The following is a 71,495-nucleotide window of genomic DNA, read 5'->3' on the forward strand; positions in this document are numbered from 1 at the left end:
TGTATTGGATTCTGTAGTTTCCATTCAATATGCTCTCTGAAATCCTCTGTAAAAGCAGTGCACCACTGGACTACAGAAAATGAAGGCAGGAAAACGAGTTCAAAGAGACAAGGCAGTGATACTTGTTATTGTCAGACTGCTACATGTGTTATTGTCCCCTATGCAATTACATTTGATAATTAATCTAATAGTAAGTACCATTTATCTGATTGCCAGAACTACAAAGCCTCTGTGTATTCTCCCAGTTCTCTCGTCCTGAAAATCTCTAGAAATCACTCCTAGGAGAAGGACTTTAGAAAACCAAACTTTAGATAGAAATGTTCAGAAAGAATGTAATTACTACAGCTCTTTACCCCAACAGTCCAACTTCTAACATGTTTACTTTTTCTCTGCAGGAAAGCAATGTCTTTCTTCTCTCCAATATGAGAAAAGGAAATACAGGATTATGGAAATTGTTCCATCTCATGGAGTCAGCACCACAAAAGAGAGACTATGCCTTAGTAATTTCTGGGGCTTTTACCTCCCCTGTTGGGCTGTGAGCATAAAACCTACAAGACATATTCTGGGAGTTGTTCCATACAAAATTCCTGTACAGGGCTGCACTGTTTACATTGACTACAAATCTGTATGCACAAGAAAGCTCAGCATGGGAACAAAAACCTATCATCTCTGAAGTCATTCAGTGAAACAAATTGAACACAGTTTTCCCCATAACAATAAGGGAAAACAAAATGAATCCTGAAGGGTAGAGCGCCTCCCTGCAAAAATTTGCTTCTAGTATAACAGACTGTGTTAAACAAGTCCCTTTACTGAGGAGACTTCCCAAAAATACAGGTTCAATAAAGGTGAGACCCATCAAGTCCAGCTAATTGATCCCTCTACGTGCCATGGGAAATGCAGTACAGAGATTCAGTCTACACAAGAAATTAAGCAGTAAAAAAAATTACACTGCAATGTGAGAGCCACCTTTTGAAAACTACTTTTTCTTGAATACAGCTGTATTCACTATTGCTTCACTAGGGGAAGTGGAATACTATTTTTTACAGTCAGATACAATGAAAAGACAATGGGAAGAGTGAAAAGAAGCAGGGAGGTCCTGCAAAAGAAAGCAAACCAATCCTCTGCTTAAAGAAAGTATGAGAAACAGGTCTGCAAAAGCAGTGGATCAAGACTTTCAACTAAGAGGATTTATGGTGAGGGAGATTTTATCTCCAGGCACAGGTAAGCCTCAAATAAATCCTAACCCTTGTTTTAAACAAACTGACCTCAAGTTACCCATGATGTTTGCAAGAATTTAGTACTAGAAGAGAACCTTGGTAATTTTGTGATAAGCAGGGGAAAGCATTTGGAAGAGAACTTTCCAGTGAACAACATGACTTTACTTTGAAAAGCTTCCTAATTGTTGATTCATCATATCTCCAAAGCAGACCAGGCTGGAAATCTTAAACTTTCTTCAGCTGAATGTGGCATGGACCTTTCACTAGTTTGCAAAATTATTTAAATGGAGGTTCTTTGTCTACCTTTTCTTTCTCCAAAGGTACAAAATTTTGTTAAGCAAAAAGATAGCCTGTACCTCTGGAGAGTGTAAAAAAAATTGACCTTGCAGGTTTGTTTCTATGAGGGAAGACTTTCTGTTCTAAGAACACAATTCCTCAATGACCAGCACAAGCATGGAGCAGAGTGAGGTTGTGGCTGAGAGCCTGACTGCTCTAGACTTAGAAGTAACACAGCACCACAGACATGTCAGATCCAAGTGGGACAAGGGACAAGCTCTGCTGGGCAGCAGCATCCTGTACCACACTACTACACTTGTGGAAGCAACAGGCTCCCAGACACACAGCACTGTGCCCTAAAGTGATTCTGCACCTGCATCATCATTTCTGCATGGCAGTGTATTTTCTGGGGCTTTTCTGCCCGTGCAGAACACCAGTCTGCTACTCAAGGCCTCTTATTTTCCTGCAGAGCCTTTCAAGAAATAAGTTTTCATCAGGATTTAGTGTCATGAGGACTTCGTAAGCCGGATATGCACAGTGGCCATATCAAACCAATCAGAACAATGAAGAGGACAATCATAACTCCCAGTTATGGCATGCTTGTGGACATGGACTGAGAGAAAAGGATACAGGGTGACAGGAACAAAAGGGATCTCAAGAATAATAAAATATTATGAACAGGTACCTAAAATGTACAGATACAAATATGTGGCAGGCTGGGGAACAAGCAGGAGGAGCTAGAGCTCCTTGTGGTGTTACTAGTACTTGTGCTGTGGGAATAACAGCTATGCTAGGAGGGCTTGCATGTGATGGGAGCACTGTGATGGATGGATACAAGTTCCGCTGGAAAGACAGAGAAAGAAGGAAAGACTTGGGGCTTTCTATGGCAAATAGCAGCTTGAACAGTTGTAGTAGACAGCATTTTGATTGAGAGCATGTTCCAGGATCAGAAAAAAAGCCACTAAAAATGACAATGATGGAGCAGCATATTTCAGCCCAGCCCACCACAGTAATGGAGACAGCCAAGCACTAGAACAGGCTGTGCAGTCTCCATCCTTGGAGGTTTTAAAGGTCTGACTAGATAAAAAGTCCTGGTCTGATCTCACAGCTGATACCACTTCAGAAGGCAACTGGACTAGGTCCAGGGCTCTCTCCCAACCTGAAATATACCATGATTCCAAGTCTAAAGAACAGAACCTGAGACAGGAAATGTGGCAATAAGTCTGTTTTGTGACTGTGTCTTCACAAGCATGGCACTAGGATGCTCAGCCAGGAGTCAACTGTAGGCCAAGGCTGCAGATTCCCTGGAAGTTATAGAGGAATGAGGAACAGTGACAGCTGCAGTAGAATCTATTCCTGCCTCACTTGTGAGCATCAAACATCTAGGGAAATAAAAATCCCTGGCAACAAACATTAACTTTGAAGTTAATATCCCAAAGCGTATTTTCTTGGGACAAGGAACTTCCAAATGTTTTCAGTTTCCCTTACCATTTAAGAGTGAGGAAATATGAGACTCGCACTAAAAAGTATTTCCAGTGAGGGAAAGGGGCAGAGGGGCAAAACTGTCTTTAATTCACTGGTGTTCCTTCCCTGTGACCTCCCAAACAGCCCCACCATACAATACAGCAGATCAGCACCAGTTTGAGAAGTAACTAAAACTTACTGCCTTGGTCTTGCAGAGACATTGTTTAAATGTTTCTGGAGCATATGAATGAGCTCTCAAATCTAGATCATAATCATAGTCCTTTCTTGGCATACATCCAGCTCTTTTTTCCAGTGACAGAACCATATTGATGGTTTCTAAATATCATCAATGTAAGACTGCTGCCCTCAGGAAATGATAATCATACCATCTCTCTTGATCTCACAATACACCCCCTCAAGTCTTGGTTCACTTCCCACAGGTGGCTTCCGTTTCACTCAGCTCTTTCCCAGTTATAACTCCTACTTCAGGGAAGCTCATGGTCAGCCCCCAGCTACTGCCTCTTCTAGGAAAGCTGCCTGCTGAGCTTATTTACCTCAGCAATGAGAGCTGATCCTCACAGCCTCTAGGCTTCAGCTCCCTGGTCACCAGCTCCCTCGACTAGCAGATATCTGAAAAAATAACCTGTGCATTCCACTGCCACAACTCTGCTTTTGGCTTCTTTCTCGTCTTTTCAGAAACGGGCCTGCAGCCATGACAAGGGTTCAGAACTATTCCCAAAAGGGACAGGCAGTCTAAACAGAAAAGTGATGCTGAAAGGCGCTGCATTTACAGAAACCATGGTCTGCCCTGCCTTTTAAGGAATACTGAGCGGCTTGAATATCTACAACCATTTACAAATGAAGCCTGGCTCAAGCACATAACCAAAATACAAAATTCACTGTTATTTGTCTACAAGTGTCCTGTACCTATGTCAAAATTCCTATAAAATCTTTCCTACCTATATCAGTGGATCCCTGTGAATATAATGCAATTAGGTACACACTGCCACAGTTCTGCTGCATGCTTCTGTCCCTGGTAACCCATATTCTTATTATTACACTATTACCCATTTAATTAAACTAAAAAAAATAAAATTCCAAAGTATCAAGTACTGCCCTAATCTTCAAAAAGCTACATAGTCTGTTCCTGGGTAAACTGCAGAAAATGCACCTCTAGGTGCATCTATAAAGATTAAGGGAGCAGCAGGCTCCTTACATAATCTGTGTCAAGTTTGCTATCAAAGCCTTTGTGTTTGCATCAATAGCAAGTTACAATAAACTTCATAGTAGCCTCCAAAAAGAAGTTCTAATATCAGGATTTAAGTAGAAAACTAAGTTTCAAAATCAAGGCTCAGTCTTGAAGAAGTTAATATGAGAATTAATTCCAGCAACCAAGATAATGACTATGTGAGTCATTATTTAAGAAAACATTTATGAATCAGAAATGGACACATATAAGTATTATTTTAAACTCTGAATAAACTATTAGGGAATTGACTTGAGGGTTTAACCTTTCAGTTTGTCAACTGGTAGAAGATACTTTTCCTTGCCCAGTTTTTACAAGTACTTGGAAGTATGCATTATTATTGCCTACAGTATTTCCAATGAATAATACATCAGAGAAAAGAGAAAACACACTTATAAATTGTTCAGATCACACCATTAGAAAAAAGTCTATACAAGACCATATACCAGTGCAACATTAAAGAGTCTAAAAGTACTGAAAATGAAACAGTAATCATAAAATTGATGTTGCATTTATATGATTATCTCTGAATACAGTAATTTCCTTCATGGAATTTCTGTTAAGATTAAAAAAAACACTCTGTGGAATTGATGACAGCATTTAGTCCAGTGCATGAGTGGCGCTCAAACTGGACAGTGAAATACTCACAAATGTACTTTTAAAGTTTGATATTTGCCTGCTCTCCATTTCCCATTTCTTTCCTTCCCTCCCCTCTCCCCCTTCCTCTGAAAAGACTTCTTTTTAAGTAGATGCAGAGAGCACTCAAATGTTTCAAGTCAATAAAAAGCACTGACTCTGCTGGCCCAACTGATCTGGAAGGGGGACCATCGCTGTTCTCCTGAATATGTGAAAACCAAAGCAAGACTGGGGTGATTCTCTGGATCTCTGCACAGGACAGATCCCTCTGCAGGAATGCTTTGATGTCACCTGGTAGGCAGCAGCTTTGGGGAGAGTCATGAAGCAAGAAGGGCATTCAAGAACCCCTGCCTGAACCTGAAATACAGGTTTAAAGTGAAGCTGGAGGCAAAATAAGAAACAAGTGTGGGTGGAGACCAGTCCTGAGTAGAGAAAACAAAGGAGAGTTAACTAAAGACATTTTAAATCAGGTGGTAAACACAAGAGCAAACCCACTTTTCCAACACAAAACAGCAGCACTATCCTTGGAGAGCTATGGTGGTGCAATGCTTTATGAAACTGCACACCCGACTATCTAATTCCATTCTCTTTATTTTGTCTTGGCACTATCTACATGAATGGAAAACAATTGCAAAAATAGATACATGCACTTCAGTTTTACTGGCTTCCAAAACATGACTGGATTGGAAACAATGGTTCCAACACATTCATCTTCTTTCAGACTGTGGTTTCATGGAAAGGTGGTTGTTTCTTGAGCTTTTAATTAGCATATCATTTGTATGCTAGCCAAGAGAATTCCCAAAGGCTTCTTCCCATACTGCTCCTGTCAGCCTTTTTTACAGAAGAGTGCCCATCCGAAGGCTACTTTCAAAATGCATCTGCCAAACTTACATTTGAATACTCTTCATTCATAAAACAGATGGAAAAGTGAGGAGTAAGGAGGAGAAAAATGTACAGAAAGAATGCAGACCTGTACGAAAATCATTACGATGAAAAACAGAGATTGCTTGATTCTCCATTCTCCATAGTAGAAATATTAAAATTAATGTTCTTTGGACTGTGTGTCACATTCAATTCCTAAAACAGAATATTAGCTATTGTGTTTCTGTGCTTAAAGTCATTTTCCCACTGCTTTTTGTTGACTGCTTGCATTATTTAACTTTAAAGAGTCCAAGAGGCTTCTGATTGTTTCACTTCCTATTCCTTTCATCCTATTCTTCATCTTGCTGGAATTATTTTTTCCAAATGGTATCAGTAGAGCTGCCAGTCCCCAAGGTTCTTTATTGATCATTTGCTGAGTTTTATCTTCCTTCTGTAAAATCCAGGCACTTTCTCTGGCCATAGCTATAAATTTCTCCAGCTGTGGCTGATTAACATTCTTGCTGATATTAAGGTCTTGTTCAAAGGGATTCCAGATATAAAGAGGAGACGACTCAGGCTTATTTACTTCCTTTCCCTGCAGACAGCATAAAGAAAAAGCCAAAGTTGCATATGTACATTATAGGCTGAGCAAATAACGAATCACTTGAGTTATTACATTAGAATTACAAGTGTTTTGACCTATTAGAGAACATTTCACAAAACACCCAGTCATTATTAATCAAGTTCATTTTCTTGTCAACTTGACTGTATTATTCCTGTTCTCTGAATCCTCTCAGTGGTGGTTTTCTTTGCCACGTTCAACTTAGATATCTTTCAAGGTAAAGAACACACAACTACAGGCTAACTTATCTTTCTGGCCATTCTCCCACTTGCTATCCAACAAAGCTCAGACCTCACCTAGTGCAACCTCCTACTCTTAATTCCACTTGTGTATGGGCAGCATCAGGGTGTCATATTAACCTGCACAGCTCAGTTTGATAAAATACTGCATGCACTTTAACTGTTCAAACCATTCCTCCCACACTCTTCAGAGACATCACAGTGCTGGTGTAAGTGAACAAGATTGCTTTGTTGACTGAAATTCCTCCCAGTTTGGTCTGCTTTTAAGCACAGAGCTATTCAGGTCATGGTCCACTGCTAGGTACCTGGTATAGCACAACACAAATAGCTGACAACTATGTAGTTTGTTATTTAAATGCACTTCCACCTCAGTGCTTATCAGTGTTTCTTAGCTAACTGGTTCTGTATAGCAGAACCTCTGCCCAAGCTCTAGCAGGAATCTACCACCTTCTGTTGGTCCAGGAAGTGTCTGTGTACACCTTACATACACTTGCCCCAGGGCCAAGAGCACTGTCAGAGGAAGAGCAGCAGCCCAGATACCTCCCCTGACTAGCTCAGGCTTCAAATGTGTTTTTGCTTGCCTTTTTCATGCTTAACAGCAAACTGAAATTCTCCACCTAAATAAATCAGTTTCTAGGATCGATCTGCAAAAAGGGCTCTTTAGCCAGTGATCCACAGAGCCCAAATAGGAAAGAGAACAAATGAGCATCCACACAGCAAAGTGGCACTGAAACCCCACTCTGGAAGCAGCCCAGCAGGAACACGTGTGAGTTATGGAGATTACATTTTCATGTATTTCCACTATACCTGCGTGCACACACAGATCAATAGGATGACTAAAACATATAAAGCAAACTGAAGTGCTAGCACAGAATTATCATGCTATAGCATGCCTACTGCAGGCTGATACTAACTGCAGTAGAAAACTGCAGTGTCAAAAGCATACCCAAAACTTAGCTGTAAGTTTTAATGTAGGCTCTGGTTGGGTCTGGACTCCCAACTTTAAATGCAAATCTTGTCAGCTTACAGGGTTTATCACAGACTTTTGCTATGACAGACATCATGACATTTTAAAAGTTTTCCTCCCACAGAAGCAAAAGAGCTTGGACTTTTTAAAACTGCCACTTTTATTACAGGGTTTTTCATTAAAATCACACTAGCTTTGCATCAGTTTCTGCTTTCCAGCATATCCAAGTAATGACACTGTAAATGTTCTTAATGGTATTGTAAGTTACTGGGCTCCAAGAGGAAAACACTCCTCCTTCACAGAAAGAACTCTTGTTTCCATATAAATGTTTTTTAATATATAATAAAGATGACAGAAATTGCTGCTTAGCATATGCAGTTTGTCAAATGGCAGACAGAGAGATTCAATTGATAATGATGAGCAATTAAAATCCATTTACCTTTCGAAGATTTAAGGAATTCTTTCTGAAATCAAAGTTTCCAAAATATTCAAAAAACTCACCCAACAATACATCTAAGGGGAAAGAAAAACAAGAGCCATCAGTAACATTAAGGAAAAGTTTGTTTTTAATATGGTCATAGAATAAACAAAATTTATGAAGATCTACTTACCAAGTGTTTCTGTGTTTTTTGTAGGTTTAATCTTCCTTAAATCACTAACAAATGAGCAATCATATCCTCCAATTATATGTTTGTCTTTTTCACCTGAAAGAAAAAGTTGTGGGCATATTTTGAAGTAATAAACAGTAAAATGCCATTGTATTTAAAAAATTCAGATAAGGTGAAAGCAATGCTACCATACTACACACATCAAATTAGGAAATTAGGAATTCACAAGTGAACTTTTAGGTTAAGATTCAAATTAAGTGGTAAAAGATTTAAAAGAAAAAAGTCCATAGACAGGCAAAGGGAAAGCGTCATGAGCAAATGGCATGTTTTTAAAATCTGACAGGACTAAGATAAATGACATCTTCGTATCTCTGAAAATTTCTTATATGTAGCAAGCAGGGTATCTCTGCATAGAGGGCTGTATTACACACTTAACAGCACAACTCTATGAGGTTACTACCTACACAAGGGTTAAAAAAAAATCAGCCCCAGAGCGTTCACTGTCTTCCTCTGAAAAACTTCACAGAATTACGAACACTGTTGTAAATATCAGAACACATGTTTTATGTATAAACATTTCTACAGAATTCTGATGGAAATGTTTAAAATTATTTTAAAGTAACTGAATACAGACCTTTTCCTCCACTTAAAGCACTCAAAGCTTCCAAGAAATCATGTCAATACACAGAAGACATGAGTAAGGAATCAAGAACTTGGGATGTCATTCTCAATGCTTTCATACAATTCACTGAAGATAACACAACCTGAATGCTGTGTAAGAAACCTCCAGAACAGCTTGTTTGTAGAGATACAAGAACTATTTGCAAAGGGCCTGAACAGTCTCAAAGATATTACAAGTTAGGAGGAGAAAACACAGCCTTTCTTTTAAGCATTTGGTAGCTATAAAACAATACATATCATATCATCATATTTTGTGCAGTTAAGTCTGCACAAAATCCTGAACTCCAGAAACGTTTAAGTCCCTACAAGTCTTCTAAATAACAAAATTAAAAAATTCCAGCATAGGAGCACTGAACAAGTAAATTACATTTAATTATCTAAGGGACAGAATAAGTCTAACCCCTCTATATCGAATCAGTATTGTATTAAAAAGATATTTATTTTGCCTTTAAAGATGCATTATTTTCACTAAAAAAAACCATGTAAAACTTGTGTATTCCCTCAAACTGAAAACACAAATAATGTTCACTAGTATTCAAGAGCATAAAAAAAATTGCTTGGGTTTATCACTTTAGATAAAACAAATGTGCAATAAACAATCAACTGCAATAAACACCAACAGCTGTGTTTACCTGCCAGCTCTTTAAGCTGGTCTAGTGTTGGAATGATAGGTGGCGATCTCCTCTGCAGAAAAAACATGACCATCATGGTCAGGGAGAAGTTTGTAATCCAGGTACCAGGAGCGCTGTTTGTGAGCCCATGGACACGGGCCCAGCACCGTATGGTGAACACCAACGCTCGCACACGGGAATCCAGGCAGCCGTAGATATACAGGAGTTCTGAACTTCTTATTGCAATGCTGAAGAGGAAATGGGATGACATGTAAATGATGAGAAAATATAAAGTATCAGGCACAGTATTCATTGTTCATTAAGGGACCTTTCATGAAAAAAAAATTAACTTTTATACATTCAAAAAATATAGAAGAGAATCATAGAATAGTAGAATGGTTTGGGTAGGAATGCCTGGAATTATCCAGCATTAAATACCTGGTAGTTTTTCATAGCAAGAATTATACAGTTCTGGATAAATAATATGCATTTGCACAGTTTCCTGTTTCCTCAATTCACATCACAGTGGGAGGAAAAAAACCCCAAAATAAAGAAAACACCCTCAAGTAACGTGGAGTCAAACTATGCAGAACTGAGGTGAAAAAATATAATTCAGCCACAATTGCCTTTGGTACGTTAGGTAATATCTCTACCCTAACACATAAAAAAATTCAACTAGAACTTCTTTTACCGTTTTTATCTAAAAGGTAGTAAAACGCTGCACTGAAAAATAATGTAAGTGCAGAAACACAATGAAATCCGCAAAACAAGTCAGTTTGGTAATTTTCAAATGATTGGTGCTTAGTCGAGCTGAAAAAAACAACTAATCTGGAAGGATAAAGGTTTTCAGATGGATCAGTTTTTGATCTCCTTTTTCACGCTGTTACACAACCATTCATGTATCGTACAAATGGGAGGGCAAAAGTAGAAAAAAAATGGAAGTACAGCATGAGAGCAAAACTTACTTTGGTTCAGTTTTAGCCTGAAGTGCTAAAAGATGTTCTAAAAATTCAGCACAGCCTTTTGGGGACATTTACTAGGTCAAAATTTTGTAACACCTGGGCTTCTTAAATTTCAGCTGTGAGGTGCTTTACAGTGTCCAGAGAGATGTGTTTCTAGTAAAAATTATAGCAAGACAAGACATGCAGTCCCAACCAGCCAAACTATCAGCTGTGAGTTACAAGGAAGCTTCTACAGAACTACATGCTGAGTTTCACTGGGGCTGCATAAAGACAAATAATATCATTGTAAGAAACTTGTTCAACATTGCCTGAACAACTCCTGCATATTCTGAAACAGAACTTTGGGTAATTCAGTATCTGATCTGATTGTATCTGATGCAGAGAAGTCACAAAACTGCACTAACACACGTATCACAGAAACACAAAATAATCTGAGTTGGAAGGGACCGACAAGGATCATCAAAGTCCAACTCCTGGCCCTGTACAGGACAGCCCCAAGAGTCACACCATTTGCTGAGAGCATAGTCAAAAACTTTCTTGAACTCTGCCAGGCTTGGTGCTGTGACCACTTCCCTGGAGAGCCTGTTCCAGGGCTCACCCACTCTCTGAAAAACCTTTTCCTAATATCCAACCTGCATCTCCCAGACACAGCTTCAGGCCATTCCCTTGGGTCCTGTCACTTTTATCATGAAGAATAATCACTCACATTTTTATATTCCCCAACAACAATGAAAAGGGTCAGTAACTCATTTTGGGCTATGTACACTTATGCCAGAGCTGTTCACTGCAGCGAGGGGGGTGTTTCTGACTGAAACACGGGAGGGCAGAAGCACAAAGGGGCGGCACGGCCATGTCTGTGTCACCGAGGGGCCCTGAGGACATTTCTGGGCAGCCGGCGCCCCCTAGCGGGCAGTGCTGCGAGCGGCCCCGCACGGCGGGAACGCCGCAGGCCCCCTTCCCCGCGGGAATTCCCTCGGCATCCAGGGCATCTTCCCAGCAAACAGCTGTATGCAGGCCTTAAGAAAAAGGAAAGGACACCAAAATAACTAGAAGCAAAATCCCTAAAAATTAACATTCTGGAGCTGCTTAATCTGAAAAGTAATCAAGAAAGGCTGTACATATGCCATGGGGAAGTAATGACTAATGAACACTGACTGCCTTCTTTCCCATTTTATAAGCTAACCTTCTTCCATAGACTGGTTTTCGAGTCTTCAGCTTCAGCTAGCAAGTATTTCCTATGCTGGAGAAAGACAACTTAAGGACATTAAACTCTAACCTCTAGGAGTCAAAAAATATCCTTTTTACTTTCAGAGGCAACATTCACATTTGTTAACAACACAGAAAAGAGGAAACAGTTGATATTACAGGTTTTCAGAACACTTAAAGTACACCAGAATTCTCTGCAAACTTTTTAAAACCAGGTCTCACCTGTTGCTCACTGACAGATCACACTGGAATCCTGTTGGCTGATGGGAAAACTTCACCAGAGGGCAGCGGGCATTGAGGATCTTCTGTACATTGGCACACCCGGGACCAAAATTATCAAGGCAGTCACCAATCACAGAAAGAATCCTCTGAGTTGCTAATCTTTCAGATGGTAACCTTTTCATCTGATACTCCATTTCAAAGGGACCTTTTTTCTAACACAGAATTTTAAAAATAAGCTGTTAGCTCTCAAACAAAAGAGACATTTAAAAATACTTCTAAAAGACCACTGCAAATTGCAAAGGAGTTTGTACAACTAGAACTGAAAGACGAGAATTATTCAAAGCAGTCCACGGAACTTAAAATAGGTAAAAACATATTGCTCTCTCTTTTACATTCTTTTCTGGTGATTCAATTTTTCCAGGCTAATAGTGATCAACTTACCATAAATCTTCATGTTCAAACAGGAGTGTAATAGTACTAGATCTCATTACTGGCTAAAAAGGTTATTCTGGAATTACCAGGAGAGCATAAATGCTCTGACTGTACAGAGGAGCACACAATTACAGAGGGGCAAAACACAAACAAACTACCAATAATTTCAAACTATCGGTAATTCCATGTCAAACCCTCAAAGAACAATGCATTATTAGTAAATCAAGTAGAAGTGTCAGTAAAAAATGTCTTTTTCATTTTAAAAAGTTAAAAAATTAACCATGCAAATCACTTAAATCATTCAAAATTAAGATATGATTCTGGAAGACTTAAAAAAATTACTTCATGTCATATATAGTTTCCCTGAAAGAGAAAAATATTGTGAAGATATATTCTAACATCAGAAATTAACTTCTTTGTAGGTCTTCATATTTTGATTTGCCATATTTGTAGTTTTTACCTCAATAAAATACCTGTGAAATATCTGTTTTCTTTATAGTCTTGTGTTTTTAAGACATCAGCTAGTTTTATTTGCTAATCATATACTGGACACTGACTTATTCTCCCCCTTGGAACATGTCATGGGTGAATGCATACTGTACAAATAAAATCACAGTGATGTAACAGTAACTGAGATACCAAGTACATTACTTTTGTTGTCCACAAATTAGTGACCTCAGACAGGTGAAACAATTCAGAAGTTATGGACCTTGCAACCTTTCCCATAAGGCCAGTTCAGGGCCTGAATTTCGGAGTCTCTCTGACAGTCACGGAGGTGACTGTTCCCGCTCCCCTCCCTGGAGCGACTCTCCAGTCAGCACCACGTGTGGTGGAACATGCCCGGACAGCAGTCCCTAATCCCATCTGGCTGCGAGGCTGCATGCTGCATAGGGCTGGCTCTAAGTGAAAGGAGCCTGTAACTATCAACATCGAGGCAGTTAACAGGAAAGCAAAGATGGGTACTCAGCTGACCTGTAGGTGGGCGGCTGTTGATATTTATATTTGTGACAAAAACCACAATGGGCCTTTCCAGACAGCAACTCACTATTTCTCAAAACCTTAATGAGGACCGTTTTATAATGATAAAGTAGATATTCTTAGCAATTAAATAACCTTCCTTCCTATACTTATATACCTTCATATAACTTTCATGCTAGCTAGGGGCTATGAAGTATTGATACACTTGCCCCAACCCTGTGGTTCTTCCCCAATTCTTGTCGTGTAGATGGAAACAGCAAATATGAAACTATTACTATTATTAAAAGTAAATAGCTGCTTTTTGGCAAACTGATACAGTAACCTAAGCAAGAAGCACAACAGTTTAACAAAAACTGCTACTCTAAAATATTACAGAGCCCTGTTTAAAGTCATTCACTAATCTCTCAAACTGCCAGGGGTTAAAAATGCTCTATCTGTGGTCTAGTATTCACTCTTAGTACTAAAAGAATGTTCCCACTTCTGCCCCTTTTCTTAAATGACAATTGGTAATTAGCTTGCCATAAGGCTCAAAACCAGTTATTTCATGTAAATAGGTGCTGAAACGTCTCATCCTCCCCATTGCTGGCACCTCCTGAAAGGCTACAGAAGTGAAGAAATCAGAACATACCTTTTCCACTGCCGCTAAATCACCTGGAAACTAAAGCTACCTCCCCCCTTTGTCTCCCCAGAGTGCTAAGTCTCTCAGCTATTCACAGGTAATCACAGCTGCTCACTCAGCATCAAATACTCTACATTTCACAATAGAACTTTTATCTGCACACAGGATACATAAAAAAGCAAACAGCTAGCTACCAAACATACTTTGAAAATAGACATTTTATACTTAAAAGTTATTCCTTCAAAATTTAAGAGGAAACTTCACTGATTAAGCATAAAAATTTTAACACTTCACACACACATGACAATCCTTCTCTTCAGATGACGTTTTTTGCTTTCATTGTGATTTATCACTGCAGTAATACTAAAACTATATACATTTTGAAGGATTATTTCTTTAAAAGTAACCTACACAGCAATATACAAATTGTACAGAAAAGCTAAGAGAATTTTCAATCTTCAAAAGTTTACGCTCATTGTCCTCTAAGAAAAAAACTTAAAAGACAATGGGCTTAAACTTTTTTCCTAAACTTCAACAGTTTTTCCCGACAGCTTCTCCCAAACCATCTGTCACCACACAAGCAAAAGGAAAAGTTTTCATGAGAATTACTTACTTGATTATTCACTCAGAATCTGTGACTGTAAGTACTCATCATGACTATCCCATGTCCTGAGCTTTCACACCTGCACACACTCAGTATGTGCCTACAGATATATATACAGCCCAGTACATAATCCAGTAACTTCCCTGGAGCATAACGTCATCTCTTTAAGGTAAGGAAAAGAATGTGACAATCCTGCCAAAACACAGATGTGCACATCCACAAACTTACTTTGCTTTAGGACATGGAAGACCCTAAATAACAAAACCACGCTTTAACAGAGCATGGCTGAAGCACAGAAGGTACAGAGAAGAAAACACGACAATAGAATGGGAAGGTCTTTTCAGAAGACTCTGCCAAAACAGTTTTGGAGGATGAGGATTTTCTTCATAGTGAAATTCACCCTAATAGTGTAAAGTTTATGTAAACACCAAATAATTTTCTTCCTATTGCAAAGAACATCTCATCCACATCACAATTAGTTTCTGAAAGTCTTCAGCTCCAAACATTCAAATAAACTTGTTTACACTCTATAGTATGAACCCATTTAAAATCTAAATAAAAATAAACTCATTCCTGCGTGTGAAACAGCAAATGAGCTGCTCTGTTGAAGAAATCCAACAAACTGAAGATGCACAGCACAACCTTACCATTTTTGTAGCATGCTTTCCTGTGTCATGGAAGTCCAAAAACATGTCCACATCAGATCCTAGTTTGCCAAACGTGTTGACTGAAGAGCCAAATGGCTTTACTGTGCTGTCAGGGAAATATGCACGTGCAAAATCCCGAACCAAAGAACAGGCCAGAAATCGCAGCTTGATGTTTTCTTCTGTAAGCTGATACTCATTCAGTAGAATGTACATCTGACTGCTTATCTAGTTCAGAAAATAAACACCGTAAAAATACAATGACCCAACTTCTATTAACATATATTTTCATCTATTTAATATCAATGCAATTAGAAGGTTATTTTTCAAAACTTCATAAAGGTTCCTTTCATACAGAAGAATTGTTTTCATCATTAAAATGAATAATTTAATTTATTTACTTCAATGTAGAACCACTCACATAAAATGCTAATATGTTACCATTTTAATAAAAAAAAATAACTTTATAAGTTTCACATGACCACTTTCAAATCTGAAATGAACATGCCTTATTTTTAATTAAGAGATATCTAGAAACCTCTACTTACGCTGTCTGCGAGACAAAGCTTTTCAATAAGGTCTTTCACTGGAATGTGACACTGAGGAGAGAGGTGAAGTGGCGTCTCTTCAAGGTGTTGACTCACTGGGTTTTTCAGTGTGAAAGTAAAAAGTCTTGATTTAAATGGGACAACATGATGCTCTGAAGCACTTGGGATCCCAACAGCATCCTGCAACGAGGCTATACTGCTCTTGTCTGAAAACTCTATTAAAGCACTGATGCCCTAAAACATTAAGAATGGAAACTGAGGGTGAGATAAAAGCATACAATGCTTGAACTCAGTGTACTGATACTACTCAGATGCTCCTGGGCTCCTGAGACAGATTAATATGACAGCCCTGAAGCCAAATGCTAGGTTCCATATCTCAAAACATTTTAGATGCTTTTCCACAAGAGATTAAAAGTATTTAAGATGTGCTATTCTTGGAAGCTAGCACTAAACATAAAAGTTCTGAACTACATTTATCTTCACAACTGGAATACTCAAGAAACACATAAAGAAAAGCTATCTCTATTATCAGAACAATGAATAGTGCTATGTGAAAGTTTCAAAGATTTAGTGCAAAACAGGTTGCTGGCTATTCCTTAGAGGTGTTGCTTGGCTAGTTTATGAATAAAAATCAACTGCTCAGCAACTTGTGAACATTAGCACAGATAAAAACTGATGTAATATACTAAGCATATATAATTTGCTTAACTTACACATGAGGCCTAACCAAATTTTCTTTCTGGTATTTCTTTTCATCTAAGTCTAGATTTTAGCTGACATCATTAATAACTTACACGATTTTCAAAAAAGAAATGACTCTTAACATTCCCATGACTGGCTAAGTACTGCAATAATTTTTTTTCATTAAGTTTTGATGGGCACTTAATTAAAACAGTCCGTTCAGCTTGATCCAGGCGTTCTTTCTGGACTTCAGCAAATGTCTTCTTTCTGGTACTGACTTCAGCATCTGTGAGAAGAAACAAGAATCAAGGCTTTTCTATGTAAACAGAAAGATGTGTGGCTGGTTTTAGTACACTTAATCTCTTCATCTGGATTGAACAAAGGCCTGTCCTGGCTCTCCAAGATCATGACAGCAAAAATGAAAAGAATGAAGAAGGAATGAAGGATAATGAAGAATGAATGCAAGAAAGAAATATAAGTGTATTTCTCTCATAAATGCATACATTTGCAATAACAAGGAGTAGAAAAGGTAGGAAGAAAACAATACTGTCTTCCCTTGGTGCACAGGAAGCTTCATAATACAAGGAATCTTTTGTTCTTTAATTTGCTGCTCACCATCAAAAAACTTAACACACCCATAAGAGATAGGAAATGCCAGCTAGGCAGTGAGGCAGGTCTAGACCTTTGGCAAGCTTCACTGAAATGAGAGTCTCTCTTAACTACCACAAAACCAGCACTCTGGAACAATTCAACACTTGCTATTTTTACAACTCAGCACCTTCCTTTACAGTAAACGCCTACTCAAAATTTTCACTTAATAATACACTTTAATCTACTCCAGTACAATAAACCCACAGAGCAGTCATATCTCATCACACTACTGGCAATCTGTACTGCTGTTGACAGCCTCCAGAATTCTCATGGAATCGAGACATGCTCAACATCCAGAAACATGGAACTTTTTTCCCTCTTTGCATACAGAGGCGCCATCTCCCAAATCTGAAATCATGATCACTCCCCTGCATAGCTTTCAAACTAATCCACTGACCACATCACATCAGCAGAGCCTGTGAAGCTGTTGCCTGACAATATTTCCCTTTTGTCATTTGGACTGGGAAGCTGGAGAGCATTTCCCAGCAGGTACCATCTGCCATGGGGATATTCAGCAGAGAGCTCTTTATTCTGTTTTTGGTTTTGAAGAACTCATGAGATTTCACGGCCTCAAGAAAACCTTTAAGCATCATTACATGATAGTTATATTACTTGATACTATTTATTTTTTAAAAAATCTTTCATTTTACAACTTTACTGAGCTCTCACAGTATTCTTTACTGTTGTAAATAATAACCACAGTAGCTCTTTCAACAGCCAGTTTTTATACTAGCATTTTTTATCAGAAAACTAAGGAAACATTTTATGAAGATGATAAATATCACAGTTTCGATGGAAACAGAGAAGGATGAAGTGACCAAGATGCAGAAAAGACAAGTCCCATGGATGGGTGACATGGACCTGCATTAGGCCAGAACAGCTGTGATTTTTGCCTGATTTACTACCTGTACATGCTTAGCCACTACAGAGATGTGATCTCACAACTTCTGGCTCTGCTGTCCTTTGCACAGTCTGAGCATGGCACTGATGCTCACTAGTTCTCGGCTTGTACTGAAGACACAGTGCCAGTCACACGTTTCCTATGCCCTTTTAAGGGGGTCTCTCGGGATGAGCCCCGTCACTTGATTCACCTCTAGCTGATATCTAGTTTAACAAGCCGCGTCCTGGGCACTGACAGCGGACTCTGGCCTCCTCGGCCGCAGCCCCAGACGGCACAGGCCGACCTCACCGCCCGGCCGAGCTGCCCGGGCCCTGCGGGGCTCCTCAGGCCCAGGACGCGGGCGCTGCCCCGGCGCCTCCGGCGGGGCCGAGCGGGACAGGCGGCCGCTCCCCTCCCCACGCCCCCGGGCACAACGGGCTATGCGGCACCGAGGCCTGCGGCGAAGGCAGCGAGGCCCGGAAACCCGTCCCTACCTTCCCCCGGCTCCTCGGCAGCCGGCTGCGCGGCGGCGCCGGAGCGGCCGAGCCGGGCGTGCCCGCGGGTGCCGGGCCCGGGGAGGCGCAGGCGGCCCCGCAGCAGCGCCAGCGCCGGGCCTCCCGCGCGGAGCGCCATGGCCGGCCGGGCCGCGCCGGCTCTGCGCAGGCGCCGCGTTCCACGGTGGCCGGCGGGGCTCAGCTCTCTCCATGCGCGCCGGGAAGGGCTGGGGCTGCCCTGGGCCTTCGGGGGCTCTGGTGGGAGGGAGCAACGCTCCTGGCCAGCCCAGGGTGCGGGCGGTGCCTGCTCCGGGCACACGGAACGAACAGCTGTCAGCAGTGTGCCCTGGGGCCAGGAGGGCCAACCGTGTCCTGGGGGGCATCGGGCACAGCATGGCCAGCAGGGCAAGGGAGGAGATTGTCCCGCTCTGCTCAGGGCCCGAGCAGCCTCGCCTTGAGGCCTGTGTGCAGTTTTGGGCACCACAATGTAAGAAGGATATAAGGCTTTTAGTGAGCATCCAAAGGGGGGCAACGAAGGTGATGAAGGGCCTTGAGGGGAAGACTTAAAACGAGCAGCTGAGGTCACTTTGCCTGGTTGTCTCAGCCTGGAGGAGATGGAGGGGAGACCTCATGAAACTCAACAGCTTCCTTATGAGAAGAGGAGGGGTGGGCACTGATCTATGTGGTGTCCAGTGACAGAACCCGAGAGAATGGCCTGAAGTTTTGTCAAGGGCAGTTTGGGTTAAATATTAGGAAAAGATTCTTCACCCAGAGGGTGGTTGGCCACTGGAACAGGCTCTCCAGGGAAGTGGTCACAGCAGGAAGCCTGAGAGTTCAAAAAACTTTTGGACAATGCTTTCAGGCTCATGATGTGATTCTTGGTGTAGTCCTGTGCAGAGGGCCAGGAGTTGGACTTCAATGATCCTTGTGGGTCCCTTTAAACTCAGTATATTCTGTGATTTTGTGAGCTTCTCAGGTCAGGCTTGAGGCATGGGTGTGAGCAGCCTGCCCTGTGTGAGGAAGCACCAGCAGCCCAGGCCAGGGTTGGGCATCAACCCCTGCGTGAGTCCTGCCAGCCAAGGGCAGGAGGGTGGTGGTGGGCACAGGGGTGAACCTGAAGGGTCAGATGGCCAAGATGATGGAGGTCTAATATTGGTTTTGGCAGACTGACTTGAAAAAGGGAAGCAAAACCTTTGGCCTTTATCAGCGATGTTGTCCAGTGGGGCTAGGGAAATGTACTTGGCACACCTTGAGTATGCCTCAGTGTGTCCAGTTCTGGGCCCCTCAATTCAGGAAGGACACTGAGGTGCTGGAGTGAGTCCAGAGAAGGGCAACAGAGCTGAGAAGGGGTCTGGAGAATGAGCCATTTGAGGGATGGATGAGGGAGCTGGGTTGTTTAACTTGAAGAAAAGGGGGTTGTAACCAGGTGGGGGCCAGCCTCTTCTCTCAGGTAACCAGTGACAGAATGAGAGGACATAGTCTTGGGCCAGGATAGTTTTAGATTGGACATTAGGAAGAATTTCTTCACAGAAGGAGGGATTAGACATTGTAATGGGCTGCCCAGGGAGATGGTGGTGTCACCGTCCCTGGAGGCATTTAAGGAAAATCTGGACATGGCACTCAGTGCCATGGTCTAGTCAATCTGGTAGTGCTTGGATATAGGTTGGACTTGATGATCTCAGTGGTCTTTGCCAACCTAATTGATTTTGTGATTCTGTTTGTCTGGTCCTGGCCAGGGCTGTGAAGGCAGAGATGCTGAAGTGAAGGCAGCCTGTGGGATCAGAAATGAGATGGTTGGGGCAGAGAGCTGCAGGGCACCCAGCAAGCAGTCAGTGGTCTGCAGCATGGTTTCTCAGGCATGTACTGAAGAAAATGTCATTTTCTTTGGTTTTTAAAAACATTTATGTAAAACTTGTGGGCACATCTGTAGCGTATGTTAGGGCACTTTGTGTGTTAGTAGGTCTTCAGTGCAGTGCTGTATATATTTGTGGAAGCCTCCCAGTAAGTCAGGGTCTGGAAGTAATTGCTATGACCTAATTATTTTGGTTTTGTATTCTAGGATGACCATTAAGACAGAGAATAGATTGCTTTTAAAACAGAGCATTTCAATTTGTGTCCTACTTATGCATGCCATGGAGTACAAACTTGTGTTTCCTCCATCTCTCCATGGCGAGTTTCCTCTGGAATCCTAAGACTTGTCCTGCCTAAATTAATTGATGTGCAGAGAGGACCTCCTCCTCTTTCCCTCTTTGAAGTTGGTCTAAAAATAGAAAAGGGTTTCATTAAAATTAATTGTGGGTTTGGAAAAACTAATAGTGCAAGCAAGTTCCTGAAAGAGGATACCCAAAGTACCCTAGCATGAGAGCTGCTGCACGTTAAGGATGTGTTACTCAGCCTCCTTAACCTCCCACTTTCGAGGTGCTGCCAATTCCGCCCTCTTCTTGGTCTGGCCTCTCCTATAGCCTAATTTATTCTTCAGTCCTTCCTCTCTTTTTTCTTTCTATAATCATCTTCAGCTTTCTTGCCCTTTTTTTCCACAGTTTTTGTTTTGTTTTGTTTTTTTTAGCAAATGCACTGGGTGGTGCAATTGAACAAAATCAAACTCAACAAAGAAGACACTTCTTTCCTTATGGAGGCTTGCCAATGTGTTTAACATCTGTGTAGTCTGGAAAAGAAACCGTGTATGAGCAAAGGTTAACCCTGCTAGCTGAGTTCCATATACATAGTTATGATGCTAACGAAGAGAAAATCCTATAGTGAGTCTAAACCCTTGCACATTTTAGAATGTGACATACTTTGGACAATTGTGAATGTCCCAGGAGAGGCAGCAAACATAAACCATTTAAACAAGGGAGTCACAGTATCTTGATAATATAAAGAGAAAAGGAGTTGTATGAACTACTAATAAAAACTGAAGCCTAAGGTGAATGTTTGTCCTGAAACTTTATAATGATGGTTTTACCATTGACTTCAGTGAGCAAATAATCATTACACTGCAGATAATGAACCAAAATTCCATCTTGGGTCCCTTGATAAGTTGAATCTTGAGACAGATTCAACTCATCAGCTCCTAGTGCTGTGGCAGCTGGTTTTGTTAAAAATGCTACTTGTCTCCTTAAAAACGAACTGACTGAAGAGGAGCTATTGGGCAGCACAGTTTTGCAAGATTTTTTTTTCCTTATGGATAAGAAATAAAAAGTAGTCGTAGCCAATTTTGGCAATTATCCAACTCACACTAGTGTGTCCCGGAGTATTTTAATACTACTGCCACTAATAAATTCTTCACGTTGTTGTCCTAAATTCCACCCGCGAGTCAGCTGAAGTTTAATTCAGATAATGTTCAAACTCGTAGGACGCTGGTGGACGCCCTCTAGGTGCGCACGGAAACATGAGGTGGTAGGAAAGGGGTTTTCCGATGCCACCGCCGGGGACAAGCCATTGCCGATGCCGCCGCTGGAGCAGGAGGCGGTCGCTGGCCGGGCTTGAGGCCGCGCTGGGACAGCGCAGCGCTTGCTCCTGCCGGGAAACCGAAATAGAAACCGGCGCCGGGGCCGCCCCGGTCCCCCGCCCTCGGTAGGGGCGGGCGGTGCTACCTGCGCCCTTGCCCGCCCCCGGAGTTCCCCGCGGCAGCGGCGGAGCGGCGCGGGCTGCGGGCGGACGGGCGGCGCGGCTCTCCCGGCGCCCCGCGGGTGAGCGGGGACGGGGCGGCGGGGCAAGGGGAGCCCTGGCGGGATGGAGCCTAGCGGGACGGGGCTGCGCTGCCGGGCGGAGGCTGCCCTCGGCCTCCCGAGCCGCGTCGTGTGCCGGGAGAGCCGGCGGGGCTGCGACACCTGCGCTGTCCCCGGGGGCTGCAGGGCAGGAAAGGGGCTGGGGCTGCGCTCTGCTGCTGCTGCCGGCGCTGGGAAAGTCGCGGGTTTTCTTATTCCAAGTGAATATGTGAAATGTTGTTGAAAATGAAATTATTGATATTTCTTGTTCCTTAACAGTAGAAGTTTTTTTTTTTCAGAGGGATTGTGTTTTTCAAGTTCTGTCGATAAGTTTTCTTAAAAGTAAATAAGGACTTTTTTCATTTTTAGTGGTCAGTCACTTGTCACTTAAACCAGAAAATTATTCTCTAAAAGCAGCACAAGAGATCTCTATTATGGGTGTATGATTGTCTTGAGCCAGTCTATGCAGTAAGTGGCTTGCTTTTTTTTGGGGAGGAAGGGGTGTTGAGTATTTTTGTCTGTGTGGTCTTGGTTTTTTAATTTTATATTTATTGTAGATTTTGTTCAATTTTTTCCACCATTGACCCATGACACACTAAAGTCTCACAGGGGCTCAGAAGTCTGGTATCCAGTTACTCTCATTTAATATGATGGATATAAGAGTGGTCTCTGACAGCACACTTAGGTAAAAGGGGTTGAAAAGCTATGCAGAGAATAGAGAAATAAACCTTTGACTTGCAAATTACTCATGTGATGATGTTGAAATATTGGCAAAACTGGAGAAAGAGTCTTGTGCTTTAGCAACTGACTTAAGTGCTTGCATGCAGTTTTATTTTTCCACTGCAGGTAAACACAGTTTTTTAGCTGAGAATCTAAGTAAAGCATACTCAGTGATGTAATTTCTTTATTAATCTAGATTATATAGGAAGATTTAGAATACTACATGAATGCCTACCACTGATACTAGTGAATTTTAGGGATACTAAATCCTGGATACTACAGGATTTTAGGAATAAATAGGAGTGAATTCCTAATTGGAAAATGGACCTTTTTTTTTGTCTGTAGGGGAAGTATAGTACTAAATTGCTGCATAATCTAAAAAAACAGCTTTTATAGTTTAGACACTGCTTTTTTTGTGTAAACATTTAGAGATTAGAATTTGATAGATATAGGGAAAAATAAAATCATTTAGGTTGGAAAAGATCTGTAAAGTTATCAAGTCCAAGCCAGCACTATCAAGCCCACCACTAAACAGTCATGTCTACATGTATGTCTTCTAAATCCCCCCTGGGATGCTGATTCCACCACTTCCCTGGGCAGCCTGTTCCAGTGTTTGACAACTCTTTCAGTGAAGAAATTTTTCCTGATATCCAACCTCTCCTGGCACAACTTGAAGCCATTTCCCCTTGTTCCATCATTTGTTATTTGAGATAAGTGACCAGCTCCCAGCTCCCTACCTCTTCCTTTCAGGTAGTTGTAAGGGTGTAGGTGTAAGGGTTGTAAGGGTGAAGGGTTTGCAGCTTTTCTCAAGCACTAAAATAACTGAGAATATGCAGGTTATAGTCACTTCTTCATGTTATTCAGAACTTTTTGGGTAATTGTGAAACTGCCAAGAGTATTATTAGTATTGTGCTGCAGTTTGGGAACATTTTGAGGAATGAAGCAGAGCTGGCACTTCCAGAATGCTACATTTGGTCTAATCTGTGCAGATGCTTTGTGCATGAAAATGCTGTCAGAGAGTAAATTAGTTTAACTGTGGCACGTATTTATCTTTATCCACAAATGACCAGAGTATCTAGAGGTTCATGTTTTTCTTCAGAAAGTCCCTCAGGACTAGTTTGTAACTTTACCTGACTTTACACATGAGGTCTCTTGGTTCCTTTTATGACAGCACTGTTTCTTTTCATTTGAACCCCACTAATTCACCCCCCCCCATAAAAAAAAAAAAAAAAACAGACAAAAGAAGAACCCTAAAAACTAAAAAATCAATGAATAGAAGTCCTGCTCTGGGGAAAAATATAAATCTCATTTCTACTGAAAAATAACCATGTTCAGGCTTTGTTAACAGCCTATAGCTTGGTCATGGAGCAAGTTGAGGTGATAGGGGCTAGAAAACACCCACAGCATCTTTTCCTTTTTGTGATCTCTCTGGGCACCCAGGATAAAAGCCTGGGGCCTCCCCGATCAAGTAGTACTTGTGACCACAAAGTTTCCAACCTGGCTGCCCTAATGCTGGGGGTGTGGGTTGATTAGGGCTGGGTGAACTGGTGTAGAGTGCTGGTGAAAGTCACTGTGCCCATCTTGGGGAATGGGGGCTGGCAGAGCACTGCTTTGCCACCATCAATCTCAGGGTTTGGTCTGAGTTTGAAAAGGAACAGGCACTCCATTTCCCTTTTCTGATGCTGCATCTGCTGTCCTGTCCTGCCTTTTAAATTTTCAGCACGTGGTCTGGCTTCTTTGCCATCTCAGACACGTCATTTTACTTGGTTTTCTTCACATTAGAGCTGACGTAAATACTCTAACCCATGAGAAATATGTGCCACAAAGCTTCTACGTCCTTGTGGTGAGGGTAAGAAAGATAGTGATCATTACCTGAAACTGTACCTGGGTAAACACATTGCTCCATGGCCTCAGGGGACCGAGTCTGGTGCTTGTCCTTGAGATAAGGTTTTGTTTGCTGCTTTTCATTTTTCCCCTTTTTTTTTTTAAGTTTCTTTTTGCCTAGCTGTTATCTTTTGCCCAAAATAGATAGTGCAGTAGATTACGAAAAAGGGAAGTGAGAGCTCTCTAAAGAGGGCATGCTGTAGTCAGTTCTGCTAAAGGAAAAGGAGGTCCTTCTCTTTGCTTAAGCAAGCATGAGACAGAGAGAATAAAACTCAGGACCTAGCCATGGAAAAACTATTTTTCACTACTACTTGGAAATCTTGATGATACAGTAGCTTGATTCTTTCTTGAGTTGTCATTTTTTTCTGCAGAAAAAATCCCCTGTTATCTCAGCCTTGTGATTACTAGCTCTTCTTTCCATGAAGCAAATGATCTATATGAGTACAAACCAGTCCTTCTGCTTGAGCTGGTATGCAATGGCTTTATTTGTTTTGCTTTTTTTAATAGACTGCCACAGAACACTGTGAAATTATCATCAGTGGTAAATACTGGTTCAGAAAAACGTGATGACTTCAGGGATTCTATTGAGACGTTTTTAAATGGTTTTGAGTGATGTAATCAGGTTAAATACAAGGTAAGTGCTCTTGACATTTATGTGTTGGAAACTATTTGTGTCAGTATTTTAATGACTGACCATGCATACATTTTTAACTTGAATATGTAACTCTCTGGAATAGAAAGGGACTTTTTGGGAAGTTCAACCCAGGTTGCTGTAAATCCGTTCCAGCAAAATATTTGCAATAGTAACATAAAAAGTTATTGTTAGGATTAGTGGGAACAGAACAAACTGTTGGAAACCACTTCAAAAGCTCATTGCTTTTATGATAGCTCAGTTTCTGACTTTCTTCTGAAAGTCAGGGTGAAAATTTCAGTTCAAGTCTAGTTCTGACCAGTTAATTGCAAAAAGGAATACGGATTTTGTATCTCAGGTGGTGACAGCTGTGCTTTGTACAATGATACTAACAGATGCCTGTTACTAGTGGAATGACCTTGCTTTGTGACCTTTCCTTCTTTTTGGATGCATCACATAAATTGTCAATGCAAACTTAGACATAAACTAATTGAGAATGTTAATATCTCTCTTTGTCATTCTTTTCCAAACAATTAATTCTTTTGTTTGTATTGAGGGTGCTCCTTCATTTTTGCATATCTATCACAATGGTGTATTCTTACTGTACCTGTTCCTCTTAGGGAAAGCTTTATCATAATAAATTCCAAGAGTGAATGACAGGGGAGGTTAACTAGTAACTTCTAAATAAATTTTACTAGCAAATACTTCTCCATTTTGTCTTCACTCAGGATCCTTATTATGGTTTTCTTCATAATACAAGTTTTTAATGTTAAATCTGTATAATGATGAGCTGCTGATTCCTTCTGATAACTCCTTTTCATTCTTACTTTGCTAAATCAAATTTAGGTGAAAAGTGGTTTCAAGTTTGTTTCTTTTTTTTTCCAGGAGTGATTTTGCAAAGTGGACAGTAATGGAGTATATGAGCACGGGTAGTGATAGCAAAGAGGAGATTGACTTGTTGCTAACTGATCTAAATATGTCTGAGGTGATAGCCATCATGGAAAACCATTATCCAGGTGAAGACATTGCAGTCTATGAAGACAGCTTAATTACCATGTGTGAAGAGGCAAATCAAAATGATGAACGTGCAGAATCATTACTGTTTTGTGAAGGGGAGGTCTCTTTGATGTCCTCTGTCAAATACGGGACTGTGGAAGACCTGCTTGCTTTTGCCAATCAGGTGTCTAACACTGCAAAGCAATTTAAAGGATGCAGACAACAGGAATCTGGAATCCTCTTGAATATGGTACGTACATCTGTTTTCCTTTTACTTGGCATTTCATAGACCATAGGGATTAGAAGTTTTTAATGATTCTAAATAAAGCTCAGTTTGAGAAGTAACAGGCTGTGGTTTCCTGTGCAACCCTGGGGCTGGAAAGGGTCTCTGAGCCTATCAAGTCTAGCCTCTGCAGTCTCAGGCATAGCTATGAGGAAAGTCTGTTGTTCAGAAGGATCCACTCTGTTATCTCCTAATATCCATGGAGGTTAGAAAACATTTCCCAGTATTGAATACAATACTTGAGACCAGCAGTCAAAAAGCAAAATCTTCAACTCATTTTGTTTCAGTACTTAAATGTGGCTTATAAAATCCACAACTTGCATAAAAAAGAGGGAGAGTGACTTTTTAGAAGGATGTGTAGTGATAGGACAAGGAGGAATGATTTTAAACTAAAAGTGTAGAAATTTCTTTACTCTGAGGGTGGTAAGGCTCTGGAGCAGACTGTTCAGAGAAATTATATATACCCCATCCCTGGAAGTGTTCAAGGCAAGGCTGGATGGGGCCCTGAGCAACCTGACCTTGTGGGTGACATCCCTTCCCATAGTAGGGGAATTACAGCTAGATGGCCTTTAAGATCCCTTCCAACCCAAGCCTATCTATGATTCTATGGACTATAATGGTTTACAGTTCTGGGAGACAGTAAGAATCTTCTAGTGCCTTGTGTTCATGAAATAAAACATTCATTTTGCAAACTCCCAAAAATAAAGATTTGGGATCTGACAATATAGTTCCTAAATTTGCTCTATCTGCACAAATGTCAATAGTAGTAATGTAAGGAGAAAAAGCACATACTATCAAGTGTGATTTTAAGAGTTACAATATTATGTAATATCTCGCACTAAATTCAAGTATATAGATGTGTTGGTTTGAGATGTTATTTTTTTCCCTAAAATTGTTTGTGTTCTACAAGCATCTCTGGATATTAGTGTCATTAAAGTTTTGTTTAAGATCAGTTGCTCTGGAAACAGTGTTGCGATGGAATTCTGTTCATGCAGGCTGGTGTTGCTGCTGTATTTTCCTAAGATACTCTACATCTATGTCTATCTTCTTAAATATTCTGCATATCATATATTTTATATGTGAACACTGGTTGCTTGAGGCTTGCTGGTTACTTAGGTGCAAAATACCACAGGTATTGCTTTATTCTGATTTGGAGGGAGCATTGCAATATTGCAAAACAATCACTTTTCAACTCTGTAACATTGAAATGACACTTAGTAATATTAAATGTTTCCTATGCTTGGGGTAGACACTGTTCTACATACTCGTGGTTGTTTTGCTTGCATATTGTTTCTACAGATGCATACAATCGGTATGAACCAAGTACCATTAGGTGCATGTGATCCCATAATGCAACTGAGGGTTGGAGGCAGAGTATTACCTGTGCATGCATTTCAGCAAGGACACTGCTTCATAAATATCTACAGCATTTTTTGGGGGGTCAGGAGTTGTTTCTGATTGCCTGGTGACCCTCACTGGCTGCACCATGGCTTGCATCACAAAGGGTCTTGAAGTGCACAAGCAGGATTTCTTTTCGTTCAAACTGAACTGAAAGATGCATTGCAGCCACAGACAAATATTCACAGGGTCAGGCTAGGAACTAGTCCTAAAAGCCTCCTGAAAACATGAGTAGTGCAGTGGTCGTCACTATCTTGCTCTCCAGATCAGCTCTGCTCGGCGTCTCTTCCTTTCCAGGATAAGGTGTAACCCATATGGATTAGTCTCAACCCTTTGAAATGCAGAAGTAGGCAAGCAAGATGTACAGATTGTTAGACATGTACAGATTGCTTTACCCTGGCTCTAATAAGTAGAGGGAAGGCTTGTTCTCTCTATCCTAAACAGAATACTTTTTATTGAAGGACAGCCCCTTGTGCCCCCTTGGCCCAAGGTTAAGAATTATCCTCCCCAGATATAGGAACTTAGAAGAATTAATTTATTTCACGTAGGTACAAATCATAAATGACAATTTTAGCAGTCAGGAAGGAACTTTCCTAATAGAAAAGCATGCAGGTAGATTAAGAGTGAAATATTATATATTACATCTTAAATAGAAATCTAAACCAAATAATCTTCCTGGTATGCAGTTATCTTCAAAAGAGTTGCTGAAGAGCTGAGTATTTGTGGCCCCGTGACAGACATGAAATTATAAATATCCTTGATGTGATTTTACTTCTTTTCAAGAATATTGATAAAGTAGCAGTAAGGAGATTAATGATATTCCAGATACTGGCTGAAATAATTAGAAGCATATTCATAGGAAATATTATTAATTTTGTAGCTGAGAGACTGAAAAAGCAACATGAGGGATCAAGCAATACTCACATGGCTGTAGTTGGGCATTTGGTCTCTCTCTGTCACGTGCAGAGGGAGGGAACTGTTTGGGGAAAAGATTTAGAGCAAGATACTGACTTATGTGCCCTGAATCCCCTCCTTGCCTAGCTGGTGATACAGAAGATGCAAAGCTCCCAACATTACCCACCTAAAGGAGGCAATATTACTCCCACTCTTCTTTTTTAAACTATGGTATAAAACTAGAGGAAAGTGGCTGGTAAAATCAAGGCAGACTTCTCTGACCTTTTACTGAGCAGCAGAAACTCCAGTACAAGATGGGAAATTAAACTCCTAGCAGTACATGTGATATTAGGAAATGCTGAAACTCTTGCTCACATTGTATAAGATAACCTATGAGTAACAGGTATGTGGCATAACAAGTTAACAGATTACAGGAAGGACAAACATGTGCAGGTAAATCTAATAACAAGAGGCGGGTAATTTCATTAACCCAGCTGCTGTTGTTGTTGTTTCAAGACAATTAATTGCAACTTACACTTCATAAGTTAGTCACTGGAGAGAAACGTGGATGCCTAGGCTGTGACTGAGTGCCACACCTCACATGCTGTTCCCATTTAGTGTTACTAAATAAAGACTGCTAAGCAGATTATGTGCATCATACACATAAGTGATATGAGGTTTTTCCCACTATATATATAAAATTAATTAGATTTGTAGTGGTTTTAACTTCACTGGGGTTTTTTGTTATTTATTTAACTCCACAGATCACACCCAAGAACGGGCGCTATCAAATTGACTCAGATGTGCTCCTGTTTCCATGGAAGTTGACTTACAGGAATATTGGTTCTGATTTCATTCCTCGGGGAGCTTTTGGGAAAGTGTACTTAGCCCAAGACAGAGAAACCAAGAAACGAATGGCATGCAAATTGGTATGTTAGTTCAGTGGTTTTATCTCTGAGCAAATATTGTATAACACACTACTTACGGTCTATTTTCAAATATGTCTGCATCAAATCCCACTGTTGGCTGATGATCATCTTGGTTTTGTTGGCCTAAACCAGGTGGGGAAAATGTACACTTCTGTTAGCTTGTTTAAATTTTTTTGCTCTAAAGCTGCAAGTGTTTCAGCATTTTGAAAGTATCTAAAGGTGTATGGAACTGTCACATGGCCTGTTGTGCAGAGTGGATTTTCTAGTTGTCCTGCTGGGGTGAAATATCAGAGTGAGATCCTGTCCCTGCTGAAGGAGGTAGTAAAACCCTGCTGCTGCAGAAGTTTTAGGCTGTTGTCCTTTAACTGAGGTGCTTAGACTTCAGTTTTCTTTATTCCAGTGCCAATAAAGTCCCTGAGAACTCAGGATGGGCAGCTCTTACTGTGTTTTGGGCACTGATGGGGTTAAGGTTGTGAGATGCCTCAAAAGAACTGCTAAGCGCTGTCCTACTTTTATGCAAGCCAACATTTTCTTTCAGTTGTGCCTTTTAACATACTATTTGGAATTGAGCAGTAAATACTCAGGGCCAGTAAAAGTTTAGTTGGGAGCGAGCTCAGTATCCCCCAGCTCATGAATAAGTACCTGTATTAATTCTATGTGTCAAAGAGTTGGGCAGGCAGCTGTGTGTCCTTCCCCTGCAGCCTGTGTGTCCACGTAGGGACAGATTGTTAGCTGCTCCTGCATTAGCCCACAGCAGAATTAAAGTATCCAAATATTTCTGAAAATACAAACAGTATTTCTCCTTGAAATAAATGTGCCTCTTATTTGGTTCACAGACAGGAGTCCAAGGGAAGAAAACTAAACAGAGCACTAGTAGCTTTTCTGTGTGTAAGCAAACACTGCTTTTATTGTCTCAGCAATCTGCTGTCAGTACTTTTTAAAGAAATATCATGCTGCTGGCACTCCCTTCAAAGCAGCTTTCATTTCTTGTAAGCCATAAACCAGTGCTGATAAGGACTGAATTGAGGTCAGTAATGGGCCTGAGCACTGCAAGCACTGATCCACCTGTCAGGTGGGTGTGCAATTCTGGTAGTGCAGATGAGTGCACAAAGCTAATGGAAAAGCAGTGGGAATTTTATCTCCTTCACCAGGAAGTTTGCATAAAGCTTTTGCGTAATCACTGGATTTTGACGGGAATAACTCTTGCTACACTGCTTTTTCTGGAAGGTTGCACTTTTTATTTGGGCATGATTCCAAAATGTCTCTCAGCTTTTAACAGGATGTCTCTTAGCTGCAAAGGAAGAAAAGTCACAGGAGCAAAGTAAAGCTCAGTATTTTAACAAGTGGATATAAGTGCTATACTTCCTTTTCTGTTAATCTACAGGATAATTAGTGTCCACATGGATAACTTGTTTTTGTTATGGATAACTGTGGTTTTGTTCAATGTCCTAGGTCCCAGTGGAGCAGTTCAAACCATCAGATGTTGAAATACAGGCATGTTTCCGTCATGAAAACATTGCTGAATTATACGGCGCTATTTTGTGGGATGAGACAATCCATCTCTTCATGGAAGCTGGAGAGGGAGGATCTGTCATGGAAAAGCTGGAGAGCTGTGGTCCTATGAGAGAGTTTGAAATAATTTGGGTGACAAAGCATATTCTGAAAGGACTTGACTTTCTCCACTCGAAGAGGATTATCCATCATGATATCAAACGTATGTCTGTGTGGTTCCTTGGGGTGCTTTCTGGTCCTGGCTGGGCTGGGGCCTGGTGGAAGAGTCCCTGGGACTGAGCTGGGGCACACAGCCTTACATCTCTGAGTGGGAGGGATCGATAATGCCTAACAAATGGCAAGGTCAGGTTCTGGAGGTAATAGTTACTTACACTATTTATTAATTCACTCCAGCAGAGAGGGTAATTAGAAAGTCATAGATCCTATGCCATTGATGAGCAACAAAATTTAAATAAAAACCTTAAGAGTGAAGTTATCAGTCTGTGTTCAGCCGGAAGTTTCCTGCTTTTAATATAAATTCATCCTGAATGTTTCCATGCTCACCTTCATCTTGCACCATCTTTTTGGTTTTACATTTCTACACTGCTGTTCCTCAATTTGAGACACTTTAGAAGTAAATACATAATTTGTGCTAGTTTTTTTCTTTCAACAAGTACAGCAAATTTTAATATATGTTTGTTTTTAAAAAACTCTGGCTATTACATCTATGAATAATCAAACATATTGATATTAAGTTCAAATTAAATACGCTGGTATTTAAATGCTTTAAAATTCAATTTTAATGTATTGCATTTAAATTAGTATTAAATGCTGTTTCTCCCAGTATCATCTTGGCCCACAGATAGATGCATCTCTGTCGGTTTATTTAGCTAAACTTGGGGGTTTGAAGTAGAGATATTCAGACTGAAGCATTACAATAGTTCACAGAAGTGAACTATTAGGAATTGCTGAATTTTTATCTCAGTTTTGCATTTTTGGTTTTTAAGTTTTTTTGATTTAGTATGAGTCAGTACTTTAGACGTGAGCCTTTGAGATTCTGACCGCTACAAAATTGCTTATTTTTTCCCTTAATTTTTCTTTCTCATTTGTAGTAAGAGTCTTTCCTATAGGTTTATTTTAGTTGGGCAGTAACAAAGACATTAATTAAACAATCTAAAAACAAACCAGCCCAAAGCCTACTACCTCTAGGTAGTGAATAGGAGAACCAGCCCATTGTGAATGTGGTGGATATGAGTGTGTTTTGCTTTTTCCAGCCTTTCCCTGTGTTGGTGGACGCAGGGCAGATGATGAGGCAGAGGTTGGCTGGGGCAGATGAGGCTGTCCAGAGGTGCCTGGGGTGAGCCCTGGCCAAGCTCCTGCCTGTTTGGTGCCAGGGTGAGCTGGGTACACCTGGCCTGAGGTGGAGCCATGCCCACTGCCTGGCAAGGCAGCCTCCACGCAGGGAGCAGTGTGTGTTTTTCCTCCCCAGGCAGAATTAATAGGAAAGACTCTTTCCCAAAACCTCTGATCTTTTCCTCACTTCATCTGCTGCTTTTGAGCTGCAATTGAGTCTGTTCTGCTGATACAGAAGATGGGGATTTTATTGAAAGGAAAAAATGCCCTGAGCAAGGAAGGGGAGGAGGACATTCTGGTTCTTGGGAGGTGTTCAGTGCTGCCACTCATTTTAACCCTTGGTTGGAGAGCAGTGAAACCATCAGGCTATTTGGCTGGGGGAGCTTCAGTCCAAAATCAGCTGCAGCTAGGGCTGGGTATGGTCCCAGGCAGGAAGAAGATGCTGCTGCCCTGTGACAGTGTGGCCCTTTGGATGATCTATTATGGGGTGTTTCCATATCTTCAAAGTTATCCCTAAAACGACAGATTTACATAGTCTATAGCACTGGTAAGGAGGCAGCTGTGGGAAGCATTGCTCCAGGAATCAGTACTGCTGAAATCAACTCTGCCCTCCCACTAGGTGGTCATGGTAGGCACTATCAAGACAGAAAATGGCCCACAGTTTCCTGTAAGGGAAATGTGTTTCTGTTGTGTAACTTTGAGACTTCATTTTACCACATCTTCTGAAACAGCAAACGAGCAATTTCTCAAGGCTCACACTGAACACTACATTTTTAAATATTTGATCAGAAATACAGCTGCAATCAAAGCCTCTGAGCACAAAGTTGTGCCTTTGGCAGAGTTTTATGAAGGAAAGTAAATTAAGCTCCTAGATACTGCTGCAGTTCTGAGGGAGTTTGAAATGCTCAGTCTTCTATTAATTTTACAGCCATTGTCTGTCATCTCTTGTCATGCTGAGCTGCTCTCATGGAGCAGTGCAGGTGACTGGTGTGGCTGCTGTGGAGGGGCCCTGGTTACTCTCTGTTTCTGTCTTCACTTAAATTGTTACTCTAGAAAAACCTCTTGGTGAGCAACAGTTGTGCTATTTCTAGCCAGAGCTGCACAGCAGGATCTCCACCTTGGAGACCCTTACACATCTTCAGAGCACCTCTACCCTCAGCTATTTTCTCTCTTTGTCTTTTTTGAAATTTTAAGCTAAGAAAATGACAAAACGTTGGTTCTTTTACATAAACCAGACCAGTTTGTTTTTCAAGATTTAAAATTGAACCAAATCATTACCAGACCTATTTTGGCTAGAGGGATATTGGCTGTAGAGAGTGGTTGTGCTAATTTCTCTCCCTTTTCAGTCAGGCGTCTGAATGAAACAGGAGTGTTGTAAAATAAATACCAAACATGCCAAACACCTAAATGATGTAATTTTTGGTTTTCTTTTAGCAAGCAACATTGTCTTTATGTCAACTAAGGCTGTTTTGGTGGATTTTGGCCTAAGTGTTCAAATGACTGAAGACATTTACTATCCCAAAGATCTTAGAGGAACAGAGGTAAGAAGCTGAAGAGACAAAAGCCCTTATATTGCATTAGTCCTATGGTTGTGGTGTTTAGGCTCAAATTGGAAGCTGGAGGGTTAAAAGCATGGGTAAAATAGTTTCTATAAAACCTATAAAAAACTTACAAACATTAATAGAGTGTCATTATAATTTCAACTTGCTGAATGGAATGCTTTGAAAGCCACATCACTTTCTCTGCAGTCTCAATTGTTAGCAATTGTTCACTGAAGTCAGTACTCTGAGGAAGGTTGTTTGCAGTGTTTCAGCTGCTGATCAGAGACACTTCAAACAGGAATTTGTTCTTTGGTCTAGCAAAGTTTTCTTCTGAAATACTATGGACTGGGGTGACCTGTTCAACACCATACTGGGATTCCTCCTTCAAAACCACAGAACTTGCAGATGTCTGGGTTTCATCTCTTAGCCCTTCTAAGCTCTGTTTCCCATCTACATGTAACCCTTTGGTTCTTCAGAGCTTGTGCATGGCAAGGTTCATGATTATCTGGTAAAATTGCTGTGACATTACAGTGATGGAGATGGGGTCCTTTTAAATGGTCACAGTGACTTTGAGGTTCTGCACACCACTTGGGCTACATTCCTGCCGAGGTGTTTCCAGGGCTGGAATTTTAGCAAACCACCAAGCAGCAACAATTAGCTTGGATAGCTGCTGCAGATGTGGCATTTGTGCTCTCTGTTGCTGGAGGAGATTGTTTACAGGAAATGCTTTAGCTGAGATGTTGGCACTTACCCTTTTAATAGTCTTCCAGATGTGTAAAGAGGAAATCCCTGTGTAACTGACAAAAAACATTTCACTTTTTAGAAGGGGAGGATAAATCAAGATTTCAGAGAAGGCCAGGTTTGTTTGTTTATTTTTTTTCAAGATGATTGAGAAAGCACTTGAATATTTGTTTTCACTGTCTTTCTAGTCAGGGCAGTTAAGAGCTTAAAATGCTTGCTGACCTGGAAGCAGCATGCTTTCTAGCACTTCATGCATGAGCTTTGTGGGGTTTTTACTTTGGTTTGGGGCTTTTTGTTTGTTCAAGGGGGTTTTGTGTGCTGTTAATAAAGAACAGTGGTGGGTATGAGTTGGTAGGGTATTTCCCAGTGATGGAGATGTGTGTAAACAGGACATTTCCATGATTGTAGAGCAGACTAGTGAGGATCCACTTCTGGGTCTTGAAGGACAGGCCAGGGTTGTGTTAGTAAGAACAAGTGAAAAGTGAAAACATTTCAGTGTTTGCCAAGTGAAAAACTCTTAGTTCTACATTTAATAGAAGGAAAATTCCATGCACTTTAACACCTGCAGTCCTGTTCTCAGAAAGCTGATAATCCCCCCAGCCCTGAAATACAGCCATGTTTGGTGTTTGCTGTCTCAGGGGAGTAGTAATCCTGATGCAGCATTGCAGCCAGAACTGAGGTTGGAAAGACAGCACTGGGAAAGGAGATTTTCAGATACCAGTGAAAGACTTACAGGCTAATGTTTCTGATGCTTCTATAGGTTTTTCTGCTCACAGTGTTCATTCTAGGCATCTTCCTCTCCACAGTGCCTAATCCTGTCACTCACAAATGCCCTCTGTAGTCTGGCTTTCTTGATGATTTTTTTTTTTTCAAAGTAAGACCTTAACTCTCCAAAGTCCTCTTGAGTTTTGCACGCTGTATTTAACAGCCTTAAGAAGTGGTGCAGTTGTCCTGCTGTTCCTGCATGTAGTTGTGCAACCCCTGGTTGGGGCTCTGTCACTGCCAAGCAGCATTGTGCCAGTGAGCTGGCTGGTTTCTCTTACATATGCTATTGGCAGGGACTTGTGTCCTTGAGGGAAGTGGCAGGTGGAGTAACCTTTGTCCCGTGCACGTTCTCTGAGAGTTAGGATTTTTATTCACTTCTGTAGCACAGGAAGCCTGAACGTAGTGAATCTTCTTTGTGTTTATGAAAAATGAGTAGTTACAATTCTGGGCAATGGGATTGAAAGATAGTTAAATTTTGTTTAGATGGTGTAGTGTGAAAAAAACTGGTGTTCCTGCTTTTGTGTACAAGTCATGCAGAACATTAAACTGTGGTTGTCATGAAACTGCTCTGCAGGAAGTACTTTTTCTAGGCAGTTGCTACACTCTCTGTTATGCTTCTGTCACTTTGTTAAAATATGTAAGCTTCAGTTACAACCATTTGAGGGTAAAAAGTTGTCTGCTAAAGTTTATTGAGTGTGGAAGGTATGATTCATTTTCAGGAATGCTAAACTAAAACTAGTGCAGCATGAAGAAAGGACTGGTTTTTAGCTGGGCTGTGACTGGTCTGACTGGCAGGCAAGTGCCAGCCCACCAGTCAGAAGGAATGAGAATGGGAAGTTATTAATGGCTTGAGCTGTCTGCTTTGGTGACAGCAGACTCTTAGACCAGTCTGAAATCAGAGCTTTGGAGCTCATTTTTGATTTTTGTCACTGTGCAGTCAAGGTGCATCTTGACCGTTTTCTCACCTTAACTGCAGTCAGGATCTTGTATCAACATTCTTTTTTGAAGGCAGCTGCTTCTTGCTTATGTAAATTTCACTCAAGTTGCACTGTATTTGCCAAAGACTTATTTTTACAAAATCAGAACTTCTTTTCTCCTTATGAGACTTAGAGGTGGAGGGTGCGGATGAACTGATTCTCTCGCAGCCCTGAGGAAAACAATGGATAAGTCAGTAGCAGCTGCAGACACCTGCTGAGGCTGTGCACACACTTCCAGTCACAAGTTCTGTTTGCAGATAGGGAATGTAATTTACTGGGAATTTTTCCTTGGAATTTGGTGAGCCCTACAGCCGTTCTCAATCTGTGGTAATAAGCAGTCACACCATGTGGTGATGACTTAACTTCCTGCCCTTGTGTCAGTAATGGCTTTTAATGTGATTCTTTGTGTCAGGATGACTTGAACTAATTAAAGTTTGTTTGAATCCCTTAGAGGGAAATTGGGTGAGGGAAAAGTAGGAACCAGAAGCAAATATGGTAGCTTGCTAACCCAGTGTGCTGTGGGCTGTGCCCATGCATGTGGTGTTGAAACCTGCTTCCCAGGCCAGTGGCAGTGGCAGAGCTGTGCAGGGTGTGCCTCCTGCATCCTGCCTGTCTGGTTCTCCTCCAGCTGCAGTCTGAGCTGTCTGTTGCTGGCAGGAGCTTCCAAGATCCTTCTTTAGACTCTTGGCAAATTCAAATGTTTCAGTGAAATGTTTGAATGGAAACTCTTTTGGTTTCTATCAAGAAAGATTCAAATTTTTGGTTTGGAAAAAAGTTGGAAGAGGGATTTTTGTCTTCATAGCTGCTCTGGGGGTAATCAGGTGGAAAGGGCACCTAGCTTTTAATTTATGCATTTCCTAGATCTGGCTTGTTCTTCATCAACCCATTACTCAGGATAATGCTCCATCGTGAAGGTTAGTGGATAAGAAGGAGGAGTAAAGAAGACAGGAAGGTATATATCTGTCAGTTCTGCTCAGAAGGGTTGTGTAGTATTCTGTGTAACAGGGACCTGAGGGGAGGACTCCTACCCCCATCTGGGTGGCTATCAGTACAGTTCACCCTCTCTCTTTAGCTCTTGCCCAGCCATTGTTCAAGCAGGATGGAGCAGTCCCAGCAGTGCCCCACAAAACAAACAATTCAGGCACCTCCTTTTGCTGTGGAGGGATGAGGCTACTGCTACTCATCTGAACAAGGTAGAGCCATGGCTTGAACCTCATCCTCTCCTCTCACAGCTCAGCTAAGGCCCATAGCCACTGACCTATGGCCTATCTGAGGAGGGCAAACCTGGAATATGGGTTTGTCCAGGTACTGTCCAGGCTGTAATCATATGCAGAGCAGAACAATCTTATTTCCCAAATGGTGCTTACAGGTATACTACTATGCATCCCTTCAGAGCGGGGTTTCCAGGATCACAAAATGCCATTGAGTCATCTTTGGTTGTTGTTTTCCCATGTTGAGTAATCTTTTTTTTTTTTTTTTAACTATTTTTCACAGATTTACATGAGCCCTGAAGTTATCCTTTGCAGAGGCCACACGACAAAAGCAGACATCTACAGCATGGGAGCTACTATTATTCATATGCAAACGGGCATCCCGCCCTGGGTGAACAGATACCCTCGTTCTGCATATCCCTCCTACCTCTACATTGTGAGTGTCCTTAGCAGAGCCAGCTCAGTATCAGTTGGAGGGTTTACTGTACTCTTGTTGAGAAAGCTCCAGTAGTATAAAAACTATCAAAATATTTGTCAGAGAGATGATATCATCCTTTTTGCTTCAGGGGTGGGAGGGAGGGAGAGAAGAAGTGAGTTTTGATCTCTTAGGGGAAGACAGAGACTGAACTGGAGTTGTCTCTGTGATTTGTGTTTCAATTTACAGGCCTTGGGTTTACTGGAAGGACAGGGTTAGATCAGTGAGACTTGATTGAAACAAGCCCATTTGTCTGTTTTCTTTAGAAGTTGCAGATAAAAACTGGAGCTTGGCAGATTTGATTCTCTGACTCTTCCAGTGTTGTATAGAAATCTGGTGAATTTGCATTGCACTGGATTTTAGGCTTACTTTAAGTTTCTTTGAGTTTTTAAATTTATTATAAAATCGGATTTTTAAAAAGTAGATTTTGTGTAGTTGCATGTTCTGTTCTAGTTGATCAGTCCTACTTAGGGAGGTGATGAGTCCTAATTGGGGAATTCCCAGACCACTCATGTGGTTATCCATGACTTCCTCTTTCACTGTTTTCGGAATAACTGTTTCCATGATCTTTTTTCATTCCAACAGATACACAAACAAGCTCCCCCCTTAGAGGATATTGCTGAGGACTGCAGCACTTCCATGAGAGAGTTGCTAGAAGCAGCTCTGGACAGGAACCCTAATCACAGGCTGTCTGCAGCAGACCTGCTGAAGCACGAGGCCTTACACCCACCCCCAGAAGAGCAGCCGCGGTGCCAGAGCCTGGACTCGGCGTTGTTTGAAAGGAAAAGACTGCTCGCCAGGAAGGATCTGCAGCTGCCAGAAAATATCACAGGTAATGGCATCAGCCTCCCCTGCCTTGGACTTTGTAGACTTTACTTTGTGTGTAATCTTGATTTGAGTGAGTGGCAAGGAACCAAGGAAACTCGCAGCACATCTGGAAAGTGACCGGTGAAAATCCCAGTCAGATGAGATCAGACCCCGAGGTCATGAAGTGATCTGTAAAACGCCCATTGACTTCAGTGGGGAGGAACCTAGCCTGACTCTGTGAGCTCCTGAAGGACTGGCTCTTGGAAAAGCCATGGCAATCATTCAGGGCACTTCATGAAGTACAGATTGCTGTCCCAAACAGACTCAATTTGCCACTGTACTAGAGATGTTTTATGGACACTCTTGATTTGTAAACAATGACAAAGTCCAACAACCACCAGCAAACCCAATACTTTTTGCCTTTTTAAGGAAAACACACACACAAAACCATAACTAATGTTGCTGAGTGTCAGCAGTACGAGCCCTTTGTTTTAAAACTAAAAATGACTGTGGGATAGAATGCTGTTGCCCTTGTGCATTAGTCAGTGCTTGATGAAGGATAATACACAAACTAGGTGGGAAACAGCCCTTTCAAGCTCAAGCGAGATTTAGTGCCAACAACCTGCCAACAGGCTTCAAAATGCTTTTCTTCTACTTACTAAATACATTAGGAGGGTTCTGACAAAAGGCATTGAAAGACTCTCCCCAGACAAGTGGTTTATTTAACTGGAATAAATATTTTGAAAGATATCTGTGCAAAGTTTTGGGTACTGTAATGCATAATTGTTGCAACAAATTAACTGAAAAAATCAGTCACAGTTTTTGAATTTAGAATGGCATTGTACCGTCTGGATTTTGCCTTGGGGTTGCAGTAGTCCTTTGACCAGCTCAGACCATCTGAATCAATTCTTTTGAAAATGAAGAGAATATTGAACCATTAAACTTGGACTTTATTATAGGTGCTTAAATTTCCAAGACACTCATTATACAAGTGTTCAGGGGAATTCTGCCATTGCAAACCCGATCTGTCTTTTCAGACCTTGATTTAAAAGGAATAAAAGATCTGAAATGGATGGTCCTGTATTTGTTCTCTATTGTCACATCCAGACAAAGATGATGTCCTGTGTTGAGATGAAAATTTCCCTATGAGGAAGCAGAATTCTCAGATGGCAGAAACTAAACTCTCCTTTAGCACTATAGCTCAGAGGATGAGAAAGCTCTGCTTAACTGTCCCAGCTGATGGAGACTTTTTTTAAAGTAGTTGAACACACTTGCTGTTTGCAGTTGCAAACTGCTTCCCTTTCTTTGTGGGTTGGTTTGTTAGATTTTATTTTATTTGAGGTTTGACTTATGTTGTACTGAAAAAATTTCTTAACCACAGATTAATAAGATCAAATAATAGGCAAAATATTCCAGTAATACCAACAAATACAAAAATTAACTGATACAGCTATTTTTACAGTAATTACATGGTTTCTCTATTTTCTTTTTAGATTCCTCATTGTGTAATGGGAGCATGGAAGAGTCAGACCTGCTAAAGAGACAAAGATCACTCTACATAGACCTTGGAGCTCTAGCTGGTTACTTCAATATTGTTAGGGGACCACCGGCCTTAGAATTTGACTGACTCAGTAACATTTTATATCTGAGTCAGAAATGGACCTCTACCTCTTAAAACTTGATTTGAAGACTTGATTTTCCAGTTTGTACATAAAACTATTGCCATTATAGGCTGTAAAAATGTGAATAGTGTTTAATTGCACAGATGATTAAGCTAAACCCTTAGGGACTCTGATAAGCTGATCCCAAGCAGTGATGTTTGTGTGTCTGCTGGTTGACCAACAAGAAGATGGCAAAAGATCACTGCTGCTGGGGATGTCTTAATCCGGGATATCTTCCTGTGCTGGGCCTTGCACTTTTGTAAAACTTGTATTATATGCTTGCAAATAATGTCAGGAAAAAATATAATATTATTTAGCATGTGGGCTGTAAGATTCAGTCTCTCTGAGCTGTCCTTAGAAAAAACATTCCTGCCACCCCCCACCTCGAAAAAAAAGGAAAAAAGAAGTCCTTGATTTAACCAGTTAAAAACTGGTTCAGTCTTTTTCTGTCTTTAAGACTTGGTCATTCTTGATCTTTAAGACTTGGTCAGCCTCTAGCCAATCTTAATGAAAATTAAGAATGTCTGTGGAGTCAGATTATCACTTGTTTGCAGATGTGTTTTAATTTTGCATCTTCCCTGGGCAGTGGGAGCTAAGAAGGAGGCTGTCCCCTTCTCTGTGCGTCAAGGGAACCTTTCAATGGCAGTATCAGTTTGAGATTTGCACAGCAAGTTGGCCCTGACAAGTATGACAGCAACTTCAACTCCTTCGTATGTTACAACTACTGCAAGGGTATCTATGATCATTTTCAAGGGTAGATCAAATGTTAATGCTCTATTGGTAACAGTGGGCAGGCTCCAAACTCTTGCTTTTTAATACTTTAAAATTGTACACATGTATAATTGCTGTGAGTGCTATGGTTTGGAAAGTGTGTCATTAGTGACAAGCAGTGTTTATGTTCCTATGGAAATGGAATTATTTTGTTCTTGCTGTGCCTCATACATTTGAAACATGATGTTTTGGATGATAGTAAAACTATGTAAACTGCATAGTTCTGTACATCCCATGGGATGAGAACGTAAACTTTTATAAAACTCTTTCTGATGCTTAGGATGACTCTTTATAAGCATTTTTGTTAAATGGCATACTGTGTATGTTGTACACTGAATCTTTTCTGAAGCACAGTCTCTTTTTCATGTCTGTTATTTAATGCTGCTCCTCTCTCACACATGGTCTTAAACAGATGATTTATAGTTTGATACTGATATGGTTAAATGAATAAATCCAGCTCAGTGCCTTGAGATGTGGTCATTCTTCCTTCATCTTCAAACACAGCATGGGGCTGCAGCTGCATTTGGGCAAAGACCCCCTACCATGGCCCAGGTACACTACAGGCATCACCCCACTTGTTGGGAAGTAGGGTGAAGGTGATTGCTGATGGATTTTGGACTCTGGTAATAGATGGTAAGTGTTTCTGGCAAAATCTGCTTCTCACACCCCAGCATTGCTTGTGGACTGCCTGGATGATGCCCAGTGGTTGTGTACAACATGGAGCACTTCAGTCCTGATGTAAATTGCTGCCAAAAATGCTGTTGGGAGTAACCCACTTGCTCTAGTGCTTTGTGCAAAATCTCTGGATAGCAAGTTGCTTGGAGGAGAGCTGTGTGAGGGAGCCCTCTTAGTATTTATACTGACTGTAGTGATCAGGATATTCAGGGATCAGACTTTCCCTGTTCTCCCTAAGGAAAAAATGAGCTAATGGTTTGGATGGTCACCTTTGGTTTCAGAGACCTGTGTTCAATTTTATGATCTTTTGCTGATAGCTTTTGATCTTTAAGGAGATTAATAGAGTTAGTAGGAAGCATCTTTTCACATAACTGGAGGTGGGTTTATAATCTCTCCCCCAGTTTCCCTTCTATAAAATTAAGGTGTTTATTCTCACCAGACAATGGTTAGGGGTAATGCAAATGCTTATCAAATGCCTGCATACTTCAACAATGAGATCCACTTCAAAATTGCAGCCTGCTAGGGGTCTTTTACTTTTGCTTTAAAAAAAGTTACACTGACTTTGTTCTATTTTTTTCTGTAATGCCATTTTCCTTTCCCCCACCCAGTTAAATGTTTCAGCATGGAAATCTGCATATGGAGACACTATTTAAAATAGGCTCACTATTTCATATTTGGGTTTAGTTATGGCTGTTATATATCTTCTTACTAAGAAAGTAGTAAGTGACCAGGTTATCCAAAATAATTACAGTGTATGTATTGCCAGACCTAAGTAATAAGGTTTGGCTGGGTGAACCAATAGCTCTTTATAGATACATCCACATGTCTGAACAGTATGAGGGCTTCAGGATAATTATCACTTCAGAGGACTGGTGCACAACCAACAAGCAGCTGTTCAGGTATGCTGAACACCAAGCATTGCTTCCAGCTCTGTCAGCTTTCTAATAGCTGGAGACTATTTCTCAGGTGAGCCTTAGGCTGCAGCATAGCAGGAATTTCTCTCTGGAGCAATACATCACATCCCAAACATCCCACATCCCACAAGCATATCCCACAGTAGTGATCCCGGCATTGTGTAGGTCCACTTGTTTATACCAGCACCTGGGGAATGAGGTCAGGGAAATGAACTGGGTTGGAAATATCCTGGGAGGGGGAAGATTACTCCTCTAATCTGGTTGCCTGAGCAGCTGTGTACTCACAGCAGCTGAGACTGGAGGTGAGGGGGAGGGAATGAAAATGGATGGTAGGAAAGCCCCGTACTAGTAGCACAAGTCCCAGGATCTGGCTGGTCAGTGCTGAGCCATGGGGTTTTGCAAAGGGTTTGGCTCTGTTTATGTTGATTTCAGGGTGTGTAGTTTCATTTTCTCTTGAGGGAGTACTGAGACTCATGCTAAACTGCAAAGGAAAACGCACGCGCACAGGGAAACCCACTGCCCACAATAACTGAGTGTGCTGGTTTTGGCTGGGGTAGAGATAATTTTCTTCACAGTAACCAGCTCAGGGCTGTTTCAGCATTGTGCTGAGAACGGTGTTGATAACAAGGGATGTTTCTGTTATTGCTGAGTGGGGCTCACAGTGTCAAGGCCTTTTCTGCTTCTCTCAGTCTCTTGCCAGGGAGGAGGCTGGGGGAGGAGCAGGAGCTGGGAGGGGACACAGCTGGGACAGCTGATCCCTCCTGACCCAAGGGATATTCCAGGCCATACAATGTCATGCTCAGTGGATAAAGCTGGGGGAAGGAGGAAGAGGGGGAACATTCTGAGTGATGCTGTTTGGATTCCCAAGTCACTATCACATATATAATGGAGCTCTGTTGTCCTGGAGATGGCTGAACACCTTTCAGCCCATGGAAAGTGGTTAATTAATTCCTTGTTTTGCTTTGCTCATGTGCACAGCATTTGTTTTACCCTTTGGACTGTGTTTATCTAATCCATGAGTTTTCTCACTTGTTTTCAGTCCTCTCCCTCATCCCACCAGAAGGGAGTGAGTGAGTGGCTGTGCAGGAATAAGTTGCTGAGGGTAAATCACAACACTGAATGAAATTAGGGAGTCAAATGTGCCTTTTATTCTCCTGGGCTTAGCAGGTTTCTTATCTCAGCTGTGACCCTGGGACTGAGATCACTGTGATGCTCCTCAGCAAGGTTTCCTGATGTTTAGAAGTTTGACAGAAGCTGGAGGAGAAGTACAGAGCAGTTTGCCAGTGCTCCCTATGTGCAGAGCTGATGGGAATGGGGAAAGAGGCTCCTGGCCAAGCATTAATCCCTTTGGGGACCTTGGGGAAAACAGTGCATTGCTCTGGCTAATTGGCAGAAGCAAAGAAGCAGCTGGGGAAGAGTCACTGGTGGTGTGACCCTGCCACAGCTGGGAAGGCCAGATTGGTTGTTTGGGAAGGACTGGGACGTAGGGAGATGCCTGGTGCTGTGCATGGCCAAAACTGGGAATATTGGCTCGCTGGGAACAGCTTCCCTTGGGGCTGTACTAGTGTCCAAGACAGGCTCAGACACTATGAAGGCTTTCTTTGCTTCCTGTGTTTTGCTTTGCATCCCATGCCCAGGGACTTTGCAAATTCCCAACACAAGGGCATCAAATCACTGTTTGGAGCCCCAGCATCTTACAGGAAGGGCCCAGCAATGTCCATTTCTAAAACTGTTACCATCTAAAGCAAACAATTTGGGCAAGGTGAAAACAAGCCTTTATAAATTGTGTGCTGACCGAACTCAGCAACACCCAAAAAAAATTCCAGCCAGACTTTGGGAGTGGCTGGTTACAGTGCCATGGGTGCACCTGTGCTGCTTCAGGCTGGTCACCAGACACAGCCATGCTGACAGATACTGGGGCGTGGTGACTCACTAGGAAGGAGGTGAGCTGCTGTAACAGCTTTGCTCACCTGCACCCACACCTCCTGGCAAGGCAGCAGCACGTGGCACCTGAGCACAGAGGTAGCATGGCCACAGGGGCAGCCTGAGTGTGTCCAGGGGCAGGTGGGTTGGTCCAGAGAGGGGCTGTGAGGGGGAGGATGCTCCCAGAGTGAGGTATGTAAGAGAAAATGGCTGTATCTGAACTTCATCAAAGCCACATGCAATGGCAGCCTCAAATCTGGTCTCAAGTGTGACCCCTACTCCTGTAGGAGCATTGTCAGAGGAGGGATGCTACCATGGTGTCCATGCACAGAGACCATGCCCCACTTGCAGGCTGTGACATTAAGCATAGATTTGTCACTGTGAAAAAGTCAAATAATTAGTGATGTTTGCAGAGTTTAAATCCTTCCTGGTGCTCATAGCAAGTCACATGCTGAAGTGTCATGCAGCCAAAGAAAGGTGAAAGATGGAAATGAGAGAAGGCAGGAAGGGACTCCACGAGGTGTATGTGAAGCCCAGGAGGACAGGGTGGCAGGAAGGTGTCCATCAAACCTCCAGAGCTGAAGTGCCACAGAGTCAGGGCTCAGCCCAGGGCCTTATCAAGGCTGCTGGCAGTGCAAAGGCTTGCCTTCTTCTCTGCCTCTCACAGTAAGTCAAGGTCAAATTTCTCCCCCTTCCCTAATTGTTTAACCACAGCTGGCACCCAAGTATTGTGCAGCTGCTTGCTCAACCCCTCCCCATCCCTGGAGGGAAAGGACAAACACAAGGGACTCAGAAAAGAAAAAGGAAAAGAAAACAAAACTTGTGGGTTGAGACAAGAACAGTTTAATAATTGAAGCAAAGTAAAATGTGATAATAATAACAATTTAAATTAAAAAAAAATGAAAATATAAAACAAACAAAAAAAAAAAGAGTGATGTACAATTCAATTGCTGATCACACGCTGGACAATGCCCAGCCCATCCCTGACCACCAATTGTCACCTTCTGACCAGCTCACCCAGTTTATATACTAAGCATGATTTTCTGTGGTGTGGAGCATCCCTTGGCCCAGTTTGAGTCAGCTCCCTCCCAGCTTTTTGTGCTCCTCCTCACTTGCAGTGCATGAGACTCTGGAAAGTCCTTGACTTTGTGTAGGCACTACTTAGCAACAGCCAAAACATCAGTGTGTTATCAACACGAGTTTCATTTTAAATCCAAAACATGGCACTAAGAAGAACTTAGCAGTACCAGTTTTCTTCTACTAAGAAGAAAAATAATTCTGTTCCAACTGAAACAAGAACACCTCCCCCATTAAAAAAAAAAAAAAAAAGGGAGAAAAGCAAACACAGTTTGCCCAAAGAGGAAGTCTACAAAACCTGTGTGAATTTCCAGTGTGAGTCTTTTCCCTTTGTCAACTCCTCTCTTGCCTGTTGAAATGGCAAGTGAGCAGGAGCTGCTGCGTGTGGTTCTGGTACAGGTAAGCTCATGGCAGTGCTGACCCTGAGCAGAGCCTGTGCCTGTATCCCACCATCCCTGCAGATGCTCCTTCAGGAACCTTTATTCACTAAGTGGGACAGAGATCCCCTCAAACAAATTAACTGTTTCTCCTTCGTTTTGTGCACATTGATAGTTTCCAAGCCTGAGCTAGTGTCCCATCAGCCATGCAGCTTCCCTCCCATCTCACAGTGCTTGCTCTCTGCCTGCAGCTCTGCCTGGTCCCCACTGCACATCCTGCACTGCCAGCCAGCCTGGTGGCCCTCTGGCACAGATGCAGAGGGACTTGTGGGAGGCTGGCACAGGGATCTGCCTCTGCACTGGGCCACCAGCCCCTCAAATGGCATCTGCCAGAAGTGGCACAGGTGGAGGTTTCAGGGGCCCCTGGCTCCTTCTCCCACTGAGCTCCTGGCACAGAGCCTGGAGGCGGCTGGTTCCAGCTGTTGTCCTGAGCAGAGCCAGAAGCATGGCCGTGCCCCAAGGATGACAGGAGCCCAGTGACACTGTGCTGCCATCCCCCTGATGCTGGTGGCCCAGGGGCCATCTAGACCCCTGTGAGCACTGGGGCTGGGCACTGTGAGGACCATGGCTGTGCTTTCTGGCATACAGAGATGGTGAGAAGCCAGCAAAGGCTTCCACAAAGGGATGTGTTTGAAAAGAGGTCTAAAGACCCCATGGGATGGCTGGTCTGACTGGCTTCCTGCCCACCCTGCAGGCCTTCTGAGGAGGGACACCTATGGTGCATCCTGTGGGTTTGAGTGTAGGTGTTTTGAAAGAGCAGAAGACCAGATATCACTGTCTCAGGCAGGGCTGGCCAAACACCATGGCATTTCCAAGTACACACTGGGCTGTCTCAGGGAAAATCAGACCATTTTCTGCATAGGAAGGGATATTTTAAAGCAAACAACAAGTACCATTTGAGGTTAAGTTGGTTCTTCCTTAGAAATATGAAAACATCTTTGGCTACAACATATCAGCAACTCATTTTGCCAAAAGAGCAACATTTCTAGGAAGGCAAATAATCGAAATAATGTCAAAAATGTTCAGGAAGATCTGTCTCCCTTTCTGCACTGTTTTAGGCAGGCAGTATCCCAGCCTTGCAGCAAGACTTTAGTATGAACTGTGGCATCTTCTCTTGGCCTTCTCTGTAGTATGTGTGGGTAAGTGCAGGTGTGATAAGGAGTCAGAAATTACCTGGAAGGAGGAGGCCTCAAGGTGTGTCTCTGAGCACACATATCTCAAAAAGAGGTGTGGTATTTCTTTCTGCACCCATGAAATTTGTAAATGGGGTAGAAGCATTCCCTCTTCCATGGTGAAGGGGGAATGACTTCCAAAGCTAATTTGTCAGGTGGTTGCTGGGGCAGCATTGCATATTCAGAGCCCTGAAGCCAGAATCAGTGCACGTGCCTCTCCCTGCCTACCCCTTGTTCTGGCATGCCAGAGGACAGGAGAGACACCTGGCAAACCCCTCCATAGGCAGGTCTTGGGCCAGAGCCACTTTTATTTTATTTCCTCCAGACCACTTGTTAGGACACATGGGAAACCAAACCAGTATGTTGGGAAGGCTGCTGGAGATGGGCAGCAATAGGGACTTTTCATCATTTAGCTCCCTGGGGAAAGGAGGAAAATTCTGTATTTATACAAGGAAATACAGTGCTCCTTCCAAACTTCAGCTCCTTGCAAACTTCAGCTAACTCCTGCTGTTGTATGCTGGAATTTTGCCTTCCCTTAGACTCTAATGTTTTGCATGCCCAGCCTTTGCATGTCAGTAGATACTATTCCAGATTTTGCAATAATTCTGGTTACATTACTTCATTGTGCCTTTTTTTATCAGAAAGGCTCTTACTCATATTTAGGAAGTGTTTTACTGAACTGGATAGGGCTGCCATAAGAAAAGTCATCATGTCAGGGTCAAGCTTCTGGTAGGAGTAATTAGTACCAGAAGCCATGAAGATAGATCATCTCTGAAACGATACTCTTGGTGTTGTGTTTGTAAATGCTGTCCCAGCATGAACACCTCTGCCCCTGAAAGATTAAGCAACGAGGCAGAGGTTAGACACCAGGGAAACATGGCCAGCTCTTAAATATGGGCCTGCTGAGGATGACTCCTCTCCTGAACATTCCCAGATGGACGGGTGCTCTTCTCCCAAGTCCCTTGAGGGATTATTCAGCTGAAGTCATGCACTGACAGTGACACAACAGTTTCAGAACAAGTTTTGAAAATGCAAACAAACAACTGGGTGCATAAGATTGCAGACACAAATTTGAGCCTAATTTATAAGGTTGCTTTAAGTTTGGAAACCTTTATTTTTACAGACATGGGGATATATTTTCAAAGCTTGAATGGAATAGCCCAAATAACTGAGTGTGACCTTGCAGTCTGCCCCATGTGGAGCAGGGGCTGGACTGAGACACTTCCTGATCCCTGTGGACCCAAACCCTGAGGGGAAGCAGAAGAAAGCTGGGCCACCCTGCACCCTGTTGCCTACTGACCCATGTTTTGGAGACAGAGTAGAGGCTGGCACAAAAAAAAGCAGGACAAAAAGGCAAACCTTGTCTCCCTTCAGCATTTGCCTGCAACCTTGCCTCTAATGTCCCTTCTTCTTCCGTTCTTGATTACCTCAGCTTCCTACCCGATCTTGCAAGATCTCAGGAATGGATTTTATAAATTTCACCCTATCAAGACACAGTGTTTTCAATTCTCTGTCCCTACAATTCTCCCAGGATTTTCCTTGTGCCTGGATGAAGCTGCAGAAGGAGACTTGTTTCCCCCACTCAGGAAAGTTTTGACATGCTATGGGGCATTGCTCCCCATGCTTTCCTTTGCATGACTCTGTCACCTTCTGTCCCCTCTCCCCTAAAGTCTCCGGGACCTCAGTACCTTTTTCAGTAGTAAAGCCCACATCATAGCTCTGTGGTAAGAAAGCCACTCTCCTCTCTCTGCAGGCTTTTCCTGGGAGAGGAGGCAGGCAGAGGGCCTGGAAGGGTACAAGCCCTAGGTAGAGGTACAGTCCTTGGCGTAGGTGCACTGTGTACCAAAATGTGCTGAAGAGCAGAAGTGACCTGTGCCCTGTGCTTGCCCTGAGGCAGCTGCCCTCACAGTGCTGGGCTTGGATGTCATACCCTTTGGGAATCCAATGGTTTTGGGATCAGTCCTGGGCTACCCTCCAGCTGGTGCTGAGTGTTGCTCCCAGCGTGTCCCCTGTGGGGGCACCAGCACATGGCTGTAATACAGAGTAGAATGATTAAAGATTAGTTCCACTTTCCAAGCCATGTCAGTGTCCCCACCTCATTTCCTCTCAGGACACGAGACAGTACATCCAAAGCTGTTCCAGGGCCAGCATGTGAGTCAGAGCCATCGGGTGATGCACGCACCAAAAGGAAATGGGGATGCAGAAGCTGACCAGAGACACAGGATGTAGTCTGACTCTGTTTATTTGCCTGGTGCATTTACTAATAATATCCACATAAGTTTCTTTTTTATTTGAAATAAGACCTTTTCAGACCTTTAGTTAGCACTGCCCACCTTTCAGGACACCAGCCAGCAGGTCTCTGTGCCATGCTGAGCTGGCTGGTGTTCCTCACTTTAAAGCCCTCGTCTTCTCTAAGGAAAGGAACAGTGCAGTTTGTGCCACCGTGCCCTCAGGTACCCTGGGACATCTACCTTTGCTAGGCTCATCCTTTCATGTCCCTTGCCTTGCAGCTGCCCATATCCCACCAGTCTGTATGGAGCTGTCTAGACAGCAGAACAGGCAAGCTGCCTGCTTTCAGTGAGCCTGCTCGTGCCCCAGCCCAGCCGAGCTGCCTCCTGTCCCAGCCACTGGAGCCCTGGGTCACCCGTGGACAGCAGCAACCTCAGAGTGACCTCCTCCCAGCAGCACAGTCCTGGGCATGCACCTCAGACCCCCTCAGCCACAGAGACCACCTGCCTCCTGTCTGTGGGGCAGCCACATGCACTGAAGGAGGTGTGCTGCTGCTGCTGGTGGTGAGCTTCACACAGCTTCCCATCCTGGATGGAATGCAGGACTATTCCCAGCCTCCACAGCTCCCACGGGCTGGCTCCTGGTGCACCCCTGACTCCCTGTGTCACACCACTGACTGCACAGGCCTGCTGCCAGAAATAGGACATCTTCCTGCATTTGTCCTGCTTGCTAAAAGGTCTCCCCCACTGAGGAGAGGAAAGCTCTGGCCCTCAGGACTGCAGGGGGAATGTAGCTCTCCCCAGTTTGGGCTGAGTATTTCAGCAATGGCATATTCCCTGTCTTGTGCCTCCCCCCAGTGTGGATTCCCAGCCTCTGAGGGACTTTCCACAGCAAGGTTTTGGGGAGTCCCTGAGGGATAGTGGAGATATCCTGGGGATCAGGCCTTGTTGCAGCTTGGACAGAAGAGAAAGCTCTAGCGTGGGGCAAAATGAATGGAATAGTTGTGTGAGATAGACAAGAAATGGTTCAGAACCCTAAAAGATGAAAGGAATATTTATCATTTTGTCTAACCTGTTGCATAAGACAAGCTAAAAGACTCCTTGCAGAAATTCCTTCAGCTCCCTGCCCCCAGAGCAGGAGGGATGGAGAGCAGTGGATGAAGTACTTCAGAAACACAAGAAGGCCCAAATGCCCCGGCTGAGGGATCCCAGCTGTAAGGACTGGCCTCATGGACATGAGCTGTGTGGATTTCTGCCGAGACACAGGAATGCAGGAGGACCTGCCCTGAGCAGGGCTGGGCAGTGTGGGCACTGTGAGCACCCCTGGGCTGGGCAGGAGCAGCAGAAGGTCCTCTCCTGCCTCTGCTGATGGGCAGTGGGAAGTGCTCTGTTGGAAGGACTCAGGAGCTGCCTGTGTCAGGTCCACTCCATGCTCCTCCCAGCAGGGTTCTGGCCACTCTAGGAACCACATCCATGTCTATGGCTTCATCTGCCTCTTGTCTCCAGGGCTTTGGAGTCCCAGACCCCATCTGCTCTTATCCTTCTCCTGTATGGAGCAATGAGATCCAGGCTTTGCCTTCTCTCCCAGGCTGCTGCTTGATGGCCCAAAGGTTTTGGTGTACTTGCAGCAGCTGGAGTGAGCCCTGATGGGCTCCAAAGTGTTAGTACTCCCCTGCCCACCTTCCCACCCTGTGACTTGCCCACCCTGACCACCAACCTTTCTTGGTCAAGGTGGGCCCACATGAAGGAAGAGAAGGAGGTGACCCCTCAGCAAGGGGCTGCTTTCATTTTGCACCTTTTTGACAATTTTCTTGGAAAAGCCTCTTTCAGGCTGATGTTTCCTTATGCATGAGATGAATGCAGAAATGAGGTGGCAATGAGGAAAGTTTGCTTTAAAAACCACTTTCAGACTTAGCTGAATGCAGAGAAAAGGTTTTTTCGTGTTATATTTTCAAGTGTCCTTCTGTACTGTGGTAAATCTAGGTTAGTTTTATTTTCAACCCTTACAGCCTGGGGATTTCCTGACAGCCCAAAGGAGGAAGGTGTCTGAAGCCAGATCCTGGACATAGGAACTGGTGTCCAGCACCTGATCAGCTGATGCCAGCCCTTGATCATGTCTAAATGATGTCTATTTTTTCTTTATGCCCAGACTTCCCTAGAAACTGGAGGAAATCTAGAACTACAGAGAAACTAAGAGGATGTAGTGAAAATACTGTCAGGGAAAATGTCTGTGCAGTAGTGCTGGTTTTGTGCAACACCCCTGGCACTGCTGCACCACACAGCAACCCCTGCACAAAAGAGGAAGAGTTCCCATCATGGAGTTCTTTCTCCACTTCATTTAACTCATCCTTTGCTGTTAGTTTTGATATCCTTTGGCTGATCTTACGTGCCTCACAACCTCTCTCTTTCCCTTTGCACTGTGAGGTGCCCAAGGCATGAACTCATCTGCTCAGAGCCTTTTCCTTGTTTCTGTATGTTCCTGCTTACACCTGAAACTCTCCCTCAGCTACTAACTCATCCCATTAGGGTTGGAATCTTTCCACACTTTCTTATTTCTCTGAAGAGGTGCTTCTGCATGCTCTGCTTGCTGGGGGTTTGGATAGCAAACAGCCTGCAAGTTCGTCAACACTTCCACATGCACAGGGAATTGCCCTGCCAGCCCACAGCCCCTTCTCTGCTGCTCTGGCTGCCAAGGGCTCTGTGCTTTTTCTCTCCTACATGATCTGTGAGCGTCTGTCATGAAACCAAAGAGACACCTCTTGGGCATGGAACAGCTTCCCCCTAGAAGAAGGGGGGAACTGTGGCAGTGACAAATCTGGATCCACAGCAGGGATGGATGTCAGACACTGGCCCTGCACCTTGGCACATCCAGCACACCAGGGAAAAAACCTGCTGGTCTCCAAAATTGTCACTGTTGCCCCTTCTTGGGAGAGTTCTATCACAAAGCAAATTTAACCTTAAGAAATTTATAACAGATTCCTAACACTGCCCTGCTAGAACTTCTTTATGACCCGTGCAGCGAACTGATTTTTATACACGTCAAAAAAGTTTCTTTTCCATTCCCAAAGTGATGAAATCTTTCCATCCCTTCCCCTGTACTATTCTCTTCCCTGCTCAATACTGACTCTAGAACTCAAGTCAGATTTCTGCTGCTGTTATCTCTGCACTAGCTGATTTCATGCCTTTCACTGGAAGATCAAGACACTCTTGTTTTATTACCTGGGCTGACTGCATGTACTGCATTGATTCTTTTCTTTCTTTCTTTCTTTCTTTCTTTCTTTCTTTCTTTCTTTCTTTCTTTCTTTCTTTCTTTCTCCTTTTCTTTCTTTCTCTCTCTCTTTTTCTCTCTCTTTCTCTTTCTCTCTTTCTTTCTCTCTCACTTTCTCTGTTTCTCTGTTTCTCTCTCTCCTTCTCTCTTTCTTTCCTTCTTTCATTCATCACCATTTTTCTTAATGGAAACAGGCAGATTTCTCTCATTTACTGTAACATTTCCTTAATAGTTGTCCTTATCAGCATGACTACTTCCTTTCTCCTTGATGCACATTCTCTCACTCTCTATACTTTTTGTATATCCTACTCCTCTATCTTACTATTCTCTTCCTGTCTAATAAGAGTAGGCATAGCAAATAAAGTTTTTCAGCACTTGAAATTTGGAGCTGAATGGAAAGTTCCTCTGATGATATGTCAGAAGCTGCAAGAATAATTCCCTGTCCAGGTTTAAGTTTCAAAGTTTACTTTTTTTTTTTTACTTGAAGTATCAACTAGGATCAGCTAGGACAGACCCAGCCCCTAAAGTTTAGTCTTTCAGCTACACAGATTTCATGTTGTGAATATCTTTTAAGTTCTCACATTGCCAAAATGTCGTTACAGCATGAAGTATTGAAATATCTCTTTGTTTTCACTTTGCAGTCAGGGCTTCACTCCTTTCTGTGGCCAGAAAACTCCACTGGACATCACCTAGACTTCTTTGCTGTGAGTCTGCTGTAGTTGTGCTGACCTACTCCAGTATGAACAGTCATTTGGTCTAACAAAGAAAACCCTCAGGCTTTCACTGCTCTCTGATGATCTTTGCACTTTCAAATCTTCTCTTGGCGTCATTCCTCTTGCCAAACATGCTTGCTCTGCACAGAAACTTGTCATCCTCCCTCACAAGAAGTGTACAGGCAGATACATGGGTCTGGATATCATGTCTCCATCCTGGCCAGCTGTTCTTTTGGGCTTTTTTTCCTGAAACCTCTTTGATTTCTTTCATCTTTGATTTCTGTGTCCAGGCCATCATCACTGCATGGCAGCATTTTACACTGGGCTGATTTAGAACAACAGCAAAATTCAGAGCCTTCCTGTCTGATCTATTCCAACATTTCTCATGATATTTGAGTGACTGAAATTTCCAGAGGCTGTATCAAGACTTGGTCCCCCTGTGCATCTTTGGTCTGTAATAGGAGGACAATAGGGAGAACAACAGGGAGGACAGCTGGCTGAAGTGCTGAAGCACAGCTGTGCCTCTAGCTGAGGCACTTCAGCATTGATTTAATCTCTGCCACTGCAGCTCTGGGTGGGTAACACAAATCCATACAAAAGAGAGTGACTCTGTTGTTACTCAGCTCTTACTTTGGCAAAATTTAAATTTTGCAGTTCTTTTGAGACCTTCACACAGATATTCTGGCTGAAGAGCAGAATATTATTATTCATAAACACCTGCTAGGAAAAACTGGGACTGAGCTGTGGATGCTGATACGGAGCAGGTATTTGAGAGGGAGGAGAATTTGTGGCTACTTCACAGGATAGGCAAGCGTCAAAGTTTGATTTGCCTTTAGCTAAGCACAAACCAAATTATCTCATAGTGCCCCTGTTTTGTTTCTAAAACCTCCTGACTTTGCTTGAACCTAAAATACCCTGAGAAGAGCTTTTCTTTCTGTTTTTCACTTCTGCTTTCAGTGGTAACTGGAAACCAGGAGCTCTGGCACACACGAAAACGGCAGTGACGGGAGAAAGAGAATTACGTTCGCTCCCTTGAACTACCAATGGAAAAAAAAAAAACCTGAAACTTCCTGGATTGGCCTGAGCTTTTGGTGGAGCCTGAAGGGAGGAGGCTGGTGTCACTGCAGTTATTTCTGCCAGTGTATGGGGTGAGAGACAGGTTATTTGCCTCCAGTCTGGCTGGAGAGTGCCCACCTAGATCCAGGGTTTATCTGAGTGACTGACATTGACTGTGAATGGCATAAACACTGCTTTGGAGCTTGAGGGGGTTTCCTTTTCCCTTTTTCCTAGGTACACATGTCCTTCAGAGAGGAATTCTCAGGATCCTGCCTTGGTCCCAAGCCCCTGGTTTTGGCAGAACACTGCTTGCTAGGTCAGCCTGAGTCCTGCCAGGGTAAGCAGGGATTTCTGAGAGGTTTCCACTGGTATGAAAAGCAGGTGCTGCAATTCCAACCTTCCCTCAGACAACTCTCTAGAACCATGGGAAGCACATCCTCGGCCCGGGCAGGAACCCATCCCAGACAGCAGGTGTGGTTTTGGTGCACCAGCCCCTGCCTTTCGAGGTAACATTCTGCCCTTTTGCCCACACCAGCTGGGCCCTGAGGGTTCTGCCCTCTGTGTCCTCAGTGCTCCCCACCAAGGGCTCCTCTGCTGCACCCAGCCCTCCCATCACTGGGCTGTGCCTCTTCTCTCTCCCCTCTCAGGTTGTTCCTGCTCCTGTTCTCAGGTTGTTTCAGCTCCCATTACCAGTTTGAGGAGCAGATCAGGAATGACACAACATGATTGCATTCCCTTTTCATAACCAACCATAGAAACATAGAAATGTGCTTTTAATGGCTTCTGGGATGTTCCAGGATTTCCAACACTTAACTGTATCACAGTTAGATGCTTGGTGGGTACTAACAAACCTGGATTACCACAAGAGGTGAGAAACAGTACCAGAAAAACCCATAAAATTATCTCAAACAGTCCAACAACATGTTTTCTAAAAAACCACCTGGCTTATGAACAGTGACTGAGGGTGGGGGAGTATGTGGTTTGGGTTTCCACTTCTGGGGAAAAACAGAGCAACTATTTGGGCTGTCACCTGTGAGCACCATCCTGACAAAAAAAGCCCTGCTGATACCAGCCTGGGTCTGGGGCACATGCCAGGCTGTCTGCCCCAGCACAGCAGATGCTCACTGATGCATTTCCTGCAGGGCAGTGCCCTGCCTGCTGGGCTTTGCAGTGGCTTTGGCAGGGGCAATTATCTTCTCTGTTCTCAGTGCCACCAAAAGACTGTTTCTCCTGAAAATGTCCCAGCCATGGCTGAAAGGGTGGCTCAGCACCTTGTGCAACCCCTCCTCTGCAGCAGGTTCTCAGGATGCTGCTGGGTCACTTCTGCTCCCGATACCTTGGTGTCCATCTGCACTTCCCTGCTCATAAAGCCATTGAGAAGATAACAACTTGGAAGTCTAAGCAGATATACTCTCTGGCTGAGACCTGGCACTTATAAACCAAAAGACTGTCATCTAGAGCATGATGTCTTCTTTCTATCTAGCTCACTAGGTCTAATTTCATCCAGACCCACCCGTGTGATGTGGGGATTCAGGCAGACAGGGCACTTAGAAGGTGGTATAAGAACATGAAGCCCCTGGGAAATTGCTTTTGTCCTTGGTTTCACCCTGGCACTGAAAAGACACATTTCCATGCTGCAGAGGCCACCAGACCCTCCCTGTCCCTACATCCCACCTGGACTCCCAGGAAGAGACAATCTGCTCTGGAGGGGGGCAGTTATTTCCTGAGCTTCCTGGGGAAATCTGGAGCAAGGGCACATATACAGGCTGTCAAAATATGTCCCTGCAGGTCTGTGAATATCATGTTGAAGATGATGTGCTATGGAGACTGGAGGAGCAGGGGTCAAGTTCCAGTGCCTCAACAGGTCCTGCTGTTCCTGCTGTGAGGTGGTGACCTGCCATCACTTACAGATGATGCTTCTGCTCCCATAGCAGAGCACAGCAAACAGCAGTAATATAACAACTTCTGTAATATTCCAAAGTTGTTTCAAAAATCAACCCTTTTGTGACTTTGCAGTTTTGCCTCATTTGCCAGAAAACACCTACAATTTGCTCAACCCATTTTTTTAAAATTCAGTTGGAACTGAAACTCTCAGCAGGTTGTCTGACAGCAATGAATCACAGGGTTCATTTATACGAAAAGCAAATTAATCCTATTAACAGCATATAATAAGGAGATATGCTTCCCACAGCTTCCTCAGAGAGTAGTTTAACACCCAGAATGGCAAGGGACTTCCCTGAAGATGGCTTTTATTTTATATAAAGTTAAATTTAATACTTCTTGGCTTCTCCTCTTTTGACTTAATTTTTTTCTTTTTTTTTTTTTTTTTTCCTCCTCACCCTTTTTGCATGGGATTAAACTAAGCCTAAGCCTGAGCACAGGATGGAGATGCACTATGGGGAAGGCTGGCTGGTGAGCCCCATGACTGATATTTCCCAATGACAAGGCAGATGCCACTCTGGGCACCTCAGCATTATTATTCTGGGCTCTGACCAAGCTCAGGTTACTCAGCCAAGCTCAGGAGCAGCAGCGGCTGTAATGGGATGTGATTGCCTTGCATTGCCTCCCTGGCACACGAGGCCCTCCAGCACCTCTGTATCTCCAGCCCAGCGTGCTGGATCCCTGCCTGGGAGCAAAGGCACAGCATAACGCGGCGTTGTGGCTCCCTAGGAAGGAAAGGGGAGATGGCCAGAGCCAAAGAGACCCCTCAGCAGCCCAGGCTGCAGGTCCTGCCCCTTTAGGGTCCGGCTAAAGCCTGACCCGCAGCCTTGTGCGAGCCCTCAGCTCGGTTTTAGAACTTGTGTCGCCCCCTAGCGCTGTCCCTGCGGGAGCCGCTCGTTCGGCACCGAGCGCCGCCCCCGCTCCCGCGATTCCCCCGGGAGCAGCTGGAGCGGGGCGGGCGGCTCGGCTCTGCCCAGCTGCCTGCTTTCCCCCGGGAATGCTGTGCCCCCAGGCTGTGCCCGAGCCCGCACGGGTGACAGGGACCGCACAGGGCAGTGCTGCCAGCGGGGAGCTGCAGCTGACGCTGTCGCGCTCTGCTCTGCTGGCAGCCGCCGGCTGAGCTGCGGCCGGGGCAGCCGAGGGACGCGAATCAGAGATACCCCGCCGAGGGCTGCCCAGCGCTCGGTTTGAACCCCAAGAGCAGCATGGTCTCCTTTGTGTTTCATGGATTAAATCAGGAATACAAATATCCTGGCAATTTGGTGTTACAAGCATTTTATGTGCATTACTGCCACAAAATGGAGAACAAACTTCAGATGCTAGAATTAATGTGACCCAAAGAGGAAAGATGAACTGCGAAGCACATAAATATTCTCTATGCAAAAAGAACACTTTAAGCTGTTAATTAGAAAATGGAAAACACTTCTCAACTCACCAGGGATGTAAATTTAATCCACTACAACTGAACTTCATTAAACAGAAAACTCTTAAGAAATGACCCAAGATATTTGTGCAGTAGAAACAAGAGAATCTAGATTCACAGGATGAAAAAAATAAATATACAAAACCTTCAATAAAAGCATCATTGTTATGTCCTTCCATGCTACCTCACCTGGTGCAGTTCACACAGTGAGCGTGAGCACACCCCTGCTACAAAGCTCCAACAAGGATTTCCTGGCCCTGCTCCTGGCAATTGTCCCCATCCCCTTGCAGACTGTGTCTCCCTCTTTCCTGGGACTAGATCTGATTTTAAAATGCCATCACAACAAAACTGAATGAATATGAGAACGAACAGCAAGGATAGGGAACTGGAGAGCTTTCTGCTGCACTGCTGCTGAGCTTCCAATCCCAGCCCTGCAGGTTCAATGTGCTGTGGAAGGACATCCTGAAAACTATGGCTTGCTTTCCATCCCATTTTAGAGCCCAATTCCATTTTCTTCTGAATAATCTCTTCTTGCATTCCAGTCTCTTCCTTGATCTACTTCCCCATGGGGTACCCAAGTGCATCTCTGAGCTCTCGCTGGTGCTGCTGGCTGGGGGGCACTGAGAGGTTTCCAGGCATGGCCCTGACGCTGCTTCATGCACTGCTGTGCAAATCCAACCAGCACTCTCTACACTCTCTGCACCTCTGCTGATATGCAGCATTTTACTTCTCCCTTGAGTTTTTGCTCTCACTTTCCTCCAAATGACTTTTGCCCTTTAATAACACCACCCAGAGTTTCACCAGATGTGACTCAGCCCCAGTTGGTTCTCTCTGCACAGCACAGGAGGAAGCAGATATTTGCTTCTGTAGGCTGAGATCAGATTGGCCACAGCATGTTTCTGCTGCCTGGGGACAGCACTGGAAAGAACACTGACAGAACCACATTTTATCACCAAATGGAAAGTAATTGGGGAAGTAGGGCAGGGAGAAGGTTTTTTGGAGACTTGGGAGAATTTGCAAATTTTGTGTTGAGACATACCTGGAATTTCTAGTGAGATCACTCAGGGTGCAGTGCAAGGGACAAAGCCAGAAAAGCTAGCATGAAAATAAATAAACTGAAGGAAGTGGCCTTTGAAAATAAAGAGAGCTACAGAGAGCTACAGAATTGTAGAAAAAGTTCATTCCCAGTGATGGATTTAGTTTATTTATGCTTTAATCTTAGTTAAAACTATAAAACAAGGATTTGGGATTATTCTCAGCTTGTGTCATCACACCAAGATAGTACTTAGGAAATGTGCTCATGGCCAGAAAAAAGCCCAGTAGGTGCAGAGGTTTTTCTGTGCATTCCAAGCCAGCAGTGCAGGAAGAATATAAAAAGGTAGCTTCAACCCCCAACCCCAACCCATTTATCACTGAAATGTCTCAAAACACAAATGTTGGTTATTGCTGTTTTGGCCCAAAGGGATCAAAACCTTGGATGTGGGATGTTCATTCTGAAAGACACAGGAGAAAACCTACACACCATATATTATACAGGATCCTTCCTTCAACATTTGGCAAGTAACCTCAAGATATGAGAAAATACCTTTCTCTTGTTGAATCCAGCTGTTTCTGAAGACTTTGTAGTCAGAAAAAGTAATTTTTCAAGTCTTTCTTGAGAATTGATCCAATTCTTGTTGGTAAGACCACTGGGCTGCCCCTGGCTCTTGTCACATGGCAATGAAAAATAATTTAATTATTCCTTCTGCTTGAAGAAGGCCTGAGCTGTGCTGGCATCTCACAGGGTGGCAGCACTTTCTTGTGCTGTGATGTAATGGGTTTTTAGAGCATATGCCCTAGGAGAGGACTGAAAGGACAAAAATCAGTATAAGTTATTCTGACCTCTCTCACTTGTGGCCCACACAGTCTCTGACCTGCAGCTGCCCTGTAGCAGGTCCTTGACATTCGCTGTGGGCCACCCACTCCATGTGTGGGGGCTGGGAGGGAGGGCAGCACCCAGGGGCACTTTCTGGAGGCCCACCTCAAAACCCTGCTGCAGCCAAGTGGCCCTTCCCAGTAAAGAAAAAGAGAAAAAATGCTGCATCATTTAGGACTTCTAAGCTTTCAAAGATTTCTCTAGCATTCCTTGAGGACAGGATTTTAAAAAGAGCACTTGTTCTCAAGCTCAAAAATGTGTTAAGAAGGAAAAGTACTGTACTGGGTTTTGAGCAAAGATGAAGACATTCCACTCTTACAGGTTGAATTTGCTGAATGAATTGGTTACCTGTAACAAAAGCATGCCAGTAAGGATAAATTAAGTCAACACCTGTGCTTATGTTCATAAGGACAGATGATATTTCCAGAAGGAATCAGAACTTATCCAGGTGCTGTTATCACTATCCAGCCACATAAACATCACCTTGCTTGCACAGCCAGATACAGCCTGCACAGCACTGTTAACCTGTTGACATATTAAAGAGGAACTGTGGATTTCCCAGAAGTTCATATCACTTCCTTGACAACAATGCAAGGACTTGAACACATGTGCAACATATCCTGCTGCCTCCCTCCTTCCTCTGCAGACAGGACCTGGAAGGCTGAGCAGAGCTGTTTTCTGCAAACAGCTTTGCTTTGTTCTTGGCAAAGAATCCCTGCTCCAGGTGAAGAGAAATCATACAGCAAGAAGATCAGCTGCCTTCTCTCAAAATTTTTATTAGTTTATAAAAAACTGGCCAGTGAGTTCCTCCCTGCCTGACTATGATACAGCTTCTTTCAGCCTGCAAATTTAAAATTGCCCTTTGGCTGCTCTGCTCTCTATACAGTACAGTCCTTTTTAAATATCTTTTGACTGTAAAAGGACCTGGAAAATCAAACAGATTTACAACTAGTTGATACAGATAGAGGAAACTACATAAAGATAAGTGCTTTCATGTTTCAATAGCGACAAGAAGATATATAAAAATAATCATCAATGTACGGTGTCATTTCCTTGAGGTACAAGCCACTGGTCCTGTCTTCCACGAGCCTGGACCATGTATCTTGATGAAACTTGTGCACAAACCACTTATCACTGCCATCTTAGCAAAGCTTCAGCTTGCAGTGGTTTCCACCAAAAAAGAGTCCTCAGGCACTTGCAGTTTTCTGATTTTTTTTTTTTTTCATTATCAATATTTTTTCTAACTATGTTTTTGCAACTTGGTTTAGGGGTCTCTAAGTCTGTCATTAGCAGCTGATTTTAGAAGCGGGCCTTAAATCCATTAAAGTTTTCCCAAACTTCACCTTGATGAATCTTTTTCACACAAATTGTTATTTCTATTGAAGAGTAAGTGAAAATAATACATTTATCATTAAGATTTTTGTTTGGGATTAAAGTGGGGAAGAGCTGGCATTGTGGAGGTGGGAGACTCTGTGGTGATTTTCATGCTGGATCTTGTGGGAATACCAATTGACATTTTCTGCATTGGTGAGCTCACCAGCCAGGGAATCTGGGTTTGGGAACAGGTTTTGCAAGGATGTTTGTGTGTCCCTTCTATATACAAGACTAAACAGTGATAATGCTTTCATTAAAAAATTAAAATCTTAGAAAGCTTACAAATCTCTAACATGAAATAATTTATTTGGGGGCTAAAAGAAACCTTAGTATCTGATAATCTCATACATACCTGCAAAATAAAATTTCTGTCTGGTGTGACTCTAAAGTGAAAATCCCCAGACAGGGAAATTAGTTATTGCATTTAAAGACATTTAAACCATCCTCTAAAATATTTTATACAACTTTCCTTCCCCCTTAAATAACAGCACTTCTCTATTTATGTTCTTGCAACACTAAAGCTTGCAAATTATCCCAAATACTGCAATAGCTTGGGTTTTTACACTTCGTGACTGTTGGAGTCAACAAATACTTATGAAAATTTTGCTTTTATTTAAAAATAGTCTCGTCCAGATGGCTGTGAGATGAGACCACCACTGTGCAGTTTGTGTGCCTTAAGGTGTCAGAGGCTGGAAAGCTGCCCCATGGTGCCCTGCCTGCACTAGGAAAGGTGGTGCTCTCTGGGCTGGGCTGGCACTGCAGGGAGGCTCCTGCTTTGGCAGCACCTCAGCCCTGGCCAGGCCCATTTCTGCATGCCCAGCTCTGCTCTTCCTCTGTGCTTTGTGAGTGCCACCATGCTGTGCCCACATCCATCACGGATCATCTCCCCCTTCACATTCTGCTTGGGGATTTCTGAGCATCTCTGTGTCTCTGTTCTGCCCCAGCTCTGCCTCCCTCCCTCTGCCTGGCGTTTTGAGGGCAGGGGAGCCTTTCTCTGCTGGCTCCCAGGCAGGAGAGACAGCAGACAGAAGGGTGCTTAATGTGCTGTCTGAAGCAGACTGAGAGGGATAAAAGGCATATCTGATGGCATGGATGGAGAAAAAGCCCCACAGGGCACCACCCTCGGGTTTTTTAGCTGTGTTTCCATGACAGGAGACAGGCAGCACTGGCAAAAATACACACCTGGGGCCCAGGGGATTCTCCTTGATTTCATAAGTGACCTTGGAGGAGATATTTAAACTTTCTGTGCTGAGTCCTTTGTGCACATGAGAGTTTTCTGTGGTAACCTCCCATCCCCAAGAGACTGCAGACAATGGGATCACAGAATCGTAAAATCACTAATGTTGGAAAAGATCTCCAATATCCTTGGGTCCAACCTTGGATCACCACCTTGCCAAACAGACCATGGCATTGACTGCCGCATCCGGTTGTTTTCTGAACACCTCCAGGGACAGAGGAGCTGGGAGCCCCAGGAGTGATCGCAGCACTTGGGCATCTCACCAGTGCCAAGCACAGAGGGACAATCACTTCCCCAGTCCTGCTGGCCATGCTGTATTTCTGACACAAGCCAGGATGCCATTTGGCCACCTGGACACACTGGCAGCTCATGTCCAGCCATCTGTCAAACAGCACCCCCGGGTCTTTTTCCACTGGGCCAATTTTCAGCCGCTCTTCCCCCAGCCTGTAGCACTGCAGGGGCTGCTGTGATCCCAATCCCCAAGTGTAAGGTCCAGCACTTGGCCTTGTAGAACCTCATACCACTGGCCTCACCCCATGAACCCAGCCTGTCCAGAGCCCTCTGCAGAGCCTTCCTGCCCTCCAGCAGATCAGCACTCCCAGCCAACCAAGCATTGTTCACAAGCTGACTGAGAGTGCCCTTGACCTCCTTGTCCAGATCATTGATTACCAGGACTGGCCCAACACCAAGCCCTGGGGAACACCACTGGGGACCAGCTGCCAGCTGGATGTGGCACTATTCACCAACACTCCCAGGGCCTTGCCACCCTGACCGTTTTTAATCCAACACAGAGGGCACTGCCCAAGCCATGGGCTGCCAGTTGCTCTAGGAGAATGCTGTAGGAGACAATATCAAAAGCTTTACTGAAGTCCAGGTAGATGCATCCATGGCCTTTTCCCTGCCCACCAGCCCTTTTATTACCAGGTCTCTTGGTCGTAAAAGGAGATCAGGACAGTCAGGATCTGCCTTTCCTAAACCCTGGTTGTCCTGTATGTGCCACGTGATGGCATTTAAGATGACCTGTTCCATAACCTTGCCTGGCACTGAGGTCAGGGTGACAGTAGTTCCCCAGATCCTCCTTCCAACCCTTCTCATACATGTACATCATGCTGGCTGACCTCCAGTTGTTTGGAACCTTCACAGTTAACCAGGACCGATGATAAATGAGGGAGAGTGGCTTGGCAAGCTCTTCTGCTCTTTGACCAACCCCTTCAGCACCTTCAGGGGAATCCACCCAGCCTCATAGACTTGTGAGGGCCTAAGCAGCTCAGCAGGTCACTGACTGTTTCCTCCTGGGTTGCAGGGGATCTATTCTGCTCCCTGTCTCTGTCCACCAGCTCAGGGGGCTTGTTGCCCTGAGAATAAACAGTCTTTCTGTCAAAGACTGAGAGAAAGGGAGCATTAAGTGCCTCAGCCTTTTCCTCCACCTTGGTAACAGTGTTCCCCAGCACTCCAATCAAGGATGGAGATTTTCCTTGGCTCTCCTTTCGGTGTTAATGAAAAACCACTTCCATTATCTTTCACAACAGTAGCCAGTTCTAGCGGAGCTTTTGCCTGTGTTGAGCTGGGATTCCTCAAGGCTATTTTCCACAGGATCCCACTGGGATGGATCTCACAAAGTCAGCTTGACCAGTTCTGCGTCACTTGGAGGCAGGCTTCTTCGCTTCTTACTTCTCCTGCACTCCTTCCAAGAAAATGGCCTTGGGGACAACAGGAAAGTGTTTCCATGCCAAATAATTAGTTGTTTATGGGAAGTACAGGAAGTCCAACAACACACAGTTATGGAATACTTTGAGTCACATAAGAATTTATTATTAAAAAAAAAAAAGGATTCGCCCCTCATTCTAATGATCTGTGCCTTAATATGGAACTTGTTTATCCATATCTAAGCCCTCTTGGAAAGCTGATATATACTGGGCTTCAATGCAATAATAAGGCGTTAAATGACGGAGATAAGGTGTTACAAAAACCCTTCTGTTCATTTTAATAAAATTCTTAAATGTGTAACTTTTCTGTTTCCTTGAATTACCCAGTTCCAGTGTTGCCCATCGCTCTTTTTTTCTACCTCTGTCATCATTTTCATTTCCGATCTTTCAGCTCTCACTATCTCTGTATCACTTCCTCTGAAAGACTGATGGAGCTGTGCAAATTTTCTTGTCAGGGTAGACTTAAGACTCGGAACATTTTCAAACACTTTCTTGTTGACTTTGAGTGAACCATGACTATTTGTAGTAGATGATGTTTCTATCTGTGAAATCATGACATTTTCATCCATCTTGGGGCAAAATCCCAAACCCCTTGAAGTCAAAGAACATTCTGTCATGTTCTAACCCTTAAAGGACCATAAACCCTGTGAGCATGTCATGATACTGGAGTCACTATCGTGCTGTGAAATGAGTACAGTCAGAAACACACCAAGGGCAGCTTGACAGACATCAAGGGAAGCAAATATGTGACTTCATCCCTCTTTGCCACATACAGTGGAAGTTCAAGCCCTGCTGTCATCGTGCTCAGTGAAGAGTGTTGACACCTGCCTTTAAAGGGCTGGCACGACTTGCAGACACGTGGTGACCACTGCAGATGGTGGCTGGAAGGCTCAGCTATGCATGGGTATGCAGGAGCAACATCAATCAGCACTGGAAAATTGGCTCAGAAGGTTTGTCTGACCTGGGGGGATCCAGCTCAGCAGTGTACTTGGTCTGGACATGTGCAGGTGTCTAGACTTAGTGCTGTGCCTTTAGGAGTTCTGCTGGATGTAAGACTAATCTGGCATGCTTTTAAGAGGAGAAAATGACCAAGGCAAAGCTGTTCCTTCAGCTGAAGGATATGAGAGGAGACACTTTTATAACCATCAGAGTAATCCTAAACAAATCCTGAAACTTCAATGGGAGTCATATTAGCATATTTCCTGTAGTTTGTAATATTTATTTTGATATATATTCAGAAAGTTTATGTAATATTTTTCATGCATGAACTATTTTTGGCAAAATATAGAGATCTTCATATGCATAAAATTTCCTATTATTATTGGCCAAGATTTAATAAATGATCTGTAATAGCAAATATTGGCCGTGTGTTTGGAACAGAGCTGTGTCAGGGCCCAGTGCTCCAGCATGGAAATATCTTCTTTTTATGGACGACCTGACCTCAGCTGGCCTTTGTGTGATTGGTACAGAAATTTATCTGACCTGTGGTGGTTCTTTCTACCCAGAAACCTTTTCCAGGCTACACAAGATTGCAGCTTTAGGGGCTGGATTCCTCGCTCATAGCTTGTCTTGCCTGTCGTTTTCCTGTGACTGTGAAAAAAACAAACAGGGACGAAAGTTGATCTCACTGTCAATTATATAGTGTCAGAGAAGCTCTCTTTCATTAGAAAAAGTAATTCTGGATTATAGGCTAGATCTGAATCCAGTATGTTATGTCCACTAGTAAGAGTGATAATTTCTGCAAACAATTGAAAACAGTGCAAGGGGAAAAAATTTTGGAAAGAAAGCTGGGATTAAGAAAGTAACATTTAGAAATGGGAGCTCTTGAGGTATCTCCTTGTGTACCCATGAGAAAGCAGTGCCCTGGGTTTTAACTACACGTAAGTGAGAATTGTTTTGCATCAAGTGCATGCCTTCACAATGATCAAACTTTTCAAGTGAAAATGAAACTGAAGTGTTTTTATTAAAATAGGAGAGAAAGCATTGCAGTGCTTGATGTCCTCAACCGGCAGGGTGCCTTCCCCCACGGGTCCTGCTGACATCCGCAGCTTTCTAGCACCATCTCGTGGGCAGCCAGGCCCCAGGCCAGCTCAGCAGAATGCTCTCCTCCCTTGCAGGTTTAAACAAATAGCGATCAAAGTCTGCATTCGATCTCTGAGCTTTTTTTCCCATTCATTCCTTACCGGCACCGTTTCGCGAAGTGATGCGCAGATACACGAACCTCCTTGGAGACACAGTGCTGCTGAGCACCACCAGAAGATCTCAGCCCTTCACGGGAACTTGACAGACTGAAGGAAAGTGAATATGTTGTAAGGAAAAATAGAGTTTGACAAAGCTGCTACTGATTTAATTTTGCTGCCTGAAAAATGTGGGAAAGCCAGCTCTAAATAGATATGAAAAACAAACAACGCCCCCTCCCCAAACCACCCTACAATCTTCCAAACCCCCAAACCCAAAATAAAACAATTAAAAAAAAAACAACATTAGTTTTCTATTATTTTTAACATGGCTGTCACACTCCAAAAATGTGTCAGGATTTTCCTGGAGGTTGTTTCCCCCTTTGTTTTAAAATGCACAAATCATAAACAGAGAACAGATGACAGGAACATAAGATGACTGTTAGCCACAGCTGACAGGAACATATGAAAAGATGCTGTGAGAAGCAAGAGTACCTGGGGCCTCCGAGTGCTTCTGTAGCTGGAACTGGGTTTATAGGTTGCACTGAAGACAAGTGAACTTTCAGCTAAGCTACAACATCATTTTTGCTCAGTATATATGGAAGAACCAGGCCAACCAGCACCTTTCAGCAAAATCTCAGCCCTGATCCTGCTCAGATCACTCCAAGTATGGGCAAAGAACAAACATGGTTTTTTATCATCCAAGGGAGGGATTCAAATTCAGATTCTGTCTGAAGGCATACATAGAAAGGCAAGTGTAGGAGAAAACTTTCCTTGTCTGCTTAGCAGCACTCCTCATGGCACAGGGCACTAACCAAAAGTTAGGTTATGTCACAGGGCCAGGTATTGGAGGACTTGAAGCTGAAGATGCTTTAGTAGATATATTAGCCGCTCCGTTCTGGAGCAGAATTTGACATGGAGATTGTTGGAGGCATTTCCAGAGAAACAGAAATAGTGGGAGTCTGTGGTAAGTGACTCCTGCTCCAGAGAAGCTCTCTGGGTACTGTTGGAGCCAGCACAGCATGGGCTTTCCTTACTGAGCTGTTGGCCACTTTAGGCTTGCCCAAACCTGTGCTTGGAAATCCCAGAGGCTCTTGTTGTTGTACCTGTCTCAAGCTTCATCAGGCACAGAAGATCCAGTCTCCCAGCCTCAGTTGTGGGGGCTGGTTTGGGATTTTTTTTGTGAGCAGAATTTACACAGCACTGATGCAAACATCAGCCTCAAATAATTAGTGCATATGGCCAGTTAATCATCTTGCTGGCTCCAGGTGGAAACATGCCAAGATATTTCTGTAATAGTGAGTCCATTACATTTACACTTTATTTGATGTTCAAATATTTCTGTATCCTAGTCACAGTTTCCCCCACCAGTTCTTACAAATGTTATATGTGTTTTGGATGGAGCTGAACAGAAAATATTTTTAGTTAATATGTAAATTCACAGCAGTTTTAGAGTAATTGAATCAATTCATGTCAAACTTGATAAGCTTTTTCGATGAAAAGTGGTGGGAATGCCTGGAAAGCATATTGATTTTTTTTGTTTTGAAAGCAATTTATATTTAAAAATTAAAAAAAAAAAAAAACAACCAAAATAGCCCCACATTCTTCTTTCTTGTTAGCAGTTAGAATAAAAGCTACTTTTCACCCACTTATGCCAGAGTTTGTCAGAGTTTGGTGACCTAGTAAACATGTCTTAATTCTTTTATTATTTCTTAATAAAAAAAAATACTTTTGTATTATTTGTGTTTGGCCCTTTGATGGGCTGCAGCAATATCAAGGGCTGTCACAAAGGGTTTTTCAAACAGGGGTCTTGTAATACGCATGGTACCTCTGAAGAAATTGTTATGACAATTGTCATATGTTGTTGTCATATGTTATGCAGGTGACCATGCTTGCCAGATTACCTTTGAGGGCTGATAAATCACAGCATCAGGAGGAGAATATCCTCCTGTAAGATGAGAGGCAGAATTCCTTGTAGATAACATCTCTGACAGTCTCTGGCCAGGAAATTTCAGTGGCAGTAGTCATAAAATGACTCTGTCTCAGCTCTCACCTGATACCATTCTGGCATCATCAGTATCACAAGGAACACTGTGAAGAAGTTTGTCAGGGTTTGCCCATTTTCACACCGTGTGCCTTGCTGATGCATACCCACCAAGTTTCCAACTTGAGCACTGGTCATGCTCATAACTTGCTTGTAGCACATGGGAAAGATGAACAAGAAAGTAAAATGTTGACACAGGGGTGTTGCACTCCAGCAGCCATGGACAGTCATTTCCTGCACTTCCATCAGCCTTGCTCATGACCATCTGATAGGTGATACACTGTCAAGCATGCACAAGCCAGGCTGTCAGTGCTCTGGCTTGTGCATGCTTGCACGAGAGTGTGAGGTGTGTAAATTCCCCCCAGTATGCATATGTATTTTTTATATATATAATGCTTTATAAATATTTAAATGTGGGAAAAAAACCCTGACTAGTCTAATCTATCCTCTAGTCATGTCCTTACTTTTTGTTCCTTATTTGTAAGCATTTGCTGAATTACACAGGCAAAATGAGTTTTCTGGGAATCATTCGCTTCAGCTATTCACTATTCATCTTTTGTGCTAGCAGACTGGCTACTTAAAGCACACAGTGGTCTTCCCCTAATTCCTAACTGGGTATTTATAAACAGTGAAATAAAGGCAGGCAAACTGTGAATGCTTTTCTTTGATTGTGAAAATCCTTGTTTGCCTGCCTACGTGGGCATGTGTCCCAAGAGCAGCCCTGCCCGGAACTGGGTTCATCTGTACAAACACACAGAAACCTGGGCTTGGGGGAAAGCTCTGTGAATGTGATGGAGCACAGCATGGGGAAGATGTGTTTCAGGGCACAGGACCTGCCATATATATTCTGGATGGGATCTAGCAGCTCTCATGTTTACAGTACCAAATAACATTGCTTGTTCTAAAATTCAAGGCTTTGTTCTACCTGCTTTCTTTTTGCACGCACAGGGATGTCTGTTTGAGTGGATCTTTTCTAGCACCTACATCCCTGGGTAAAGCTGAGATGCCAACATTAAAAGTCATTGAAAAAAGGGAGAGGTAGAGAGATGTTTACCATTGGAGTTCATCTGAAACAAGGATAGCAGTCCTGCTCCCCACTGAGCTGAAAGAGGAGGAGGCTGCCTTCCAGGATGCTTGTGTTTTGTCAGGCAGGTCAGCATCCATGTTTGGCTGGCTGCTGCTCCTGGCCAGGGGTTGAGAATCAGGGAGAGAAGAGAACTGGGTCAGGAAACCTTGCCACTCAATGTGGACTGGAGCTCTGCTGTGGTCACCCAGGGACAATTCTGCAAACAAAGGTGTACATGTACAAAGTGCACACGTAACAGCTGCTCATGGAGCAGAGACTACCTAGAGTAACATTGCTGTGCAACACCTCTGGGATCAGATCCTGGGGACTTTTTGGCTGCCAGTATTGATGGTTTAGGATGGACTCTGGGTATCTGGAGAAGTTTAAAGCAAAAATATCCTTATGTATTCACACAGCAAGTGGCTGGGGATTTTGCAGATTGCATTTACGAATGCATTTGAATTCTGCTTATGTGCTAGTTCTCAAGGCCATACCTTTTATCTTCTTGGAGCCTAGATGGTTTTCTGGGGCAGAGGACGATGGACTTGCTGCCAGTTAAGACACTCATTTTCTGTAATTTATTTTGACTCGGCTGTATCTTTGTATCTATTTCAAGGCTTATTGCAGAGGCCATCATCATCATAAATAACTAGATGGAGAAAGTGGAATTGCCATGGTGATGTGCAAAGCAAGTAGTTTTTGATCTAATCAGTTTTTATTTTGAGTTCTTCAGGGTCTGTAATTTAATAATAAAACCATGAGTTGGACAGTTGATCTGGTTGAATATGCGTTTTTACTGCCACAGAGGGAAACCAGCCCCCACCTTGGAACATAAACCCACTTCAGATAGTTCCTTGCTCCTCCCAGAACTGCAGGAAAGTTGACAGCAGTTCTTCCTCCCTTACCTACAATCTTTTTCGTGGGCAGACACCAATGTGTTTTATGAAAGTGATCATTCAAAGACAGTGACATGGAGACACAGCAAGGCAAGCTACTCATAAAGCACTCATTGTGCTTCCTTATGCAAAGCCCTGCACCACAAGGCCCGGGGACCAAGAGGGTTTCTCCTATGCTTTGGGAGAAGACACCCAGTGTCTTCTCTGGGTGACAGTGTGTCAGAGCCAGGATTATAGGGTTACAGCAGAACAATGTGATGGAGCTGTGCTTGCACTTCTTTTGTTGAAGTGGCATCAGCACACTGGGGCCATAGAGGAGGAGGGGAAAGGCTGCTGTAGACAAGGAAAGAAATATGAAATAAAATGCAGTGAGTTTTGCAAAACATAAGGCTGAGCATGAAACCATTAGGAAGCATCCCTGAACTTTATGAAGAAAGATAAACATTTACTTTCCAGGCCAAGGACTAAATGAAAAGGGTCTCAAAGTGTGGGGGTAGATCAGCACCGGGGGTGTCACACAAGGTGTCCTTCTCTATCTCTGTGACTCCTGACTTATTCTGCTTTCAAGTGGTGAAGGGCCAGACCTGTCCCCTGAAGTGGAGATTTTGTGCATACAGAAATCTGCCTCTGCCTCTACCAAGAGAAGCTGGGACACTGAAAAATCCAAGC

The 71,495-nt window shown here is 43.2% G+C and overlaps 2 protein-coding genes across 4 annotated transcripts; one reads left to right on the top strand and one right to left on the bottom strand.

Annotated features, from left to right (window-relative positions):
• Window positions 1–5,412: 5,412 nt before the first annotated feature.
• Window positions 5,413–18,504, bottom strand: MTPAP (mitochondrial poly(A) polymerase). Its single transcript, XM_059840983.1, is given in 10 exon segments — window positions 5,413–5,989; window positions 5,992–6,295; window positions 7,968–8,041; window positions 8,140–8,232; window positions 9,450–9,676; window positions 11,819–12,030; window positions 15,099–15,323; window positions 15,644–15,877; window positions 16,438–16,610; window positions 18,350–18,504. Coding segments are annotated over 10 exon segments (1,737 nt in total). The 5' UTR covers window positions 18,489–18,504; the 3' UTR covers window positions 5,413–5,933.
• A 3,379-nt stretch (window positions 18,505–21,883) lies between these two features.
• MAP3K8 (mitogen-activated protein kinase kinase kinase 8) lies at window positions 21,884–42,054 on the top strand. 3 transcript variants are annotated; one of them, XM_059840994.1, is made up of 9 exons: window positions 21,884–22,038; window positions 25,168–25,294; window positions 26,177–26,537; window positions 29,627–29,791; window positions 31,244–31,505; window positions 34,070–34,176; window positions 38,154–38,306; window positions 38,931–39,177; window positions 40,646–42,054. In XM_059840994.1, the coding sequence occupies exons 2-9, from the start codon at window positions 25,260–25,262 to the stop codon at window positions 40,777–40,779; spliced, it is 1,464 nt and encodes a 487-aa protein (XP_059696977.1). In that variant the 5' UTR covers window positions 21,884–22,038; window positions 25,168–25,259; the 3' UTR covers window positions 40,780–42,054. The 3 variants fall into 3 exon arrangements, with proteins under 3 accessions (XP_059696977.1, XP_059696984.1, XP_059696992.1); XM_059841001.1 differs by lacking the exon at window positions 21,884–22,038 and adding an exon at window positions 22,201–22,524; XM_059841009.1 differs by lacking the exon at window positions 21,884–22,038 and adding an exon at window positions 22,573–24,625.
• The last annotated feature ends 29,441 nt before the right edge of the window (window positions 42,055–71,495 follow it).

This window comes from Haemorhous mexicanus, chromosome 1 (genome assembly GCF_027477595.1).
Source record: "Haemorhous mexicanus isolate bHaeMex1 chromosome 1, bHaeMex1.pri, whole genome shotgun sequence".
Taxonomy (NCBI): Eukaryota; Metazoa; Chordata; class Aves; order Passeriformes; family Fringillidae; genus Haemorhous; species Haemorhous mexicanus.

Excerpts from the sequence above, each read along its gene's own strand:
- MAP3K8 (XM_059840994.1), top strand. The coding sequence starts at position 25,260 with ATGGTTTTGAGTGATGTAATCAGGTTAAATACAAG. Across the intron at positions 38,307-38,930 it reads ATCCCTCCTACCTCTACATT|ATACACAAACAAGCTCCCCC; the intron begins GTGAGTGTCCTT and ends TCATTCCAACAG. Across the intron at positions 39,178-40,645 it reads GCTGCCAGAAAATATCACAG|ATTCCTCATTGTGTAATGGG; the intron begins GTAATGGCATCA and ends TTTTCTTTTTAG.